At 39.5% G+C, this 71,469-nt stretch overlaps 3 protein-coding genes across 4 annotated transcripts in view; all 3 read left to right on the top strand.

Annotated features, from left to right (window-relative positions):
- MATN3 (matrilin 3) overlaps positions 1-8,141 on the top strand; it is a gene marked incomplete at its 3' end in the record, with an annotated part of 12,177 nt that extends 4,036 nt beyond the window's left edge. The window contains exons 3-6 of the mRNA XM_084201675.1: positions 1,729-1,851; positions 2,362-2,484; positions 4,495-4,617; positions 8,014-8,141. Coding sequence (XP_084057801.1) covers positions 1,729-1,851; positions 2,362-2,484; positions 4,495-4,617; positions 8,014-8,141 — 497 coding nt within the window. The remainder of the gene's footprint in view (positions 1-1,728; positions 1,852-2,361; positions 2,485-4,494; positions 4,618-8,013) is intronic.
- Positions 8,142-14,912: 6,771 nt separating this feature from the next.
- Positions 14,913-57,384, top strand: WDR35 (WD repeat domain 35). Of its 2 annotated transcripts, XM_084202919.1 has the most exons (28): positions 14,913-15,004; positions 15,567-15,684; positions 16,511-16,582; positions 17,903-17,995; positions 19,092-19,220; positions 19,436-19,569; positions 21,174-21,339; positions 21,436-21,581; positions 23,546-23,671; positions 26,141-26,326; positions 26,817-26,882; positions 28,983-29,043; positions 37,536-37,680; positions 38,975-39,044; positions 39,795-39,848; positions 41,604-41,713; positions 43,229-43,439; positions 44,023-44,103; positions 44,229-44,365; positions 46,612-46,815; positions 49,043-49,189; positions 50,335-50,467; positions 51,122-51,232; positions 52,693-52,857; positions 53,838-53,978; positions 54,749-54,905; positions 55,492-55,732; positions 56,690-57,384. In XM_084202919.1, the coding sequence occupies exons 1-28, from the start codon at positions 14,981-14,983 to the stop codon at positions 56,838-56,840; spliced, it is 3,579 nt and encodes a 1,192-aa protein (XP_084059045.1). In that variant the 5' UTR covers positions 14,913-14,980; the 3' UTR covers positions 56,841-57,384. The 2 variants fall into 2 exon arrangements, with proteins under 2 accessions (XP_084059045.1, XP_084059046.1); XM_084202920.1 differs by lacking the exon at positions 26,817-26,882.
- A 1,295-nt stretch (positions 57,385-58,679) lies between these two features.
- On the top strand, positions 58,680-60,186 carry TTC32 (tetratricopeptide repeat domain 32). Its single transcript, XM_084202678.1, has 3 exons — positions 58,680-58,810; positions 58,885-59,045; positions 59,780-60,186. Exons 1-3 carry the CDS (start codon positions 58,695-58,697, stop codon positions 59,905-59,907), a joined length of 405 nt encoding a protein of 134 aa, XP_084058804.1. The 5' UTR covers positions 58,680-58,694; the 3' UTR covers positions 59,908-60,186.
- Positions 60,187-71,469: the final 11,283 nt, after the last annotated feature.

A 71,469-nucleotide genomic window follows, 5' to 3' on the forward strand; every position in this document is an offset into this window, starting at 1 on the left:
TCAGGGGAAAAATAGTTGGCTAGGATCAAGTTCTTGATGCATTGAGGGCATTATTCAGTGTGAAGCCATCTCAGAGATGGAAAAGTCTTAGCCTTGAATAGCTGTCCAAGTCAGTGGACATTTAACTTTCCTACCACAAAAATCTGACCATTTGCGTCTCAGCTTCTCACTTAATGCTTGAAAAGATCACCCAGAGATTTTGTTCATGTAAAATGTAAAGACAAGACAACTTTATCAACCTTTTTTAGCAGAATTTTAAATCTTCCTTGTTTTAGAAAATGGGAATTTTGCCATTTTGTTGCCACAAAATTGCCTTGTTTTCAGAAATATATGAGAAGGTTTAAGCACTCTTGCTTCTGATTTTTTATCTCACCAGTATTGCTTTGGAGATTGATTTTACCAGTAGTCCATACCCACATTAACACTAATTAGTAACTACAAATCTAAGTAAAAATCTCAAGTAAAACCCCTTCCCTTCCCTTCCCTTCCCTTCCCTTCCCTTCCCTTCCCTTCCCTTCCCTTCCCTTCCCTTCCCTTCCCTTCCCTTCCCTTCCCTTCCCTTCCCTTCCCTTCCCTTCCCTTCCCTTCCCTTCCCTTCCCTTCCCTTCCCTTCCCTTCCCTTCCCTTCCCTTCCCTTCCCTTCCCTTCCCTTCCCTTCCCTTCCCTTCCCTTCCCTTCCCTTCCCTTCCCTTCCCTTCCCTTCCCTTCCCTTCCCTTCCCTTCCCTTCCCTTCCCTTCCCTTCCCTTCCCTTCCCTTCCCTTCCCTTCCCTTCCCTTCCCTTCCCTTCCCTTCCCTTCCCTTCCCTTCCCTTCCCTTCCCTTCCCTTCCCTTCCCTTCCCCATCCCATAATAGAAAGGAACCAAATACAAAGAGCCAGAAGAGCTTTTCATGGCTGAGTTCTCCTTTCCCATGTAATGTTACTGAGTACTTAATATCTCTCCTTGTTGAACCATCTCATTTTCAATGCATGTTTTCTCCTGCCACCTCAGGTAATGTGTGATTTCCGTGCCATTTATGACCTCTCTCTCCTGGCTATGGAGGGCTGCAGAGGAGGTCTGTAACTTGTTGTGACAGCAACACAGCACTGACATTTACTACCAGTAATCCAGCAAGCAGTGCAAGATGTACTTGTGTCAGCATGAATGAGTAATGCCTGTTCCTTTCCTCTGGGCTGACTGAAGTAGCTCTGTCACTGCCCTCTGTGGCTGTGAACGTGTGTGCCCTGGGGAGCCCTGGCTGCCAGCAGCTCTGTGTGAGTAACAGGGCATCCCTCCTCTGTGAGTGCTGGGAAGGATACACCCTGAATCCAGATAAGAGAACCTGCTCAGGTATTATTTCTTTGGATAATGAGTTCAGCTAGGAAAAAAAAAAATTAACACTATTCTTGGATTTGAGATGCTACTTGTTTGCTTCTGTTGAAACAACAAACATCTGTATCTTTTTCAATAAGAATTCTAGACATGAATGATAAATAAAACTCCGCTGCAAGTAATGGTGAGATGTAGTTTGATTCTATCACTGTCCTTTTTATTGTGCCTCCAGATCCATTCATTAGGGCCAGATGCTGAAACAGATATCTTCTCCTACCACTTGTTCTAATTCCTTCAATTAATATTGCCATTTCTGAGCTGATTCCAAATCAAAATATATTTAAAAACAGGAGTGTGCACTCCATCCCAAACTGCTTGGTATTAACAATAGGTTGTTTCTCTTACATGCCTACCAAGCTGTGGACGTGTGTGCACCTGGGAGGCACGAGTGTGACCAGATCTGTGTGAGTAACAACAGATCCTATGTCTGTGACTGCTATGAAGGCTACACCTTGAATCCAGACAAGAAAACTTGCTCAGGTAAGAATTAAAGACTACTTGAATATATGAAACTCGTGATGGACATGTTTTCTGTGAGTTATCCTAAAATGAGAACTCAGCTGTAGTATTTTCCTTGTTTCCAGTAACAGTAACATTGCATTTTTCTTTAAATTTGTTGATCAGAAAATGCAGTTTGGCACTTATCTACCATTTTATGTTCTTCACAGAATTCCATAAACATTGTTTAGCTGCTTAGTCTGACACAGGGCAGGTTATTGCTCATCTCATGTGGGTTTTTAGCTTCATCCTTACTGGGGATGTACAGGACTCTTGGGATTGCTGATGAAAGACAGAACTGCATGAGATGTGGTGTAGTCATGTTTTGCAGTATCTGCCTCCTCTATTAAATAATTACTGAATTCACCTGTCTGCAGCACAATATAATAGTGTAGTAGGACACTGGTTAAATCACAGGGAAAATGTTGAGCATTTAAAACAGTATCTGGGAGGAATTAACAGGTTTCTCTCCTAAACCATGACTCACCACAGCCATGGACATGTGTGCACCTGGGAGGCATGACTGTGCCCAAGTTTGTCTGAGTAATGATGGATCCTACAGCTGTGGCTGCTATGAAGGATACACTCTGAATCCAGACAAGAAGACTTGCTCAGGTAAGATCTGATTAAGGAAAAATTGTGTTCCACTAAAAGCAAGCAGCTTTTAAAAATCTGGGTAATTGATGTTTTTTTTCTGATAAATTATCCCAGAGTTTCTGTACAACTCCTGAAACCTCAGGGCAACTTTGTTTTTCCATAGGTACAGTAGTAATATGAGATCCCTGGCTCTTCTGCAGTAGTGTGAAGCTTGTATTTGGTTAAAATTAAAATGCTATTTGGTATTTCCTTGAGGACTTCACAGTATTTTCACACTCATGGAGCACGATTTGCCATATCCAATATGTGATGTGGACCACTTCTGTCAGAAAACTCTTCAGTAAAGCAGCACAAGGGAATGAGATGAGGGTGAGCATGGACTGTGCTGGAAGAATGATTGCAGTCATGAGTGTGATTGCTCTTTCTGGTGGATATGTTTGGACCTTAAAAAATATTCCAGCCTTAAAGCTCTAGAAGATGAAGGGAAATGTTCCTTCTCAGTGCTGGTCTCTTGTGGAGAACAAGAGCATTGATGTAGCTGCTACTCAGGGATGTACACACAAGTATATATTATCTACAAATTTTATCTGTTCGATGTTATCTTCACTTGATTAGGGTTTGAACTTCACTCTGAATTCCTTTGGACGTCTCATGATTTATTTAGGCAAAATCCTTTTTTTTCCCCACTTCCACTATAATCCCTTTCCTTACTATATTTTGTGTGACAAACTGTTGAATTTAGGCTTCCAGTTCCAAGAAGTTCCTGGGCAAGTCTCTCAAGGTAAGTCTCGCATCTCAAAGAGGTGAAGCCAGAGGGTCTCAGTATTTCTTCCTGCCTAGGTTAGGAGCTGATTTTGTAAATATGGTGCTTAGGATTAGCTCTTAGCTGGCATTACAGAGAGGCAATAAACATGTGATGGAATGTAAATTCAGTTAGGCCTCCCCTTTGGGAGTCTAATCCCAAACCTCATTTCAATAGAACTGATTCTCCTTCTGCTTACTCAAACTTTAAATTATTTTCTTCACATGCTTGCTTTTTTCCCCCTTTTAAATCTCATTTTGCAGTATCCTGCTAATGACTTCCCAACCATCCACGTCTTTGTTGCAATTATATCACAAAGATGTGTAAAAAATGATGCAAAAATAGTCTGGGTCTGGGAGAGGGTCTTTTTTTCCCTTTTCTTTTACCTCTTCCTTTTTTCTTCTTTTCCTTTGCTTCTTTTCCCTTCTCCTTTCTTTCTTGCTGTCTTTTCTCTCTCTCTTTCTCCACCCTTTATTTTTTCTTGTGCCTTACTGGGCCTTCTTACTGCATAGATATCCAAATATAGGAACTCCTTCTCAGCTTGCCCTTTCAGAATTGACGTGTTAAATTTGGCAGAAAACAGCAGCCTCACACATAAAGTGCCCACTTTGTAACTGGCAGTGGGTGTCACATCTTTTTTAGCAGCCACATATACTTTTCTGTTTATGGTCTTTTCACTCCATAAAACAGTGTCTTCTCCAACTCAATTAGAGCTGAAATAATGCCAGATAGTCTCTTAAAATCAAGAGATTTGTTCTCTCAAATTCTATTGGATAATTGTTTTGTAACTTCTTCACTTCCAGTTCCATTCCTTTTGCCATCTGTTACAGCTGCAAAAAAGTGTTGCCAGTATTCCAAAATTTCCTACTAATTTTGTGTTGTTGATAGCCAGATAAAAACACGCTCTCTGCACCCTGCTCTGGTTAACAGCACAGTGACATGCAGTAAAAACATCCTGGTGTGAATGCAAATCAAGATACATTTGCTAATGGGAATCACTGTGACCAGCTCTAAAGTTTGGATGTGGATTGATACTCTCTAAAGTTTGGATGTGGATTGATATTCTCTAAAGTTTGGATGTGGATTGATATTCTCTAAAGTTTGGATGTGGATTGATATTCTCTAAAGTTTGGATGTGGATTGATACTCTCTAAAGTTTGGATGTGGATTGATATTCTCTAAAGTTTGGATGTGGATTGATATTTTCTCTGCAATGCCTCCCTCAGCTGCCGACGTGTGCGCGCCTGGCAGGCACGACTGCGAGCAGGTCTGTGTCAGGGGTGATCAGTTCTACTCCTGTGACTGCCACCAAGGCTACACCCTCAACCCAGACAGGAGGACGTGCTCAAGTAAGAGCAGATTGCTGATCCCTTTCCAGCCCTGCTCTCCCCAGCCAAGTGCATGTATTGCAATAGCTCTTGTTAGCATGTAAATATATTTGTATCTGCCTGAGGAGCTCAGTTCTGTGTCACTCTGCCTTGCCCACTTCTGCAAATGTCAGAGAGACAAAGAACTGCATATGTAACAATGTTAGTAAATACTCATCCTGCAGTCTTTGTCAACTTATAAATAAGGCCTTCCCTAATTTATGTAATATTCAGCAAACCCAGAACTGACAAATTGTTGAGAAGAGCTGGGGTTAGTCGCACACTTTGCAGTACTGTGGAATGTGTGTACCACCATGCAAGACTGTTTGAGGTGATGTCCTTCCCTCCAGGCTGAATTTTATCCTGCTGTTCCTTTCTTTGGCTTCTCAGTGACTTTGTGATACAGTAAAAATATAACAATTTCAGAAGTGCTTCTTTCCTTCCCAGTCTCCTTACTGTGAATTTATTGTGTACTGGAAACCTTTCCCAGTGCGCCTTTGGAGCTGATGTGGCACCTCACATCTGGTGGGGTTACACAGCTGGGTCAGAGGGAGCAAGGTCTGAGGTATCCCTTGCATTAATTATTGTATTAATCCCCAGTAAGACAATTGCTGCTCCAAGGAGAGATCAGTTACACATCTCAGCAGTTCCTGATAAGATTCCTAGAGGAGAGGCTCCCATAATGGAAAAGCATTGCCATTGGGGAGCATTAAAAAATGTTATCTTGGTTTTGGATAACTGCTTCTCCAAAGCACGTCCTGTGTGAACTGGTGGGTGTGCACCAGGAACCTGTGACTGGCAGCAAGTCTGTGTGAGTGGATCACAGACCTTTGACTGCTGTGAAGGCTTTATCTTACATTCAGATGACAAAAGTAAGAACTCAAGTAAGAATTTAATGTTCAGATTTTTTCTGAATATGTTTATTTATTGAAGCACCTCTTTTTAATGTGTTAGACATTTTTAATCTGTTTGAGAAATGATCTATCAGCTCACAAGCTCTCAGGAAGTATAATCCCTTTTCATTCTTTTATGCCTCTTTCCAAAACATTTTGAACTAGTTTGCTCCTTCTTCTTTAGTTATAGCAGTTACAGTATTTAAAACTAGCTTAATGTTGTCTCTTATCTGTCATCATACCTTGAAGGATTCACTGTATTTAAAAATACAATCTGCATTCCTGAAATGGAATAATGGGGGGTGTTGGCAAAGCAGGGTCTTAGGGCACTTGCCTCCATTGCCTACCAGCATTTGGAGAGTGGCTGGGGGGTCCCAGGGGAACAATACTCAGGTTAGAACTGCTGCAGTGCTAAACCTTGGATTCGTGGGGTCTCCTCTAAGTTGAGTGGGGCAAGAATGAACTCACCAACTGTTTTCAGATGGGCAATACTGGGATCAAGTGTTGGCAGAACATCCCCACAGTTTGAAGTAGAATCCAAAATTAAATTGGGTGGGAAGGGACCTCAAGAGCTGCCCAGCTGTTCCCCTGGGTCAGAATGGGAATCACCTGCCATCACATCAAGTGGCCAAAGATGCTGTGTAAGAGCACAGTTATAAAATTGGTGGATATAGACAAACACCATCTGCAAAAATAGTTTCTTGTTGGTCTGGACTTGACCACAAAGGCAGTGTAAAAACACAGTTTTAGCATGTTTTTTGTGTCTTGTTGGGCATCCCAGTGGCAACAGGAATGCCCCAAATTTTGAATATCAAATACTGGAACACTCTCAATTTCACAGTAGGACTGTAGAAGAATTCAGAATATCCTTGGACAATTGCCAGAGCTGGTTGGAAAAATAATTTTTTTAAAACAGACAAAATCCAAGGAGGATCTGTATCCATCATTGGAGAATTTAAATGCAGACAGAAAAAGTTAACTGGCAGTTGGTTGGAAACCAACCACGTTGCTGTGATGTTCTGAACTGGCCTTCCTCCAGCTGACTCTTGAACAGCTCTTCTTTGTACATTGACCATAAAGCCAGTGGAATGTTCCAAAGAGGGGAGCTGAACAAATGCAGCCTCAGTGGAATCAAGGAGACACCAATTTCAACATTGGCTTTAAAACAAATGAGTTTCTGCACTGCCAGATCTGCAACCTCATAGATTTTGCAGTTTTGTTTTAAATGGGAGTATTAATGGCATGATTGACAAAAAAAAAACCAACCCAAACCAAACAAAAAAAAAAGAAGCCAAAACAGTCCAGGAAAAAAGGCAAATGTACTTGTGTATAATTTACTGTTTGTATAATTTACTTTACTTTCCAAGGCTCATTGTTTGTCATTGATCAGCTATGCATTTATATATCTAAAGAAAACAAAATTTATTAATATGCTATTGTTGCCTTTTCCAGTAATGTAAAAAAAAACATTTATCAAGAGATGGTTATTTTATACACGTAATACTTCTTGATAACTTATTAATAATGTAAATGTAGGCTCTCTTTTAAGAAGGCTTTGCTTTTGGAAGCTTATTATTCCAGTCTCAGATGTGGATGGTGAACTCACTACAGTACCTGTTGATACATTTGTTTTCAGCCTTCAGCAAAGTAGTGCAGCCCTAACTTATTTCCTTTATGGAGTAGGTGATGTTAAATTGCCTTTCATGCAGCCGAGAACTTAGAGCCATCTACTGATGCTTGACATTATTATACTACAGTGAAATTGTCATCATTGCTGGGCTTTTTCTGTGAATTATGGAGAAAAAGGAATTGTTGAGGACAGCTGAGGCTGGTCCCCTGTAAGTTTGGAAGACTGAGTTCAAGACTTAGGAACCAATTAAATGGAAGCACTGTGGAATATAGCAATGATTGCTTTCCCTTTCTGAAGGGACTGGTAACTCCTCTGTCATACTAACTGGCTCCTCCAGTTTGATTGCTGTGACTATCTGCTAGATTTTAAATTCACTTGGGCCTGTTTGAATGATGTCATTCCCTCCATCTATATTCATGTGACATTTGAATGGATTTGTGTCCATCCTCCCTAGGCATGCATGTTGCAAATGTCAGAAACCAAGAGTACTTGTGGGGCGACACAATTAAAGTTGAAGGGAGGCTGGTTGGTCTCTGCAGCCAGGCCCTTTTTTATTTTTATTTTTATTTTTTTCTCAGTAATAGTCTAATTTAAAGAGTGTAGAGGATCCAGGCAGGCAGGTGAGGAACATCCTACTCTGCTTCTTTCTTGGTTCAAGCTGAGCTCTCTCTTCCCTGTCCTGGCTACACCCCAGTCTCTGTTCACTGCTGCTCCTCCTTCCCACCTGCCCTGGCTTGCAGTGCTTGCTGTAGTCTCACAGCGTGGGTTTGATCCTTCCACAGGATCAAGCATTGTGTTGGGATTAAAATGTTCAATAATTGTAGTAAATATAGTAAATGTTGTTTTCTCTCTTAGGAGCCATAACGAGCGGTCTTGTAACAACTGAAGAGTCCTGTAAGTGTGAAGCCATAGCTGCTCTCCAGGACTCAGTGACCTCACACCTCGAAGCTCTGTCCACAAAATATATCCTTTTTCTGACATAATCACCTGCATTCAGCACTTTCCTGGTATTTTAGCGGTAACTGTTTTGTTATAAACCAGGGAAGAAAGTATTTTGAGGGTGATTTTAGAAATCACCCTCAAAAAAGATAGGCTATTGCAAACACCACTATGTTTTCACATTTCATTGAAGAGCAACATGATACAGATAAAATAAATGCATATGCCCCCTAGATTATATCTGCCATGTTGAACATCAAGCACTGTTCATCAAACTCATAATTATTCTGGCTGGTTTTTACCGTTACATCAAACCCTCAGTTTTGAGCCCTCCTATTATGTCCCAAAACTTTACAGACAACTTCACGGGCAGTGTGACAACAGTCCCATTATCTGTGGTATTCTTCTGCATCCCACCTCCATAGGCAGGCGCTGTCCCAAGTGATTTTCAAGCACCTTTTTTCCCTGAAAATGTGTGAGCCTGTTAGTATCCGGGCATGCAGGAGCGTGAGCAGGCTGCAGGGCAGGGTGCTGAGGCTGGAGGCTCTGGGCAGGCCCGGTGCCCAGGGCACCCCAGGGGCCGGCTGGGCTGGGATTTGCCGGCTGCCTTTGCTGCAGTGCGCCACCCCGGATCAGACATTCCACAAACATGTGGGAGAGAAAAAAAACCCCAACCAATAAACAAAGAGAAAGTGGTGATCTCTGTTGTACCACAGCAAGCCTGAATGCTGAAATAAACGCCCTCAGATGACATGGCAGGAGCTAATAACTGGAAGTTGAAGTTGGACAAGCTGTGGTACATCATAAGGCATAATTTTTAGAAGTGAGAGTGGTTGATCACTGCTACAATTTACCAGAGAAGGTCACAGATTTTCTTTGCTGAAAATTTTTGAGACTGAATGCTTTTTTCTGTGAAAGGTGCTCTTATTCAAGTAGGAATTGATTTAAAGGAGCATTGTGTTTGTGGTTATCATCCCAATCTCTGAGGCTTCAAAATCAAGGAACAGTGGACTATTTAAGATTAAAAAAAAGGAGAGCAAAGTAGTGAGTTCTATACATCATTTAGATACATACAAGATTTTTTCAGTTTACCAAAGTTTCTGAAAGTCAAATAAACACTTCTGCCAAGGACACAAGTTTCCCAGTTTTTTAATAAATTCAAAGTTATTTTTATGAGATCTAATTACACGTCACTCTTCATGCAGTGTGCTTGGAGTTCAGTTTATCTGCCTGGGAAAAGCAGGGGGAAGAACTCAGATTTTCCCAGATTATAATGTATAAATCTAGGGAATCTAGAATCTAGGGAATTAGTTAAAACTGAACACCAAGATATTTAAACCTGTAATGTCATCTCAGTAGTAGCACGTCCTTCAGAGATCAATCTTTCTGCCCCAAGAGCTCATGTTAAGCAAGAAAATGTTGTGGGTTTAAGGTAGGATTAGACTTTATACAAAGAACTGAGGCTTTCCTTCAAAGTTATTCTTTGATGGGCCACTTCTATCCCCAGCATCCTTTCAAGAGAACCTGGAAAACACAGCAGAGACCATCACCTTCTGCTCCCCATCCCTGGGTATCATCTGATCCAACTCTTTCTAATAAATTAGGATTGTTGAGATTATTTGGGAAGATGCCAGATCTTGACAGAACTCTAATATATTTAGAAATCTCTGTTTCAAGCATGTATTGACTTCATGTAGAAACCAGACTGTTTTCTGAAAATGCAGCAATGAGAAAGACTTTAAATAAAACAAACCTTATAGCCATCTATTTTATTGCCCTTAACAACTGACCACTAGAGGAAGTGTCTGAGAAGCTGAAGGCATATCAAGACAGACAGCAGATTGTCTGAGCTATCATTTTGCTTTTAGAATCAAGCCTTTTTATTGTTTTCAGGAAGCTTTATTTCATTGCATAGCTTACAAAACAGCAGTGGCTTATTATTATGGACAAACATCAAGAAGACTTCAGGAAGACAAGAGTCTTGAAAATACAGTGACCCTAAGGATCTTCATGTACAGTCACTTTATAGCCATGAAGCTACTCATAACTGCTGTGCTTCAGTTTCTACTGCAGGTACTGCTTTTCTGCAGTAACTACATTTTTTATTCTCTTACTTCAAAGTAAATACAGAAAAAAAAAAAAGAATGGATACAGTATATTACATTATATAAAACTTTGAAATGGCAAGGCAGAATGAAAAAATATGCCTATGCCTTCTTTCAGTAAAATGGGACAGTAAGTTGGGATCTTGTAACTTATTTTAATAAAATACAATATGATATGCACATTGATGTTGGAAGTTGTTTTGTATTCAACCTAAAGGACATGTGTTATGAAATAAAGGGTTTAAAAAACCCAAGGAAACAAAACTTCAAGGATAAAGGAGGCATACATGGAAGAAATAAACAGAATACTGACCCAAAACACATGTTAGGAAAAAGAAGAATTTGATTTTAAAACCTAGATGTTACTGTAAATGTAGATAAAAGATTGAACAGTAATTTCAAGTATTAATAATGTTTAAAATGTAGAAGAATGAAGGACATCCTCCAATTTAACATTTTTATCCTGTAAGATTTAGTTATGTTCTTAGTCGTTCCTGTTGTCATTATAGACTTTACTGATACTTTACTTGTGTCAATCTGGCTTTTATGATAAAACACACAAGCTAAGAATTAAAAAGAATTAGTTGTTAAAAGAATTAATAATTTTACACACTTGGCATTTATAATCATCCAAATACTTTTGAAATTATATTTAAATTAGGAGTCAAAACGATGGGTTTTTTAAATGGAAAAATCCCACATATTTTGTAGACCCGTGCAGTATAATTACACAGAATATTATATCTGGTAACTGGTTTGCCAAGGATGTATGAAACAACATCTGTACTTGTTTCACACACTGCACATGCCACATTCAAGCACATTCAGTTATGTTCACTGCACAGGGGAGTGTGACTTCAGGTATGCCTGCACAGTTATGTTAAGCTGGAATATAACACGAAACAGCACAAGTGAACATGGGATACAGCTTCAGCTGTAAGGACTAAAAATGAGACTATAAACCCTCCAAGAATTCTGAATTTGGCTGTGCATGGTATTTTGTGGTGTGTCCCTGTACTGATATTAATTTGCTGCAGTACAATTAAAGTCAGCATGGGACGTCCTGGCTATACTACACTTGCTTCCTCAAAGTGCTGTGCATGCATATTTTTTTATTTCTCCAAGTCATGGAGTTTTATATCCAGCACTTTACTTTGCTTACTTTCATGTCCTCTCCTTAGGCATGAGTATTATACAGGCATTTATAGGGCCAGAAGTATGCCTTGGCCTCTGTAATTGGTAAGGATAAACAAATTGTAAATCTAATGCAAGACTTTACAAGTTCTTGGCAACTGGGAGAGGATGACATCAGTCCTATTTACACTAAGGCCAGTTGTCAGATGAGATGTAAAATTTTATAGGAGAGTGGAATATTGTCCTGGAGGCCAGATGTATCTTGCAAGCTGTCAGCTAGGCAGGCTTCGATTCATGCACTAGCATTCATAACTTCATTTTGCATTACAAATGATAATATTTACATTCAATTCCTCTGAGCAATCACCTGCCTCACTTTGTGAGTACCAAGTAAAATTCCAAGATGATATAAATTATTTGTTTAAAACAGGACATATTGTTGTTCAGAAAAATTTCATTTACTATCCAATGTGTTACAAGCCAATAATTACACACTCAAAAGAGACTCGATGGTTTATTTCAAGAGTTGTGCACCCATGTCTGGGTGCTCAGTGGTGTTCCAAAAATATTGCATATAAAAACTTCTTAGACTTAGTAAAACACAAAAATATAGTCAAATTTCTCCCTGAATACAATAAAATTGCAGTACAGATCCTATTTTTGTCCATGTGCAGTTCATGAGTCCCGAGTCAGTTTCAGCTTCGGGGGTCTTTCTGTTAAGACCACCACAAAGTTGGATGAATACCTTTGGTCTGTGTAATGAATTCATGAGTCCAGTCATTTCAATTCCATGGCTCTGTGTGTGGTTAGCAGTACCTGAAAAGGTCCTTTCCTCTTCTCAGCTAGTGGAGTATCTTTCCAGCTTTTCAGATCGATTTGATGTCCATGCTTGAAAGAATATTGGTGACTTCATTGGGACTGGTGTTCTAAAGAGCAAGTACCTGTGTAATAATCTCAGGGTTTTCTTTAAAGACAAGAGATAATCTGTTAAAGCTTTCTCTCTTACCACATCATCTGGTCAGTTTTTCCTGTCAGATTCACATTATGTGGTGTACCACATAGAATTTCAATTTTTTCTCAAATTTTTTTTACAACCTGGCAGACTCCTTCCTATGTATCAAATCAGTGGTTGAAAAGGGAGCTTTTACATATACAGAGTTTTGATGTGCCCAAATTCTACCTGCAATTGGACTAAATGCATCCCTTAATTCAGTCGTACCATCAGTACTTTCTTGGCCCCAATTATCACTATCCTAATTCTTTCTCAGAGAAACCAACAATTGTACACCTTCTTTATCACTATCCACTTTCAGAAACCTTTTCCCTATACTAGAAGCAGAACAGCAACAAGATAATTTCTTTTTCTCTGCCATCATCATTAAAATATTTGAATCAGACACCAATAACCTGCATTTCTTTCTTGTTTTATGACCATTTCTCAATGAGAAAAACAAATCCACACACACAATTTCATCCCACTTATCCAATCTTTTGCAGAACAAGAGTTGTAGCATGTTATTATAATTTAATGTTCCCATTTCTGGCCACTTTTCATCACCATCCAATTTATATTTTGGCCACCATTGAGTACAGTATTCCTTTAACTTCCACTTTGTAAGAAGTTCTCCACCAAACTTGTCCCAATGATTCAAAATACATCCTAACGGAGAACAAGTAAAAAGTTTAACTGATTGCCCCATTCCACACTACTGCTCAAAAGAGAATGTTTTTTAACCATGACTTCATACTCTTGTCACTCTCAAGCATGTATCAGTTTTCCAAAATTCTACTACATAATACCAATTCCACAATTATATCAACCTCTCTATTTACTTTATAGTCTCTTTTCATATGTTGCATCTTTGCATCTCTTACCCACTCCTGGATGAGGAGATACTTGCACAGTCCCTGACCAAAAGGCCAGTGGGGGCTGGAGTTACATAGTGCTGCAAGTTACATAGTTCTCTTATTAATTAGTGTTCTACCTTCTGTTGGTTAATGATTCTCTTGCTTCTCATGCTAATTAGTCCGCATGCTCAGTCTTTTCTTTTGGGTTGGTGGGTTTCCTGGGTCCGATGGTTGCTGTCTGCCCCTGCTGGAATAACCCTTTACCCAGCTCGAGCTGATGGCCGCACGATGCTGAATTGACTTTATTAATTTCTTTCTTATCTTGGGACTTCTGCCAAATGCGGGCCTTGCGGCCCATAAATTCTGCAGTCTTTGTGTCCATTATCAGTGTGACATCCTTCTTCCCAAGCTTTATTAACCTCCCCCTAGGTCTGAGATCATCAAAACTTGTCCAGCTGTAAGTTTTAACACGACGGTATTAGTGACAAGTAATTTATCTTTCTAATACCTCAGCATCACTGAAAGCTTGTTAGTTGCTCTCTGTTTCAACGATTAAGTCTTCTTCCTTTTTGGTTAGTGTTATATATGTGTGATTAATTCATGCTGTTAGTAAATATATGTATGTATGAAATATTACATTAATCCACCACATGTCCTTGACCACTCCGGCCAGGGAGCATAGTCTCATTCCTATTCGAGCAGTTCCCTGAACACGCTAAAGATAATATCAAGTCTTTAGCTTAAGAAAGGAGTCTTCTTGGGCCATGAACTTCGACTCTCTTGACTATTCACGAAGGGGACACCGGGAGCTGATTACATCGGGCTTCCTGAAACACCGGCACCACCCGAATACATGGGAAAGACAGCTATACAGACATCGAGGCATGCCTTTTGCATCCATATGGACTCGGCCATCCATGTGAAAAGAACATCCAGGAAGGACCGAGAGGACTGTGGAAGCACCGGGACTGACTTTTTGCATCCCTATGTTCAAACTCTACATATGAACAAATACAAGAGACATCCTGTGTTATGCAGGCAAATTGGGGTGAACCTCCCGGGAAACACTGGCACTCTGTCAGTCGGATCCAGGTTCACCCAGCGCCAAATTCCAGAGTTGACGCTGTCTTGGCTGTGGCGGATTTTTTTTCCAATTTGTAATTAATAAATCTTTGTCAATTTTTTTTTTTTTTAATTTGGCTGCGGAGTCAATCATTTTAACAGTTAGGAATGCCTTTAAACTGAAAGAGGGCAGGTTTAGGTAATATATTAGGAAGCAATTAGTTACTGTGGGGGTGGTGAGGCCCTGGCACAGCAAAGCTGTGGATGCTCCATCCCTGGAAGTGTTCAAGTTCAGGCTGTGGCTCAGAGCAGCCTGGTCTAGTGGAAGGTGTCCTGGCTCACGGCAGGGTTCTAGATTGCCTTTTAAGTCCCTTCCAACCCAAACCATTCTATGATTCTATATTGATGTAAGTTACACTATGAACACCGTGCGCAGACAACCTGCTGTTTACAAACTTCGGGATTTTTCTTCGCGTAAAAGCAGCGTGACCTTTATTAACGAACTGATAGTGCTTTCTAACCGAGCTGAGCCCTCCCAAACCGCCTGGGCCGGACGATGCCCTCAGGGCCCAGGCGGGGATCCCGGCCCGCCGCCGGAGCAGCCGCACCGCTAATGGCGCCGGCCGCTCCCCCGGAAGCGGCGCCATTTCCGCGGGCGGTTGCCAGGGGGACGCGGGCCGGCTTGGCCGCGCTGCCGTGAGGGCCGGCCCGGGCGGCTCCTGCGCTCCGCCGGGATGTTCATCTACCTGTGCAAGAAGGTGCTGCTGGGGAGGCGCGGGGCGGCGGAGGGCAGGCTGCTCTCGGGCAGGGGAGCTGCCCTGGGGTGTCCGGGGGATTGGGAGCGCGGAGCCCGCGGGGGCTGAGGGGACCCTCGGGGCTCTCCCGCCGCCCGCGGACGCGCTGCGGCACTCCCGGCGCGCTGCCCCGCTCTGGCCCGTCGGTTCCCTCGGCCTGGCTTGGGGCTTCTTCGGCCTCCCGCTGCTCGAGCAGCTCCGCAGTTTTTCCCCCGACAGGTCTGGACACGGCTTTTGCGCTGGAGACTGAAGCCCTGTGCACTGTGTGACCCTGCCACCTGGTTTTGTTGCTCAGCACACCTTTGCAGGTGTCCTGGTATTATTACTTAGTCCATGAGTTCAATTGCTTGAGGGTGGCACAGTTTCTCTAATGCTTACAGTTCTTTCTTTTTTTGCATGTACAGGTCTGTTAATAGAAATTTATCTCTTGTGCTATTGTAGGTGTCTCTGAGGTGTTCAGATAGACAATGTAAAATAAAACGTGGTTATTGCAACTGTGTAGAGATACAAAATACTTCTTTTTCAGATTGCAATTCCCGGTAATATTCGATTAAAATGTATTTCCTGGAATAAGACCCAAGGTTTCATAGCCTGTGGTGGAGAGGATGGATTACTGAAAGTTATAAAATTAGAAACACAAACAGGTAAATGGGGGTGTGCTTGTGTGTGTGTGTTTGGTTTTTTTTTTTAATTAATTTGTATCTTAAGAACAAAACCCACCACACTTAAGCATAACACTTCCCTGAGTTTTTGACAATATTGTATATGTTTTAAATCTGTACGTAGCTATAATGTATTTCTTCTAACATCAGATTTTTTTCATCACTATCTTATATAGTTTTTCTCCAGCTGGTCTTATGTGGCACACAGATAATTTGTCTACCCATTACATCTGCTGAAGTTTTCTTCAGTGCTGCTTCCTTTTTTTTTTTTTTCCAGGGTATATAATTAATTATTTTTGTGTAGGCTCCCTCTTTATTTTGGACCTTACTTTATTATTTCTTGATTTTATTTTACTGTTTTCTGCCATCTTAATTATTTTACAGAGAAAGCTGTGTATTTTCTTTTAAATAAATATGTTCCAGAAAAAGTAAAATCCATTTTCAAAAATTTTGAAACTTTTTTCCTGAATGTAATGAAACATGATAACCATAGATGTTGTTGTGGGGTTTGGGGTTTGTTTTGTTTTGGTTGTTGTTTTTCTTTCTTTTTTATTTTGTTTATTTTGTTGACTTTTTTCCCCGGAAAAACTGCTAGACCATAAGGCATGTATCAATTTGGATGACAGATATGAATGCCAAACACATGGAACTGAGGGGAGGAAATTTCATCCTGCAGTTACTATGTACTTCTTTTTAAGTGGCTTAGTTTGTCTATGTAAATTGTGATTACATCTTGAGTATTCGTAGAAACATGGTAACAGGTATGCTTTGTTAGTTTATTTTCATTGTGAATTTTGTTATTTTTTAGATGAGGCAAAGATAAAGGGACTAGCAGCTCCTAACAACATTTCTGTGACTCAAACTCTAGAAGGTCATAGTGGTAAGTGTATTTGAGCATTTGGTCTACTTTTAGTTAGAATAGAAATACAAGATTTTGTGAGGCTGTTAGAGTAATTTTGGTATAACTTTTTATTGTAAATCCAAAATAAAAGTTGTGAGTATGCAGCATGATGTGTAACAGCTTGGCTGTATATTCTTACCATGATATCTTGGATAAGGCTGTTTGGGTTTTCTTTTTAATAATATCTGTGAGATTACATGTTACAGTAGCTTTCCATTTCCTTCTGAAGAAATGAAAATTGGTTCAGTAAACTTGAATTCTGTATTAAATATATGGTAGTTTTTCCCTTTATTGACAAATTACAGAATGTGTATATGCATATACTTTAGTGTACAGACAAAGTTTAGATAGGTTAGAAAGCAAGCTGGAGAAGTATAATGTGTGAAAGTAAAAATTGAATGTGTGAAAGTAAAAATTAGGGAGGACTTAACTTCTCACATGAGAAGTGTTGGATGGTCATCAGCCATGGACAATGGGATATGAAGAGGATGCTAAAATCCTTGCATTATTTGAGAAAGTGGACTTTTTTATGAGGACTTGCAGTTGAAATCTGCCAAGAGTCAGGTTATTTTAAGGGCTTAATTGAATAGCATCGGAACAAATTAATTGGGAGGAATTGATTTAGTGGATACTTTGAATGGATGTCTTCCATTCTGAAATAGATTACTATTACCTTAAAAATCCCTGACAATCAGAATATCTTTGATTGCATCTGTTGATAATGTTCTTGACTGAAACACTAAAAATAGAAAGAGAACAGAGAAAATGGGTACCAGCAGTGAGGGGAGGAAGAAGTGTGATACAATTTGATCTGCCGTATGAAACTGATAAAAGTTCAAACATATTTCAAATATTTGTGAGTGGGATCCCATATGAAGCTTGGGGGTCTGAAGGATTTGTGTGTAGAGTGCTCTTTTGGGTAATTGTCAGGGAGATTATGTTTTAAAAGTGCAGCAATAGTAAAGACCAAACTACTAAGAGGAAGAAAAACCCCAAACTTTGTACAGCTGTAAAATTTTGTCAGTGTCCCAGAGTGTCAGAGGTAGTCAGAAACTGCAAAACCATGATTTGGGGTTTGGGTGTGGAATCAACACTAAGCAGGATTTGGAGAGGATGTTACTCCAGTGGTTGAATACAGAAGCAAAGGGAGCTCTTGGCAGAATTTTGAAAGAGTAAATAAGTGACACTGAAAGAAGCCTACAACTAAATCCAAGTCAGCAATGTAAATTTCTGAAAAGTTGGATATTTTTTATTAACTACTTAAATAATGCCAATAAAAAGCTTTTTATCACTTTTTAGGTTTTGTGCAGGTTGTGACATGGAATGAACAGTATCAAAAATTGACTACCAGTGATCAGAATGGCCTCATCATTGTGTGGATGATGTACAGAGGTATTCTGCAGGATTAACTTGAGATGGGATAATATTCTGTGTCATGAGAAATTTTTTTTCCCCTCACTTGCAGTTTTTACTGTTGGTTTTTCAGAGTTTTTATTTTGCAGATTGTATAGCTCAAAATAGTTTAAAAATTACTTTCAAGTTTTGTTGTAATATTTGTCTATATTTTTTATAGTGTAGTCACATGAGACAAGGTGTTTGTCCTGCAGAGCTACCATAGATGAAGATATCAGTACTTAGTCATGTGCTTGATAAATTGCTCTAAATTTTTTATCTCTGTTGCTTGGAATACAGCATGAAAAATATATTCTGCAGTGAGTACAAACATGTTAGTAGACTACAAGAACTTATCAACACTGCATAAAGCATCAATTAAATACTCTCATAAAACATTTCTTTAGAAATGTTTAAGGTAGTGAACCAATATGACTAACCAGTGTATGACTATAATTATGTTTTATTGCCCTTCACCCTTTCACACACACATACACTGTGGTTCACTGGAATTCATTTAAAAGCCAGAAAACCTCACAGTCAAGGTGACCACTTTCCAACACATGTGGGAAAGAAAAAATAAATAAAGGGTTTTCCTATTCTCTTGGGAATTTTAGTTTAATGAAAAATGGGAACAAATAAAATCTGTACTTCTCCTTTCAGGAGTAAAGAATAAAAGTCTTTCTGGCTGATACATGGTGGCTACTGTCACATAAATAATCTGTTAGTTTTGGAAAATAATCAGTTAAGTACTTATTACCTATTCCTAGCAAAGCCAGTTGTTCCTTCTGTTTGTATTTCCTATTTTATTGTCAGTTCTGAAATTACTTGAGCACAGAGCTCTTTTTGTAGGCCCCTTTTGGACTTTAGGTCCCCTTTCCGAGTCCTCATTCATCACAGCAGGCTTTGGGAATGAGCAACTCCCATGGGAGCACTGGCTTTCACAGTAGCTGTGTCTGTGCCTTCTGGGGACACTGTGCTGTAGTCTTGCTAGGCTTTTACTGCAAGGGCAGTTCAGTGATTAGCATGTACCTCGAGTCCTCTAGAGATTTATCAAATCACAAGTGTAACTCAGTTTTTCTTTCACTTCTAATAGGTTCTTGGTATGAAGAGATGATTAACAACAGAAATAAATCAGTGGTTCGAAGTATGAGCTGGAATGCTGATGGCCAGAAGATTTGTATTGTATATGAAGATGGAGCTGTGATTGTTGGATCAGTGGATGGTAAGATTTTAAGCCCTACTAATTGTTGTGCTATCACACAAATTTTTTTGTAGTGTTATATATACAGTGGATCTGTTTCTCTAGGTAGATATAATTAATAGCTGCTTACTAATTGTTGCTTTGACTTCAGCTGTTATAGTTTTTACATTGGTAGCTTGCATCCTGTTTTTAATTTTGTGGTATGTTTATTAAGTGCAGTCAATGTTTTGTTCCAGGCAATCGCATTTGGGGAAAAGACTTGAAAGGCACCCACCTGTGCCACGTGGCCTGGTCCTCCAATAGCAAAATTTTACTCTTTGGAATGTCAAATGGAGAGATTCACATTTATGACAATCAGGGAAATTTTATTGTAAGTTCATTGTGGTATCATTAAGGATTATAATTATAACATCAGGGTATAATATTAGTTATATATAAGGATTATAATTAACTTCAACAGGCAGAACAGCTCACTTGCTTTTAATTTATTTAATGTTTATTTAATTGGTGGATATCAGTACTGAGAACAGGACAACCTCTTGCACAGAGCTTTTATTCAAGAGTTCTGCAGCTTTTTATTATAATTACTTGTTTTTTGGTAGCTAGATGATAGTCACATCAACTAGTGCCTTTCAGCCTTGCAACAGTTACTGAAAATGTAAAAGTAGGAATAGTCAGACTGGTGAAATGAAGTTAAACTCCTCGGGACGTCTGAAAATCTTTACTTTCAAAGGTGTTTGTGATGATAGGTCAGATTTAATATTTTTTAGCTGTTGTTTTTTCCCTTCTTTCATTATTTGGAGAAATTAATGCTGGCTTAAAGGATATTGACTTCTTACAGCTTCTGCTTCCTAAAGTATTAGCATGCTTTTAGAAAAAGTGACAGTTTATTTTTCTATTGCTCATATTATTCTTTAATCCTGGTAGTGAGTAGAAAAATAAAAGGAAATAGCTATAGTATATTGCTGAATTCCTGCAACCTAGATTTATTTATTTATTTATATTTACTTAAAGTATTGGAATATGACTATAACAAAATGCTAAGTAAAACACTGACTTTAAAACCCCTGTATCTGAGACCCTGTTCTTGACTTTCAGATGCTTAATATGGTGAATTTTCTTCTCCTTTCCATTACCTTCCTAAGAAAGTATCTGCTACCCTTCCCATTTTCTTTCTTTATCCTCCCACTGTATCTTTCTTTCTTTTCACTGTGTGAGTCATGGTATTCCCAACTGCTACAAATTACTGAAATTCTTTAAATAATTTGCTGTCATTTCCCCCACCATATCAACAGCATGTATGGTTGTGCTCTCTCTCCCTCTCCCCCTCTCTCCCATAACTTACCTGGCATTCCTCTTGGAATTGATTCAGGAATTCTCTTATCTTTAAGATAAACCCTTACTTGTGTTACCAGGTGTTCTGGGCTAGTTATTGCAAAAGTTCTCTTAATTAGTATTCTAATTTGGACACTAGTTTTTTCCAATTAATTTTATATGTTATTCAGTAAACTTTAGTCAAGAAAAAGCAAGCAAAAGATTTTTTGTTTTGTTATTTTTGTTGATGTTGTTGGGTTTTCTTTTGTTGTTTTTTAAATTTTGTGCCTATGAATGGTTTGAAATAATAATTATTTTTTGCTCTGTTCCAGGGGGTTTCTCGTGTCTATGTACATGTGTCAGTGGTGGCCTTTTTATGTTGTTGGCTTTCTTTGTTTTTAAGTTACTTTTTAAAGAAGGAAAATGCCAACATCAGGGTATTTCTTTGTAGTTTAAAAATATATGTTTTTGTATGTCTGATCTGGCTTTGATTATATAAGGAAGTTTTCCAAACCCATAAAATTCTGAGAACTTCAAAATTTTTCTTGGGACAGGAAAGCAACTTTGCTTAAATATCTTGTCTTTTGCAAGTTAGTAGAGATTTAAATTATTCTTTAAATAACATGTTTTATATGACTTTAATTAACCATTCTTGTGCAGGTGAAAATGAAGCTGAGCTGTTTGGTGAATTTGACTGGACCCTTCAGCATTGCTGGGATACACTGGTACCACGGTACCCAAGGCTACATTGAACCCAACTGCCCTTGCCTTGCTGTCTGCTATGATAATGGGAGATGCCAGATAATGAGAGATGAGAATGACTACAGTAAGTTCAAAATGGAGGGTGCAAGTTACTGAGCTTCTCTTGACCCAAAATGTCTACTTGTGTTGATATTCTGAATGTTTATTCCTTAAAAACTAGATCCTGTTTTGATTGATGCTGGTATCAATGTAGTGTGTATTCAGTGGAACTCCAATGGAAGCATTCTGGCACTGGCAGGCTCCCTCAAAGCAGCTTCTCAAGATAAAGATATCAATGTTGTGCTATTCTACACTCCTTTTGGTGAGGTAAAAATATTTGATACATAGTGTAATTGTGGTTTTTTTTCTTTCTAAATTTTATTATATTTTGCTACAGGGTCATTACTGGTGGAATTTGGATGCCAAAATGTAGGTGTTTAGTGCTCTGAGGTACCCATCTGGGATATCCCCATGGATCTGGAAACAGGACCATGTACCCTTTTAGAACAGTCGCATAGTGGCCAGTGTGAAAATCCCAAGTGCCTCTCAAAACACTAGTGATAGGATAAGTGTGGTGTCTGACTTTGAACACCAGATCCCTGAGATGAGACTATGGAAGATAAGCAGTTTGGAGCTCAGGCAGCAGTGGAGATGTCAACATCTGTGTATCAAATCCAGAAGTACTAGTCTTTCTATACTGGCTGTGTAAGAGACCTGGGCATCTCTAGATTAGAAGCTGAAAATACAGCAGTGAATGGGTATTGGTATTAAATAAAAATTTGCTCTTTTTATGGAATCAGTAAAATTGGCAAAAAGGCATCCTGTATCAGTAAAAGCAATGGCTCAGAAGCCTCTGAAAAGCTAATTTTTTTCCTAAACTTCATTTGGCTGTTGAGGTTATTGTTTTGTAAATGGTATTTGTCCATTCTGGCTTATAGTAGATTAAATGTTTGATAGTTGAGAGACAACTGGTCAATATATTTTTGTTGTGCTATTTTTGCCTTGCCAAGTAATATCCTGTTCCCTCTTAGTAATATAGCTGAAAATCAGTGAGTTAGTGTCATGTATCAGAGTGTGATGAAGTTTGTCCCTCCTACAGAGGAAGTACTGGCCCGCTCTGAGCTGAGCTGTGACAGGGGTTAAGATCCAATGTCATCTGTAGGGGTTGCCTTAGCTGAAAGGATTTAATGGAACCAAAGGTTTTGGCAATAATATTGCATCTCTGGTTGCTGATGTCCTTTGGACTTCTTCAGGTTTTAGAATTGTTTTGTACTCGTTCTGATGCTCAGATATGGACTTAACTTTTTGGAAGATGGTATTTTCCGTGAATAATGTGTGAGCAGTATTTTGACTTGTTATTTGCAGCTGATCAAAGGCATGAAATAGGTACTCAAAAGGAAAGTTAGTCCTGAGCATCAATATTCAGATATTTTTTAAAGCCTAAGATTATTCAAAAACCTACAGTAAATAGTAGATAACTGTATCTTTTACTACATACATCTATATTATTTGCAACTAAAATGGTACCCTTTTAGAAGGGTACCCAAAGAAGTGCTCTGTGGGACTAAGGTTATAGCTTTTGAAAACATTATTTTTTTTCCAATTGTTTCCTTCATTCAATTTAAAATTCTTCAGCAAAATAAAGATATTTGAAAAAAGATGGAAAGTGTACCAACTGCCTTTCTTAGATTCTTTTGGAAAGGGGATAGAGAAGAGGAAAAGGTCCATTGCCTCGCTGAAATTGTGTACCTTTGCAGCTCATTAATTGCCTGCTCTTGACATTGAGTAAAGATATGTTTTTATTTCTTTAAGCTATCAGCTGTAGTTCAGAGTATTGTACATGAACTGACTGATACACTTCCAGTGTCAGTGAAACTTCTGAGGCATGTCAAAAGTTTCTACTACTTCTGTGTTTTAATTGTGGCTGAAATCATAAAGGTGATTCAAATTACCAACCAAAGGGAATAATGTTTATACTGTCATTCTCTATCTACTGTTTATTTCTTCAAGCTTGAACTATCACTGAGTCCTGTTGTTTCTTTCTCTCTGGAGAAATAAAGCACAAATGAAAAAACAACAAACCAAGCCTGAGGTGAAAGAACACGTTATGGTGTACACCTTAAACATCTCTCTTTCTTTGCATATGTACTGAAATTTGAGAATTGTTATGGGGTACTGTAAAGAATATCAATAGGGCTTTTTTCAACAACAATCAAAACTCTCATTTATGTGTTTTGGAGTGGCTTTCCTGTGATAAATTCAAATCTTTTTCTTTCCTTGTTTTAACCAAGCACTTACGTTCACTGAAAGTTCCTGGCAAACAGATCTCTTCCTTGTCCTGGGAGGGAGGTGGACTGAAAATTGCACTGGCTGTTGATCATTACATATATTTTGCAAACATTCGGCCGCACTACAAGGTATGTAGTAATGTGAAACTTAATAGTATTAATTAGTTTCCTGTTACTTATTCTCTTTCTGATCAGGTTGAAAAAGTAGCTTGCTCTAATATATACATACATATATGTGTGTGTATATATGTATATATATGAAACTAGTGCTTAACTTATAATTGCAGCTTGATCAACACTACTGACTTACAGTTTTAGTGGAATGTGGGGGTCTGTCTTGATGATGCGGTGACTTAGCCATTGCCTTTACAATGCATTTGGAATTTCATTGTCACAGTAAGGAAACAGAACTGGGCATGATTCTAAATTTGGTAGGAATTGAAGATGTCATTAGGTAAGACTGCTGTGCTTTCACTGCTGTTTGGTTAACTAGGTTGGGCTGAGTCATATGATGGGAATTGTTTGAGCCTTATGCTACTGCCATTTTTTTTAGTGGTGAAGTATTCATTTGAGCCTGGAAAGCTGAGTAGACACCTGAACAATAGGACTGAATGCAACCTGATATATGTACTTCCTGCTTACATTTCAGTTCCCAATATACTTCTTACAAATGTGTATCATCTAATTCTAAATAATGTTCTATCTTGTTTACCACCTGAGTTTTTTCATTTGGTGTGTTTTTCTTAGGGGTTAGAACTATTTCATTTAAATTTACAATTTAACAAATAATGGCATTTACTGTCCAGTACAGAGTATTGTATACTTCTTTTCACAGCACAGAATATGTTCTTTAATCATCAGTGTGTAGCCACTGTAATTAGAGAGAGTGCAATGTGAGGAACATGCTACAGCTATATTGAAATGTATTTTGGTCAGGGAGTTGTTAACACAAATCTGCTAGGAAGCATTTTCAAATAGTTTGTTGTAAATATTCTGGAAAAGACTTTGGAAATCTGAGCTGGAAATTAATCTTGCAGGAAATGCTACCTAATGTTTATTCTGGGAGATGTGCAACAGCTGGAACACAGGCCTGTTGCTTTTTCTTAAACTCATCAGTATCTAGGAGACCATGTGTGTTTCAAGATCTGGCACAGTTTGCAAATTAATAATACTTTGAAACTTTAGCTTTAGGAACTGCATGTGTGAGCTCATTTTTTTCCCATTTTGCACAATTGAAAAGGAAAGAGATATGTTCAAATTAATTTATTTCTGCAGCAAATAAACTTAATATGTTGGTAGTGTACTCTATTTCAATGTTAAATATTTTTATGGTGAATGATAAATGTTTTCCTTCAATAAATATTTCTGCTGTGTTTTGGTAATATAAGTAACTCCCTTTTAGGAGCTACGTATTCTGAAAGGTGACAGTCATTAAATGGGAATGATTCAAAGCTGTAATTATCTTAGGCTGAATTGGAATTAATGACCTGGAGATGAAGAGTTAATATCACATTACCAATATACTGAATAATCTGTTTTCTTCTATTTTTCAATAAGCCATAATAAGAGAAAGGGGGCTTTAAATTAATGTGACAGTAAAAACTATGAATTGAGCTGATCTTTTTAAAAACTATTCATAGTTTGCATGGAGTTGTAATACTAGTATAGAGTCTGTGGGTCTATTCTACATGTTCTTCTCTTCGTGCTGTAGTTTATCACTTTGGTTTCATTTCCTGAGGAGTGTGGGAGCCTCTCTTGCCAACACTAATGAGCTTTCTCTTCTCCCTCTCTAGTAGATGCTGAAGCAGAGAATTCTATTAGGTTTTCTGCAATTGCATCATCATCTTTAAGTGTTTTGCTTTATGTCTCATTTATTTGACGGCTTCACCTCCTTCCTATTTTCTGATTCTGTTGTATTAGAAAGGATTTTCATTATTATATTCGGTACTTTAAATCAGTTGAATGCAATAAAATGCATCCTCATGTATGTTCTGTTTCTTCTGCCTTTTTGCCCTTTCTCCTACTTGTTACAGGAATAATTACATTCTTCTGGGAGGTTGGGAGGGGTTTTCTCATGGTACTAATATGGAAGAGGTGATGTGAGTTATTACAGTACTCCTGTATAATTGCTTATTTTTGTCTGCTTCTGGAATTGTGCTGTTTAAGGTATTTATTGTATGTTCCGTGGGAAATGAACTTCCGTTTTCTGAATCAGTAGTCACAAAGCAAGCACTTTCATGGCAAAAACCATCATCACACTGGGTATATCTGAATACCTGCTGAACTACAAAAATATACCTATATACCTGCTGAACAAGGAGGAAACAGGGCAAAGTGAGATCTTGTCACATATTAAGGGTGATCCTTCAGTTCTGAAGGTGATAGAAAAAGCTTGCTGTGATAGAAAAGCTTCTTTTGCCAGTTTAATATTATTTCAATATCTTATTATATGAGCTGTGCCCTCATAATAAATTACTTTGGTAAGAAATATTGAATATTAATTGTGTATATGAAGTAAACTCTTTCATGGCTGGAGCCATTCATTATTGAATTATTGTAATTTCTGATTGATCTAACCAACATTGTCTTTCTTGGCAGTGGGGTTACTGTTCCAACACCGTTGTTTACGCCTATACCCGAGCGGACCGCCCAGAGTGCTGTGTAGTCTTTTGGGACACAAAAAACAATGAGAAATATGTGAAATATGTCAAGAGCCTTATTTCCATAACAACTTATGGGGACTTCTGTGTTTTAGCAACTAAAGCAGATGAAAATCAGCCTCAGGTAAAATCTGTCTTAATTTTCACTTGAAATGCTCTGTTCCACGTGTCAGTTCTTTACATCAGGAATAAGATGAAATGTAAAAGTCTGAATCTGCTATAGAATTGTGTCAGTTGTTATTTGATAGAATGGTGTGAATGGGCTCAGTGTTCAAAAACATAGAATCCCAACAACAAAGTAGCTGATTTAAAGTAACTACAGATCAACTCATTGTAGCCATTAGTAACCTAATAAAAACTGCACCCTTCCAGATGAATGTTTCTTCAGAAATATTTGGAACAATTGTCCAGAGACAAGGTAAAAGCATCAGAATGGTAATGAATATTTTGTCAGTCAGAAATGGAAAAAAAGGGGCAATTTTTATGTTACTGCAAACTTCTTTGTTTATTAATTAATTTTATGTGTAATCACAATTGATAAATGTATTCCATGGTTAATTAATGTTCTGTTAGTGTGATACTGTTACATGATTTTTCCTGTGTAATCATTTCAGAATTATTTTCTGTATCATATATTGCTTACAAAGGAGGAGCAGGAGACAGAGTCATTTGGTGCCATGGTAAAAATCCCCAAATGTGCTGTAGTGCTGCTTTGCTTCATTGTGCTATGAATGGTATACTGTCATATGGATTGAAAACATGGAATTGTGGCCATAAACATCTGGTGAAGTTGAGTGCAATAAAATATTTTTTTTTCTGAATTGTAATTTTAAAGGAGGAAACAAACAGTTGAGAGACTTAGTGTAACTCTGTTGAGCATAACTAAGAGATTTAATTTTCACACCTGAAAATTACAGTTGGTAAGGACTTATAATTTGTTTTGAAATGGCTCCAGTGTAATTATTAACACTGTGAGTTGCCAGGTTTTAGGAAATGAAGTGCATAGGTTTATGGGTAGCAGTTCATTAGGGTTGTTGTCTGAAAAACTGATTTGGTTTGCAAGAGATTTTGGTCATTAGAATTGTGGTTTCAGAATGGAAGAATTTAAGCAATAGCTAATGGGGAAAAAAATTACTTAATTTCAGCAAGACCTGTTTAAAGATATTGCAAGTAGATGTGTCAGTAGATTAAGAAGGACTTTGTGTGGATATCCATAACAAGGCTGGATAAATCAGCCAATGGAAACTCCCTGCCCTGGCAGCGCTGTGTGTGGGGCATACAGCCTGTCTTGGATTCTGTTACTCCATTACTCCTTGACAGGCTCTGTTCTGCTGACTTGGAGTGTCAGAAATTACTAGAAAGGGCATAAAAGAGAAATTTATTGTAGACTGAATGTGGGAATAATTTACCAGAGAAGAATTAATGTAAACATGATAGAAATAAAAAACAGAGTTAAAAAAGCAATGTGTGTTTTCCTACACAGGCAGAGGCACAACATATATATTTTTTTTAATAGAAATCTGAGAATGCTGGTGAAAAGTTTAACTCATGAAGAAAGAAATAAAAATACTATTTTTGTGAGGTACTTTTTGGTGGCCAAACCAGAAAAAAAATTAATGGAAAGAAATCCACTTTCAGCTTTTTTTCTTTGGAAGAATGAAGTTCATACAGTAGATGAAAAGCTAAATTGAGCTGCTCTCATGTGATGAATAAGATGTCAATCTATCAGTTTAAAAGGGTAGCTGTACAGTTACTGTAGTCTGCTACCACAATTACTTGGATTGTTCAGGAGGTGAAAGAGCCATGAAAAACTAATTATCTTTCATTTCCTGGAGAGTCAGGGTAACAGCTCATGGGTAATTTGCATTTTGGTAGTCCTGTATATTTTATTTATTTTATTTTCAGTTTAAAAACTTTGCAATAAAAGTTGATACTTGACTTCCACACTTCTCATTCAAGGCATTTCCCTATGCAGTAACCATTAAGATATTTAATCCTTGATTTAGAGCTGAAGAAATAAATACAAAAACTGCAACAGTAAAGCATTATTGTCGAGTGAATTGTTATGTATTTGCATCTTCCTGAATTTAACAGCCCAGTCTCTGAGGTAACTGTGCTATTAAAGCCTTCCTGAGTGAGATTACAAGAAGGGAAAAATGTAAAAAAAAAACCCCTCGTCACTTCTGTAGTGCCTGTGATACTGCAGGGCAGAGGGAGAGCCTTCTTGACAATTCTTCCCAGACTGTTACCCTCTTGGAGGTTCGAGGAGATGGAGATCTGCAAAGGATAGAACAAAGATCCTAATTACTGGGAGTTTATTAGATTGTCTTTTGCATGAGGAGCTGATGAGAGCTAAATCCCTGAGTCTGGTGTGTATCATGCCTGTAAGTGCTCTCAGAGCAGCCTGTGCCTCACACAGCAGCAGGGGAGACGCTGCCTCTCTTGCCCATGTGTTGTCTTTGGATTTTGCCTGGTAGATTTGCTCCCATGCATAAAACAGCTGGTTTCTTGCCTGTTTTGTGCTTGTTCTTCATTTATAGTGCTAATTGGCAAATAGGTCTCATTTACTCTCAGTTACTCTCATGCTTATGCTGCTTTATATTTGCTACAGTCATGGTCTCTGTGTTTTCTGTTTCTGATGACCATTAAAATGTGTGGTGTTGGTTATGAGATGCACCGCCACAGAGAACTGTGCGCAGCTTACTGATCACTGATCACTGCAGCTTATTGACACCACAAAAAGTGTGGTAGTAATGACACTTGCTTTTATTTCCATACAGTATGTGCTGGTTCTCTGCAATTCTATTGGCACACCCTTGGACCCAAAATATATTGATATTGGTAAGCAATTTACAGTTGCAATTTACAATGATATTGGTAAGCAACTTACAATTGTCTTATTCTGTAATCTGTGTTGGAATTGACCTGTTAGTTATCTTTTAATAAAGATAGTGGCTTATCAAACCAATAACATTCCTTGTCAAATTAAACTTAAACTAATTCTACCAGTTAATGCAAACTATGGATAACATAATTTAAAAAAATTATGTCAAAAAATTCTTTATTTCTTTTTTTTTTTTATGGATGGCTTTTGGCAATTTAGATTTTTCTTCACAACACTGGTAATTCAACTTCTTTATAAGAAAATGTACTTTGAAAAGGGTCCAGCTGTATCAGAGTAAGTGAAATAATTAGATTTGGACTTTCATTTAAAAGTAACTTGTTGCTGCTTTCCAGATAAGTTAAGCATCAATTTCTTGTGTTTCAGTGTTGAAAATATATTTTCCTTATCTTCATCACAATTGTTTTATCTAAGTAGTTTCAGATTGTAAATTAAAAGTCAATTAAAAAAAAATCAGTGGCTTATAACACAAGTATGAAAACACCCCCAGATCCTAACTAGTGCTGAATTCCAGACTTTCTGTACTGTTTGTTTGCTGCAAGTGTGGTACAGAACCTTGCCAAATAATTGCAAGCCACTGTTTACTGTGATTTTTGCTGAGAATAAAGGTCATTGATTATTTTCCCTTTAAAGAGATGAGGGAATTGTAGTCAAACTGACAAATTAATAATTTTTTTGACTAATGAATCCGCTTTTATTTCTTCTGGCTTTTGCTTTATTTTTGATTTGTTACCCAAATAGAACTGAATTTGGATTCAGAGTAGACACTGTGAAACCTGTTTGTAGGTTTCTTTTTGAACCTTGATTATTTGATTAACTCTCCTGTTTTGTTACGAGGCTAAATAATTTATTTAAATTTATAAAAATATTAAATATTTATTTGCTTTTGAATGAGAGGGAAGACTATATTATGACAAGAATCATAATTTTTTTTAATGTAAATTGCCTTCTAGAGCCATTGTTTCATCCTCTTTGCAAAAAGAAATTTCTGGCTAAGTTAGTAGAGAAGCTAGTTTTAAGTGCTAATACTTGGTGTTAATATTAAAGGACAAACAGCCATTCTCTCTGATAAAATTGATGGGTAAAGTGTCTAGCAGAATTTAGGTAAGATAGAAATAGAGAGGAAAGTAAGGAAAAGAACTATTTAACAAGGAAGTAACAGCAATTCACAGAAGAATGTAGGTAGGAAAAAAATCTACCAAGGGCTAGAAATAATCAAGATAATAAATTATTATTTTCCTTTGGTCTAAACAGTTTTATTCTTTATTATATATAAATTAAATTGTAAGTATCATTTTCTAATGTTCAGTTTTTCAGTGATAGCAGGAGGAAATCAGCTGTGAGTCATACATATATTTTTAAATTCGTGCCCTGTATTGTAGATCATAATTAAAATTAAGAGTATGCTCTGATGAATGAGTTTGACTACTTTGTCATATGGAAAGTTTATGAAATATTGTGGTAGTTTTAGTCTTGTGATTTCTGGTTCTGTCCCTTTTGATGTCCTCTTGCCACCTTTTGCAATAGGGGGGGCCATATCAGAATCTGATTGAAGATTAACACGTCCAAGAGCTTCAATACCAAAAAGTTTACCAAGACTGGAGGAAAAAACATCAATAAGACAATGAAACAATGCCCTCCCCTGCCAAAAAAACCCCAAACAACCCAAACCAAAAAACCTAAGCCCAGAACAGAATCCCATGAAGTAAGATGATGTGATGGGTGATAGTGGTGTGAGTTGGGTGCCTGTTTTGTTCCTGTTCTGTCTCTGCTCCTGATCAGTTGTCTACACTGTATGTGCCCACTGGTTTCCTGGATTTACTTGGCAGGCAGGATTGGGGTGGTGGGGGAGGGTTCAGGGACGTAGAGGGAGTAGTTCTCATTTCTGCAGCTGACATCTAAAATAAGTTGGGTGAATCATTGTTGAAGGGGGTCTTTTTGCTCTCCACTGGGTATGAAGAAGCCCAGGGCAGCCAGCTCATCTCTGTCAGAGATGTCTAAAATTAGGTGAGATGAATCCCACTCACTGTTAAAATTAGCTTTGCATGTACATGTCTAACTCTGCATTTAAACTCTTTGCTTTGCATTTTTCTAGTGTTCAGCTTATGTGAACTTTCTGAGTCTGTGAGAGTTTAATATCTTTTTTTTATTATTATAAACAAAGGTTTCTTTATGATTCTGCCAGTAGGACCCATCTCCTACAGCTGCCTGTACACAAGAAAAGAATCTTTTTCAGTAACTGGGAACACTTAAAAAGAAAGGCTATTTAATTGAAAAATGCTGTTATTTTTCCAACTGTACTTGAATTGTGCTGAAGAGATTAAACAATTTCTTCCTTTAGCATAACGAAGCTTTCTGCAGTCTGCTGCTGTTCCCTCCAGTACTGAAGGACCAGTTAAGTGCATAGATTTACTCTTTCCTAGAGTGAGTTCACTTGTGAAAGTGCTGGGCATTATAATGCTCAGCTTCATGGATGGACAAATACCTGAGGTTAGGAATATTTACATTTTTGAGTCCTGAAAAGTTTCTGTAGCCTCAATTACAAGCGAGTCTTTCATTACTGTATTACACAGCCAAAGATTCAACCTTTTTTAAAAAAAAAGTATATGCATCCTGTAAGACTCCTTTAAAGTTTGCTCTACAAACTTGCAGAAGGGATTGAAGGTAAAAGTGAAAAGCAAATGCCTATAAATGCAACTCTTTTGGAGAACGTTGTGCTGGTTTCATCATAGTTACTTTCCTCTTTTTGTAACATTTGAAAATGCAGCTTTATAGAACAACTAGAAATATTTACAGCATAAGGTCAGTTGGTGTGAGAGGTTGACAGCTGTACATAGTCAAGGTCCTATTGTACAGTATATCATGCTGTTTATCACAGTTGGAGCTTTTTGGCAGTAGGAAGTGTAATTGTTACAGTTTGACAGCATGCTGAACTTAAGCAGCTGTCTGGCCTTGCAGAAGTCAATAGAGAGAGAAGACCTTGTAAAACCTTAAGGGCAGAAGACCTTTCTGAAAGTTCTCTAAGATTCTGGTTGATACATGATTTCTAACAAAATCATTGTCCTTCTGTTCTTTTTGTAAATGAGGAAAATCAGCATTAATTAAATCAATTATCTGGTGAGAGTCATTATTAATAGTTTAAGAAATAAGCAGTTTAACTTATCTTTTATTCAAGATAATTGGATGGGTGTTACTGACTTAAGAAAAATGCTATTATCTGTTTGTAAAATTCTTTTTTTTCCCCCTCTTCTTTCTACTAATACAAATGTTCAGGTTGTTTTCTTTTAGTAAACTAATAAATTGTTGCATAAAGTTCTGTCCATAAAAAGTTAGATAATTTTTGTTTTGAACTCTTGTACTTGTTTCAGACTTCTAAGTGCCATCTTTTAGAGTGGCTTAAATACACTTAGGTTGTTACTTTATTTGATTTTCATAAATGCTGGTGAAAAATGGTTTGTTATGTTGTAGAATGTCCCCAACAGACCACTTGGTATCTGTGTGCTCCTGCCTTTTCTTGAGTGTGCGCTCTTCAGTACCATGAGTCTAAACTGTATTTTTTGACTGGCTGTAATTACTGCAAATTGAACAGGTACTGTCTGTGGTTTCTAGAAGACTGCCCCTTGTTGCAACAAGAATCACCTGGAACTCTACTGAACATAAAGGGTTTACTCCTCCTTGAGACTTAGGTGCCTTGCAGGCCTCTTGGGCAAAGCCTCTTGGACTTTGTCCTGGTAGGAGATGGGTAGGGGAGAAAAAAAGACTGCTCATGTAGGGATGCTAAGTAGCTGACAGAGCATTTAAATAATGCATCTGAGAACGTGTGTTAAGACACATTTGTCTGAATTGTCAATTTATAATATTTTATAATACTGTTTCAACAAAGCATTATTAATCTCCTAATGACAAAGAAATTGTGACATTATGCAATGTTTGATTCACCCTCAGGAGATGTAAATCTTGTGTTGTTGGGCTCTAAGCCAGTAGCTCAAGTAAGGCTCAAAAAAAGAAATGCTTATTTCCTTTATTCTGTTGATTTTTTAATTATGTCATTAGCTTTCTAATGTTTGTCTCTGTTAATGATGGCAATAAAGGATTAATCAGTCATTATCTGATGAAGGGCCATCGCTTTAGCTTTCTTTAGACATTGATGGATGGTTACACTTTCAGCCGTTCCTCTTACTGCTTTTTATTTTGTCCAAAGGCATTTTGCTTCCCCTGCTTCCTGTGTCTTGTGTTTGAGGTCCTTCACAATAGCTTGTGTTTGCTAGCCCATAAATTACTCTTTTCTTCATTGTCTAACATTACTGCATTCCATCCTACTCTGGGACAAAAATTAACCAACACAGTGTCTTCTGTGCTTGTTTTACAGGCTCACAGGCTTTCTGTCAAAGTCCTTTGATGAATAACTAAATATAAACTACAGAAGGTTAAATATCTTGTTATATAATATCTTTTTAATGGAAACAGAACAGATGGTATCTGCTAAGAAAAGGTCACTCAGGCTGGATTATATCATCTTCTTACATGTGCTTAGGAGCACTGACATAGTGAAGTGTTGAGTTATCTTTCAAGTGTGTGTTAGCACCCAGTGAAATTAATACAACAGCTTGACCAACACACAGGTGGATTAAAGGCAGAGCTGGAGTCCTGCCCAGGTGTCTTGCCTCCCTCCTGGATGCCATAACAGGGATGACTGGACTACATGTGAAAAGACTTGAATTGCTGTTACTTAGTTGATCCTTTTAATGTAAATTGTAACTGATTTTGAATATTTATGTTCTGTAAACTGTGGTTGTTCATGAGTTGTCCCACATGTCCCAACATGTTCAGTTGTCCCTGCTGTTGCCTGACATTTTTTTCCATTTGTGAGCCAACACTTGTAGAGATATTTGAATCAAGCTCTAAAATTAGGTAGATTTATTGATTAGACTAAGTTCATTCAGTTTCTCAGTAACAGCCTGTAACAGACTTGTATGAAAACAACAGTTTAATATTGTGTCTGTCAGATCGCTTCCTTTCCATCAGATTTAGGTGGGATCACTTGTCTTGTTTTTGTATGCTATCTCATAGACTAGAAAGCTCTCAGCCTTTTCATGTGGTGAAGTCACATTAAGTTTGATTTCTGTCTATATTTTTACAAGAAGATTAGACACTGAAGCAGGTGTTTTCTAGCAGCTTTGAAGTGAGATGGAGTGTGTGTGGATGAAATGCAAACATTGTAGAAGGTTATTCGAGATTCCTGGATATATAGGGAAGAAAGTTTCTTTCCTTCAGGGAGAGGCTTTATGAAGGAATAGTGAAGAGAAATGAGGTGAGAAGAGAAAGGAGGGCCAGAAGGAATTTAAAGGGCAGTTTTTTCACATGTTGGAGTTGTTTTGATGGGGATGGTTTGTTTAGCCCTTTTCAATATTTGGTCAGCACCTGTTTAAATGTTTTTCTTGCATATTTTCGATGTCTGAAAATTAAGTATTAATACATTAATTCTGAAGTTGGATATTGGCAAAATCAGCAGGAAGAACTCAACAGTGTAAGAAGTTTACATATTGAGCTTGGAAAGCTGCTGTGCAGTGGAAATGCTGAGCAGAGGAGTATCCAAATCTCTTGCCTCCTTCAGACTTTAGGTGCTCGCATTTCTGTCTGCTTAATAGTCAGAGCACAGGTTCTGTTAAGGGCACTGATGCTCAGGTGAGCAGCACTTGCTGGTAAATCAATGCTGCTTTAAAAGATGATATTTCCCTACACTAAAGGAAACTTAAGTAGTTAAACTAGCTGCCTGGAAAGGGATTCTAGATCTTCCTCAGCCTGAAGGGATTGAAATGAGTGTATTGTCTTTCCTTCTCTGCCCAGCAACAGGCCAAACTTGAAGAGGCTGGGACATTCTTCCCTCATGTTGAATTTATGCTGTCATGTAGTCAAGAAGGAAAACATTTTAGGAACAGAGCATAGCCCAGTGTGGAAGGCTCTGAGTTGAGAAGGTAGAATGGAATTCTTTCAGTTGGAGGAGACTGACAAGTATCAGCCAGTCCAGGATCACTCCAGGGCTGACCAAAAGCATGTTGCTAAGGGCATTGTCCAGCTGCCTCTTAAACACTGACAGGCTTGGGGCACTGACCACCTCTCTAGGAAGTTGTTCCAATGAGTGTCTACCCCCTTGTAAGGAAATGTTTCATAGTGTTCAGACCTGGATTTGAGTTTCTTTTTCCACTGATTTTTCTGTTTTGATTTTTTTGTTCAATGACTGACCAATATAAAATGCTAAAGCAGTCCCAGAAAAAATGCCATGTCTCCTAATTTTATGCAGTTGTTGAAGTTATACAGGCAATTCTGTAAAAGTACCAGTTCCCACACAGAGATGCTGATCTCTCAGATGTGGCTCTGCTTGGATCTGATCCTGATGATTGTGTCTCTGTGCTGTGCCCTGCAATTTCACATTTGGCTTAAATCCAGTCATTGCTGAGCCTGTTGCAAAGAAGGGAAGGCCCTGCCCTCCATGCTGGCTGCTCATTCCTGCCTGCTCCAGCATGTGATTTTCTCTTTAATCCAACTTAATGTAATCTTTTATTTATTTAATTTTGAGGTCATTAAGATGAATGAACTGATCAAATTTACTCTGTTGTCCAGCTGCTGCTAGTGCTGATATGAAAGAAGTGGCAGGAAAATGTGTCAGGCATTGGTGTGTATGTGCTTGTTGGCAGCAACTGTCAGTTTAGTCTGAGGCGTGTCCATAAAACACCTAATTGATTGTATTCCCATAGATAAAGCATGGATACTTTGCCATCTTCTTTCTGGATCACAACAAACCATATGTGAACAACTGTTTTTCCCATATTCGGGTATTTCAAGGTGTGCACAAATAGTTTAGCCTCCATGGAAGCTGTAAGTCAAAGGGGGAGTCACTTCTTGAGTGTGAGGAGTGCTCCTGGCTTCAGATGTTGCCATGGCAATGTGGTTTAACATTGTCTTGGACCACAAGTACTCAAATGTTGACTAAGTTGAGTTCAAATATGAGGCTTAACGCAAGTGTTGTGATTTGAGCAAACCTTATTCCCCCAGAGGTCAGGAGATTCTCATGCTTCATTTTTAAAGGATAAAAGCATTGGTTTTTATGGCACATACAGCTAGAAGTTAATAAAAAAACAGGGCAAACACATAGAATTTGTTAATGTTTTTGATGAAATAGGAGACTGTATCCTTCAGTTTGGATGTGACTAATTATTGAAATGAATAAGTACATGAAATACATGAGTTGCATCTAATGTAAACAACTGTGCTGCTCACCTTAAGCATCATCACTAAGCCTTCTTGCCCAGTATTGACATTTTTACTAAAAAGTATTCTGCAGCCATTGGATAGCTTATATAATCCTCTTGGTTTCAAAGAAATGAAATCTGTTCAACCAATCTTCCCCCATCTGTCTCTTGTAGCACTGCTCTTCTATGTGGCAGGCTTATAGCTCCCTCCAGAGTTCTGCTCTGTGCTAAAATACAGAGGAGAAAAAAATAAGAGATTCACTGTAAAAGAATTTTATTTTCTACTCATGTCATGTTATCTGCATGACTCAGTGTTCCACTACCAGGATGGTTTGCACAATTCTTTTGAATTTATCTAGCTTTTATTTGGTATCATAATGATTTACTTGTAGAACTTAAAGACATTGGCTGATTTGCATACCAGGTTTCTTTATTTTTCTATGCCTTCACTGTTTTGGTTTTTTCTTTTTTTTTTTTTTTCCACTGAACATGGACAGCAGGAATGAGATACTAAATTTGTGCACATATTCTAAGTGGGCTTAGGGCTGAAGTAAAGAAAATGTCCTGCATTCCTACATTGTGATTTTTTTGTATATTAAAATAAGACTAAGTGTACAGTCTGCTAAATACTTAATTTGTTGCCATTCAGATAAAGAGCTTATATTTGGCCCAACTATTAACTAAGGTACAAACAGCATTTCTAGGTCCTGTCTAACTTTAAACTTATGAATTTTTTTTAAGAAAAAGTATCTCTTCTAGATTGTCAACTTTTGAATAGCCTTAAATATGTCAGATATGGAAGTACTTAATAGATCTCATTAAGGAGATTTGAGATGTTACTGAGCTGATCATTAACCTGAAAGTTTGTCTATATGTATTTGCTGTTTTCTGCATCAGCGCATGAAGATTTGCTGAAATAGCAGGGAGAGAAAAGTGTTAATGGCAAAGTCAGAACTTGTGGAGAAGTTCTCTGTTCTTCTGGACAAGGCCACAAGGCCCCTGTGAAATTTGCTACCAGCTAATGAAAACTGCTGTTAGATCGTGTGTAGGCAGATTTTTTGGTCGTTGTTTTTTGCGTTTAATGTATGGGTGTATGTTTTCATCCATCTTGTAAAAAATGTATCAGCATCTACTCAAATGCTTGCTGCTCTAATTTTGCAACTCTTGGGGTTTTGTAACAGAGCCATTGTTCGTCACAATGACCAGAACTCATGTGATCGCGGCTTCCAAAGTAGCGTTTTACGTCTGGCAGTACCGGGTGGCCAAGAAGCTCACAGCCATGGAAATCAATCAGCTGGCACGCACCAGGAAAGAAGGCAGGGAAAGGTTTGTCTTCAGGCTTTGTCATTTTTCTTCTTCTGCTCTGGTGTCATTGATAAGGTGGATTCTGCCATGTCTAAAATGCAAACCCTTGTCCTCTCATTTTTCTAATCAGGTTTGTTGACTTTCAGGCCTGTAAGATGATATACTAGTTTTGTATAACAACTGTGTGTTTGTTATACACATCCCTCAGACGTTTTTGGATTAGTTTCTGTTCAGTGTCTCCATTTGCTTGCTGCATGTTTTCCTTACAGAGCTGTGTGTCTTGATGCCTTTTTCCCCTCTCCTGTTTCCCCTCCATGCTCTTAGCTTCCAGGCAGCTCTGTTCCCTCTGATAACTTTAACTGCTTCTTGTCTGTCATTCCCTGTAAGGACTTAGTCTGTCCAGCTGGCTCTTCTCTAATACACTTGTGTCTGGTTGTGGCTTTGACAACTAATCTTGTATGGACTTTTATCCTCTCAAACTAAACAAGCCAAAGTCAACATTGTTCTACTTCCAAAATATTTCTTTCCCAGGTGCTCATTTGTGGCATTAACTTTTCTGTCACCTCCACAAAGCTTGCAACTTTGTTATGGTTTCCTTTTTAGTTATTTTGTGTGTTCCTCCATATCACCTCTACACTATATCAACTTTCTATAAACCTACCATCTCCTGTCACCATTTATCCCTAATAATGAGTAATTATTTGTACATGATGTAATAACTTACATTGTTGTAGGACCTGGATGTCCTAGCCTTGGACAAGATTATAAATTGATAAAAATATGGAAAAATGTAGATAGTTGTAATTCAACATTACTGAGGATTTTAGCATTCTAAAATCTTTTCTAATGGTACTTTTTAAGGCAAAAGAGAAGTTATATTAAGGCAAAAGAGAAGAGTGTTGAATAATACAGTAATACATAAGTTTTTGTGGATGTGAAAGTGAAGCGCTTCATAGTTATGGAGAAGAGCCTGGTGAAATACGGACATGCATGTTTGAAAAGAACAACTGAGGGGTTGATGGTTTTCAGCAGGATGCAACTGTAACAGCAGAAACTTAATGTTACAGGATGAAAGTTTACAGATCATAGGGAAATAGACCATCAGGGGCTGTGAAAGTGAAAGCAACTGCCATATCTGTATATCAATATAAAGCAGGTTTATCAAAGGGGATGCTTTTGAACGTAAGAACAGGCATAGCTTTTATTCTCTTCTCCAATTCCAATGGTTTCTTCTCCAAGGATGGAACTTACTAATGCTACCAAAGTTGATCCTTTCTTTGGACTCACTTTTTCTTCTGACTTTCCTTTTATACAGGATCTATCATATTGATGACACCTTTTCAGGGTCTGGAGAAGGTCACCTTGATTACAGCAAAGCTTTTGAAGTGAGTGATGCTATGAACTAGTTTATTGTGGTATCACTGGTAGCTTGAAAGAGCAGTAATTAGTGTTGATTTATTTAGTTTCATAGATTTTCATTAGTAGAAGTGGTTGTACTTAAAATTTCTTTTACTTCTACCTTTTTTTACATAAGTGTTATGTTTCTTCCCTCTTGTTGGTGTTGTTACTGTGTCGTTGTGTATTACTGGAAATATACAGCAAACTATAGAGAACATGGAAAAAGTATATTCTGAGTGTGTACAGTATATAGACACCTGCTGTCTTCCTGATCAGAAGCAGCTCCCCTTACTTCAACAAAATATAACTTTGTTGAAACTCAATAACCTTCATGATCTTTTCTAGTATTTTTGGCCATTTTCACTTCATGTGTGTCTGCAAGTCCTGGCTGTCCTTACTAATATACCTGAAATTAATTACTTAACAGCCCTCACAAGCCATGGATTGTTGCTTTCTTGTGTTTTCTGTTAAACACCTCTTACATTTTGCAATTCTTATTTTTCTGGAGGGAAGGGCAGGAAAAGAAAGGAAGCTGTTAATATTATTGTTATTATTGCCATAGCAATGGCTACTGATAGCATAAACTATCCACAGACTGTATACTGACAAGGTTTGACAGCCTCTTTTCATGTGGGTACTTAGCAACGCTCTTGTTTATTTAAATGACCTTCTTTCTTTAGCAGGGCATGCTTACCTTTGCAGTAAAGCTGATACTGATATCACTTGTTTACTTTCAGGGAACAAGAGATCCAATTTGTGCAATAACAGCATCTGATAAGATATTACTTGTGGTAAGCTACCTGATTAACAGAACTCCTAATTGCCTCTTGTACTTGTAGGCATAAGATTATTCTCTTTATGTTCATAAGCAGTCATAATTTCAAAGCATTTCTGAATTTAGAATTTACACAGACAAAATCTCTTTCCTCTTCCTCAAAGGTGATTTTAATGGTTTCTTCTGTTAACATGGATTCTTTCTTTAGGAGGGCTAATTCACTAAGTACTTGCAATTTAATTACGGACTAGTTGCCTAAGTTAATACTTATACATAGGATTTTATAAAGTCTAGGTCAGGACTTAATTCTGTAATCTGAGTTCTGAGAAGTCTCTTTGAGACAGTATTTGAGACAGACAAAGATTTACAAAGTTTGTCTGTTTACATATGAATTGTATAATGCATGGTACTGTACTGCATACAGATGAATACACTTATGGATTATACATTTGTGTGAGGTATTAAATCACACCAAAGAGCTGGTGCATTTTTTTGTTCTAAGCTGAAAAGTGATCTCTTATATGTGGGCTTTAAAGCAAGCTAACTCAACAGAACAAAGAGAGAGAAAGAACAGTGTTTCTTCCTGTCGAAAAATCTTGTTTTCTCATGTTCTGATTCTAGTGTGGGTTTTTGTTTGTTTTTTTTTGTTTTATCCTTTGACTGGATTTTTCAAAATCAGAGGGTCATGGGAGAAAGCATGAACAAAAGAAGTGTGCTGGTTAATAGGTGACTATGGGATTGTTGCTTCTTGAAGAATATGAAAATGAATTTCTGACAATAATTAATCTGTGACTTTTTTTAAAAAAGGAAAGGAATGAGAGGAAGTGCCTTTGAGACCAGATCTGGACAAATGTGCTGAAGCTGAATGCAAATGATAGTGGTTCAATTTTCTAACACTTCTGAACTAATCTGCTTTTTAGTCTATAGGGTATACATATGTGAAAAAGTCAAAAATGGTAATTTGTGCTGCAGATGTTAGGGACAGCTTTGGGGAAAGAAGGAAAACAAGGAATAAAGTTTTCATTCCTTTGAAATTTAATGTTGCCTCATTTCCAACATAAGAATTGAACAGTAGGCAAACCAAGCTGGATATGTTATTTACTTTACAGAAACAACATGAGAAAATATTGGCAGTGATAATTTCATTTCAGGGATGTCGCTCCTTTCACCCTGATGGCCTGATGGTATCTTGACATAGGGAATTGGTGTTTCATTCAGCAAAATAAAGATAAACCGCACTGGTACTTAGATTTTTTTTTCCTGTTACTCAAGGCTGTGAATAACCACTATATTTTATAGCATTTCCTTTTAAATCCAGCTCTGGTCTTGCAGTAACTGGTGAGACTTGTTGGTATGGAGACAGCCCCACATGAGCAGAGCCGTCCTGCTTTCAGACCTGGGCCGGTGCTGCTACATGGAACTCTCTGGGAAGATTTACCAGTGTGGGACAAGGATCTTTTCACACCTCTCCTGTTTTATTATGTAGACCCTATCTGGAGGGTCATGGCTCCTGAAATTCTGTGTGCTAGATATGGACTGTAACTGTTTGTTTTAACATCCCCGATTTAAGCAGATTTGTCAATTGTAGCATCTTAGAGTATCTTGTTTAAATACCAGAATTCAGAACTTTTAGGGTGATGATTCCCTCTTTTCACTCATGCTCTGTCGCTTATCCCAAAGCTCTTTTGTCTAAACCAGCATGTAATTAATACCATTTTAAGGGGTTTGCTGATGGACAATTCTCTCACTAAGGCAGCATTCTTTCCTCTAGGGAAGAGAATCTGGCACTATTCAGAGGTACAGCCTCCCTAGTGTGGCTGTGGTGCAGAGCTATTCCCTGGACCGTCGTGCCTATCAGCTGTCTTTGAACTGCAACTCCAGGTAAGTTACAGACCTGTTTCTAACACAGATATCCAATTTCAAAGTGAAGTACTAAAATTAGTGAAAATACCAATTCTGTGAAATCTATAATTCTATAATAATTATGTACTAATTTTAATTTAGTATAAACCATTTATTAATTTTAGTTGTTCTTAATGGTTGCTTAACCATTTATTTATTACTAATTATTTCCGTCTGGACAGTCATTGTTCTGAGAGACTGCTAGTAAAGATCATCTATGTTTTACACCCTTGTGTACATGAAAATACCTTTCTTTTATTAGATGAACCAAACATAACCTTCCTTTGATCATGACACAAATAGATAAAATTATGTCATAACCTGAAATTTCATATCTTTTACTTCTTTCTGTTTCTGTGTCCTTCTAAAGCATGCAAACTTTGTTCATCCCATTAATTTTCCATTGTTACAGGCTATAACTAGTGGTGATGTTACTAGTAAGTCTGGTTCTCCTGAACTTCATCTGTGCTAATACTGAAGTTGCTTTTTACTCAACAGCTTTTTTTTTTTTTTTGCAAGAGAGTGCATGAGAGTGTTGGCAGAAGAGGCAAAAATACACAAGAATTTGCAAGGCAATTTTAATTACTTCAAAATAACTTTATCATTTCAAACAAAATTCATAATGCATGTATAGAGATCTCAAAAAAATAGATTGCTTTGCTTAAAAGGCAGAGTGATGTAGTCAGAGCCATATTCATTTTGGCTTGAACCCAAGCTATTTTCTTCCTAAATGACTTTGTTCTAGGGAAATAAGCTCAGATCCATAAGCATTTTGAGGTTAATTTTCTAAATTGCATTTGAAATTTTTATAGGGATTAAGGCTGTCTACCTATCAATATTTAGAAATGCTTTTAAAATGCCCTATAGTTATAACCTAATCAGGTTACTATGATTCACTGAAGACCTATGCAACTGTAAATTTTCAAGTGTAGCCTTTTAGAAATTGTATTTTTCCCATATTTAAAGGATTTCAAAGATTAATTGGATTATACTTAACATCGTCTTGGAAAAAAAGTGAAGAATACCCTTTGTAGAAATGTAAGAAATCACATTTTAGGAATTAACAGTCTGCATCACCACAATCACTTTTTAATTTAATAATCTGCTTCATTGCCTCCTAGTAAATAAGGAAAACCCATTCTGTTCAGTTGTTAATTTGAGTCTTTGTCAAGAAAAGTTTGACGAGGGACAGACCTGTAATTTATTCAACTTGGTATCTGATGTATCTTCAAAATGCTGGATATAAAAATGGGCATATTTCAGAACCTTTGCAGGGCCAGATCCTGTGTGAGCAGATGAAGAACATCTTTCCATGTGTCTGGTCTCTGCTGTGCAGATACATGAAAACCATATGCATCTCTGCTGGTTCTGGCACACGACAGCACCTCATGGAATCTATAGAATTTTACTGTGCCAGGTTAGAGAACTATTTCAGATCCACAGCCTTGAGCAGTGTCATTTAGCTGCCTTGTTTCTTTGTTTGCTTTTCTGTAGTCGCCTCGCTATCATCGACCTGTCCGGGGTTCTGACATTTGTGGAGCTGGACGCGCGAGCTGCCGACAGCGCGGAGCAGCCGGAGGCAGGCGGGCAGCTGAGGCTGGAGCGCAAGGACGTCTGGGACATGAAATGGGCCAAGGACAACCCGGACCTGTTTGCAATGATGGAGAAAACAAGAATGTATGTCTTCAGAAACTTGGATCCAGAGGTAAATATCAACATACATAAACTACTCATTTAAAAAAATTAAGTTAATGGCTTTTTCTTGAATAGTATTATTCTTGTGCTTACCACTCAGTTCTGCCAGTGTTTGTTTATATAAACTTGCTTCGGGTTATATAAACCTAAAAATCTTATCAACTCTCATGTGGGAATGTTGTTTTGGACCATAAAGGTGGAATGAATGGCCAGTCCTAGAAACTTAAAAATGGTGTCATATTTTTCTTAAATCTATGAGATTTTCAGGAGTGTATGCTTTGTATGCTTTGGAATACATAAATGCAGTTTTAGTAGAGATACTTGTAAAACAGTTCAGTTGAATCTAAATATTGGCAGGTGTTATTCTATCTCTTTGCCATAATTTAGTTGCAGAAAAAATGAGGATTTTTAATGATGCCTGTATTTACAGAATTGTCAATAATGTTCATGATTATAGTATTTGTTTCTTGTTGGAAATGCAACTATATCCTAGTTTGGAGAAGAATGAATCTAAATGTATACTTAACAGATTTCACTAGGATTTAGTCAGACAGACTACAAGTTCATTCCTTTATAACTTATTTAACTTTCAGGAACCTATACAAACATCTGGATATATTTGCAACTTTGAAGATTTAGAAATTAAGTCTGTTCTTCTGGATGAAATATTAAAGGTCAGTATAACTAGTTTTATTTTGTAGGAAAAGTCGGTGTCTGTCTTAATAATAGATATCTGTTTTTTTGGGTGAAAATAAAAGTCACCAGGAATAAAAATATGTTTCTTTATCCATTATGTTAGAATCCTGAACATCCTAACAAAGATTACATCATCAATTTCGAGATTCGGTCATTACGAGACAGTCGAGCATTGATTGAAAAAGTTGGCATTGAGGAATCTTCCCAATTCATAGAAGACAATCCACATCCCAGACTTTGGTAAAACCTCCTATAAGCCAAATTTGTTTAAATTTGTCTACTTTTCTATTCATTTCCTGTTCAGACAGATCCAGTATGAAAATAAAAAAACCTCAAAATCAGCCAAAGCAGTATACATTTTACACACAATCATTTAAGATTTAGTGAATGTTGGAGTACCTAGAATGTCAGGCATGTGCTGTAGCATGATAGTGGGTATAGAGTGTAGGCTCAGGACACCTTTTTGCTCTGTGCTATATATGCCCCAAAACAGTGTTCCTTGTGTTTTGGAGGGAATTTAAAGGAAATGAAAAGCTAACAGCAAGATGACCAAGGTGGTTAAATTAAAATTAAAATTTATACATTGAACATTAAAGAACTTAAAATCTGGTAAAGGGAACACATCAGACTGATAGTAGGGTAAGAGTAGTTTGAATAACCTTGTAGCATTTGGACAGGCCTCGAAGGACTGAAATGAGAAGGGCTGGGTGTGCTGTGTTCCCTTGCAGCATCTGAGAAGTAACCTGAGAAATGGAGATAGTGGCATGCTTAAACTAAATATGGCTCAGCTACTAAACTAAAGTTGAAAAGCCTGAAGACTAAACATGTGAGAGTAAACCTGTGAAAACAGGAGTGCTGGTGATCTGTTTAATATCCCAGCTTGTAAGGGCTGGAAGAATAAAGGCCTCAGTAGATAATTTATTGAAGAGGCAGTGCAGAACCTAAAACTTCATTGACAAGTTCCTTGATGAAGGAGACCAATTCTCCTTGACTCTCTGGAGACTGTTTACTTACCTGTGCCTTTCTTTAGTAATTTTGGCTCTGTTTTGAAGCTAATGGTCTCTTGAAGCATTGGATGCTTAGATTGCATCAAGGGGGTTGGAGAATTCACTATTAGTTGTGATGGTTCAGAGATGAATTTAGAGTTGCTGAAAGACTGGACAAGACACCTTGCTTTAAAAGTTTGTCCCAAAACCCATTCTTTTCTATCTAGTTGTTCCTTTGTCTCCAGAATGTTAATTTTGGAAAACAGGATTTGCTAGTTATATATTGAAAGTTTCTGTAATACTGTAATTTTATTAGCTTGAGTGCATAGGGGGAAATGCTAGTGTTTCGAGTCTTCATTTTTACAAATGTCATGAACCAGCTGAAGATTTTTGGAGCTTTGAAATTGTTCACGTGTTTTTTTGCTAGTACTGTCTGTTCACTTAATAAAAAATCACTATTAGTTTTGCAAGTCTGTGTCTCAGTAAAAGTTCTATATCATAAAATCACAAAATACAGGTCAAATTCTGTTCACTTTGCTCTGGAATTGCCATGAATTTTACTTTATTATGAGAGAAAACACATCACATATTTATGAAGGAGAGATTCATTAGAAGTGCTGGATATAAAGCCAATATGTTCCAGATCAGAACAAAACAATGACCTTGCTTCTAGAATGCAACAAACAGGGTGATGTGTAGATAATTGGTTTCCTTGATGTCAGTGATGGGCACTTGAGTTTAAGTGATACCAACCTTCTCAAATTGATTGAGAGATACACAGCTGATACTGCCTAAGCATGGCTTGGGTCACTGAATACACCAGTAATATTAGTGGTTTGTCCGTGCCTCACTGCACTGAGTTTGTTTCACAATGTCAATCAGCCAGTCTAAATTTTAAATAGCCTTACTTTTGCAGAAAATTCTAGAGCTCATTCAAGCACCTGATGCACACAGGTTGGCCTGAATTCCCTATTTGCAGAACTAACCAATAGGGCAGTACCAATCATAAAGCTCCCCAAAGGTTTTCCCTGCTGTCCCAAGCTGCTGTCCTAACAGGACCAGGAACATCCAGATGGATCAGAAGGATAATTTATTTGTCGTGGCCGGTGGAGCTGGAGGCACTTAGATTGAGGCTGCCATTGAGGCTTAAAGTTTCCACAAATGCACAGGCAGAAATAAATAAATGGAACTGCACTGAGACCAGCAACACATTTCACATAAGTGTAACAGTCAAATCTTGGCCATTCCTCCCAAGCCAGTGTCACTCTGAACAGCTGAACTAAAGAATATTAGCAATTACTTGAACATCTCTCCCTGACCAAGTACCGGACAGATCACAGAATGTATTAGGAATAAACACACGACTGTATTAAGATTAGCTAGTAAACAGTAAATTGCAACAACTTGTATGTCTTCTTAAAATAATTACTAGTTAAATGCACCCTCATTTAATTGACTCTATAGCTGCTCTTCCATCTGCAATGTTTGTTTTTCTCACAGGCGACTCCTGGCTGAAGCTGCTCTTCAGAAGCTGGATCTGCAGACGGCTGAACAAGCTTTTGTGCGTTGCAAAGATTACCAAGGCATTAAGTTTGTGAAGCGCCTGGGCAATCTGCAGAGTGAGTCCATGAAGCAAGCAGAAGTGGCAGCCTATTTTAGCAGATTTGAAGAAGCTGAAAGAATGTATCTGGATATGGACAGAAGGTAATTGCATGTAAACATCTCAGCTGGGGAAAAAAAAAGCATTCCTTAATCAGGAATGGCTGTTTTCTCTGGAGAGTCTTTACCAGTTTCTGCAAAAACATAAAAGGATCAGATGGAGAGAATTTTGGTTTATCCATAGATAACCAGTTCTGTATGTAAACCAGTGCATTCCAAACTGTTTACAAAACCTTGGCTGCTCTAGGTAGTGCTGTGTTTTATAGATGGTTTTTTCACAAGTATTTTGTCGGCATTTCAACTGGGATTCCAAAAATACAAACAATCTTAAATAATGTTTAATTTATGTGGTGTTGCTCTGTGCTAGTAGCCAAGTACACATTCTTCTCAATTACATATACAAACAACAGAGTTTTTAATGAACTGTAATCTTTGGAGAGACAGAAAGACTCTGGATGAAACATTGAAACCAATGTGAAACATTGAAACCAATCAGTGTAATTTTTGCTCAGGAATGAAAACAAATAAAGCAAAATTTTAGTATTGCTGGGAATATAAATTAACATTAAGTAATTAGCTAGAGCACTGTCTCTATTGAAAAAGGATAATGAAAAATCATCAGCAGCAGTTGTGCAGTGTAGCCTGTAGATGGTGGTCAAACATGGAGAAACATGAATCTCTTCTGCACATGAGAAATTTTTAAGCTTTGATTAATGCAGCCATAAAAAACAGTAGAGAATGATGGAGAAAAAATTAGTTATTATTTCATGCTGTAAGAATGAAAGTAAGGGAGACAGGGTGTCAGGGCAGAGGGAGAAGGCAGGAGCTGGGGAGAGATGCCCAATAGTGCTTGGTAATGAAAACTTCCTTGCATGTCATTAATTAGTTGTTGGCAGTTGGGTGGTTTGGGGATGTGGGCTGCCTCCTCAGCACTTCAGTCACACTGCAACACTAGTTGTAGATATGGCATATTCCTATTCACATGGCTGAGGAGAAGTTTGGACATAGAATTACAGAAGTGAAAAACTTACTTTTTTGTTTATGGGTTTCAACTTTCACAACTAGAAAAATCCTGATAAGGATCTACCATAAATCACAATGAAATAAATCTATTTTTCAAATAAAATTCTAATGTTTTTAGATAGATGCTCTTACTTAGCTGACTGCATTGACTTTCTCATGCCTTCCTTAATTTCCTTGTAAGTTGAGGGCATTTTTAAAAGAAGGGCATGCATAGGTCTCTCCCATTTATTTTCTATGCACCTGCAGAATTACTTTTATATGAGGTAATATAGAATTATTCTATTTGGTGGAAAAAACATGCCAGACAGACATACAGTGAGTCATATGTATGCTTGAATAATAAAAAGGAACAACTACTGCTGAGTCCTTTCTCCTTTATCCAAAATCACCCTGAATCTGGAAAAGAAGTCCCTGAAATCCATTTTATTACATCTCAGCTTTAGCCTCCATTATTCATATTTGTTGCTTTTTGGTCTTTCCCCTCACCTTCCTTCTGCTTTTAGCCTTTTGCAGCTGCTGCCATCTCTTGTAGTGGGTCAGCAGTGAAAGATGCAGAACAGAGTAAGAGGGAGCCTGAAGTAATATCAGCCCAACTGTCTCACTCATTTACCTCCTCACACAGGAGTATGGCTGATAAGGAAGTGCATACTATTGTATTTGCAGGGGTGCCCCAACGAAGGCAGGAATGATGCATCTGACTCCGTGTTCTCAGAAGGCTAATTTATTACTTCATTATACTACATTATATTAAAGATTACTATACTATAGTATACAGAAAAGAAACTTACTGAATGCTCAAAAGATAGTAATGAAAACTCGTGACTCTTTCCAGAGTCCTGACACAGCTTGGCCATAATTGGCCAGTGAGTCAAAACAACTCAAACCACAATCCAATCAGGCAATCACCTTTGGGTAAACAATCTCCAAACACATTCCACATGAGCAAAACACAGGAGAAGCAAATGACTTAAGAATTGTTTTCCTTTTCTCTGAGACCTCTCAGCTTCCCAGGAGAAAATCCTGGGCGAAGGGATTTTTTCAGAGAATGTGAATGCCACCTGCATACGTGTGATGTAACCTGGGAGCTCTCTTGAGTATTTGCTTTAATGAAATAGTGTTTAAATTGTAAACAAGTTATCTGGGATCACTCCGATACCTGCATTGCAGTGAAAACACTTTTGGATGCTTTCCTGGAGATGTGTGTTACCTTTTTGTTGTGTTTGACTTTTCCCTGCTGTTTCCTGTTTAGAGATCTTGCCATCGGGCTGCGGATCAAGCTGGGCGATTGGTTCCGCGTGCTGCAGCTGCTGAAGACGGGCTCGGGGGACTCGGACGACGCCCTCCTGGAGCAGGCACACAACGCCATCGGAGACTACTTTGCAGACCGCCAGAAATGGTATGGCCTGTAGAGGAACCAGCAGTAAGGAACTTACAGAAGAAATGATTATAATGATGACAAGACTTAATTTATGAGGAGGGACAGATATGAGGAAAGTCAGGTTGCAATACCTTGGATAATTTTGGAATAATGAGATTTAGCTCATACCTTTATGGTTCCATGATATGATTAACAGAGAGCTGTTGATCAGCTACCTAAAGGGTAAAGGTGATAGAAATATCTGCTTTGCCAGAAGTCTGTCTGCTTCAAAGGAAGGGAAGGAAAGAGAAATACCTATAAAGTTAAATTAGGCTGGATATAGAATGTATTTAAAAAAAAACCCAAAAGGGATTAAAAATAGTACATAATTACTATCAGTGAATTTTCTAAAATGCTTCAAACCACAAATATTTGATAAGGTCCAGAGTTTTCTGAACATGGATCTGTCTCCAGCTGTTGCCCAAACTGGGCACTCAAGGAAGATTTTAAGGGCAGTGCACACCTGTAATGGTATTTCTCCAGAACACATTCTGCAGTCAGGTGCTTACTAAGCCAGAGGTAATGTCTTCATAGCTAATAACTTGCAGGGAATTTTTTTCATGAACATTTGTTGTTGCCTTCTAAGCCCATGTCTTAGAGTTCCACAGCTCCACTACGTATTGCCATTATCCAAACTGTATTGTCACAATGCAGCTGAAAACTTGTGATTAGATTAGAAACTTGTGATTAGATTAGATTTTGAAAGTTGAGTTTTAGATGTTTTAGGTAGCTTTGGAGAATGGTCTTGGAGGTCTTGGTGTTTGCATTTTAAAATACAGAAGCACAACAGTAAAGCCCTTTTCTAGAAGTTGAGCTGTAAGTTGTCCGTTGTCTGCCCTCATCTCTGCAGATGTGGGAATACAGCTTTAAGAATTCTTTGACTTCCTAATCTTATGCTAGTCAGAGAATCAATATTGCTACACTTTTTATATAATGATCTGTGAAAATTAAAATTTTTAGTGCATTTTGGAAAAACAGTGAAATTCGAGCTATGAAAGTTTTTCAAGCAGTTACCTATTTAAAATAATATGATTTTAAATTTACAAATGCAAAAGACTTACAGAATTAAAAACTTCTCTGGTGTTTATACATCAGAAGCAACCACGTTTTTTTTGTCTTATTAGGTTAAATGCTGTACAATACTATGTCCAAGGACAAAACCAGGAACGTTTAGCTGAATGTTACTACATGCTAGAAGACTACCAAGGACTGGAGAATTTGGCCAACTCACTTCCAGAGAATAATAAATTGCTTCCTGTAAGCAAAAAGCACCTTTATTGTTCATTGTCTTATACCCAGCTATTTATTTAAAATTTCCCATTTTGGGAGGGTTAAGGACAAGAGAATGAATGCAGTGTATGACCTTTTTCATTTAAGTGCAATGGTGTTACTGTGGTATTGATCTCTAGTATTACTGTTATTTTCATACTCCATCACTCTTCCTTTCCCTTATTGTCCCAGTTCCCCAGAAAGACCTGACTGACAATACTCTAAAAGGAGGGAAATTAGATGGCATAGGGTATGTAGGATATATAGGTGTACATGGTATATGTCTGTATATGTAGCAGAAAATTACCTACTAAACAAATAGGTAATTTAAAACTATGCTCTGGTTGACTTAATCCAAAATGCTTGAAAAATGCAAAACATGCTCCTTTAATGCCTTTTCCAGTAAATCAAGACATAGCATTTCCTTTTAACCTCATAGCTTTCTTGAATTTAGAAGCAGTGTGTGAGCCTAGCACACTGTTCTAAAGATTTACAGCAATGACTGGTGCCTTCACAGGGTCCATGAAGCAAACAACCCATTCCCCACCCTCTTGGACTTAACCAAACAGGAGCACTGTTGTTGCTGCACCATTTACTAAAAATGCAGAAGTGAATTTAATACAGTGCTGATGCTTTTTGCAGGATATAGCTTATATGTTTGTGAGAGTGGGGATGTGTGAACAAGCCGTGTCAGCCTTTCTGAAATGTAATCGACCAAAGGATGCTGTGGATACCTGTGTGCATCTCAACCAGGTAAAACAGCAGGAGATAATCTGTAATAATACCAGGTTAACAGTGAGATGTCTATCCTAATACCCAGTAAAATGCAAATACTTGTTAAGTGTCAGATGATTTGTCATAATTTCTGGAAAATTCATACTTCAGTGCTTAAACCATTTCTCTGAGATCATGATTAAACCACTGGAGGGGCTCAATGCAAAGCTACGTGCAGGGTATGTGGACAGCATGCTGAGCATACAGACATTTGCAGTCTCTGTGGAGCAAGGCTGTGCTGCCTCCTGATGAAATGGGACAAGACTGGAGAAGAGATAGATGTCCATTCTGGATATTTTCCACATCCCCCTCCTTTGTATAGGTGCAGATGGATTTGTGACTGCATGAGAATGTAGCTGGAAAAAGCAGACCTGGAAACTGATCTGCATGTTTACAACCAAGAGCTGTTTCCTGGCATGACTTAACCTGTGCAAATGTCTGTGTCAACACAAATAAGGGAGAAACTGAGGATGGTTATGAGGAACTTGATGAGTAGGAATAGCAGGACTGCCTAGGGCTGGCTTTTTCATAGTTAATGGATCTGAAGAGCTATTAGGTGTGAGATTTAAGATGTCAGTCCTGCCAAACTGTTCATCTGGGGCAAACACAGTAGCCAAACCACTAAAGATCAAGAAAATTCACAGACAAAATGAGGTGTATAGAAGGATAAGTAAAGTGTTACTGTGTGCTTTAAGCTTCTGGGCGGAGGTCCTCTTTCAGACATGCTTTTGAGAGTATGGTTTAGGTAATATCAGAAGTGTTGAAATCTACATGTCCAGCTGTGAGCTACATGTAGCTACATGTAGCTATGAGCTACAATGAAAGGATTTTGCATAGCTTTCATAAAATTAGAAGCAACTGTTTTACATGTGGTTTTGGACAGAGGTCTATCAGCGATGAATAGAGATGGGGAAGACTTTGAGATGGTCAAAGAATCCGATTTTATTGTGGACTACAAATGTTTATATACTGTTTTAGGAAGGCTAGTAATGTTTTACTACAAGGATTGGGTTAAAGATCACACAAACTTTTATACTTTAAACATCTCTTGCTTGCAGAAGTCTGATGTAATTTTCTTTTTTCTGGTAAATCCATCTGATTTGATATTCTTGCAATCTTGATTTAATTCTCAAAGTTCTGCTTGCTCTTGCCAAGGCATCCTGTTATCAAATCTCTTATGCTAATAAGGTCCAAAGTAATCTCTGTTTTGGGTACCCCAACATTGGTCCAGCATTTTTTTCAGTACTGCAGCATCACATGATTGGCAATGATGTAAGCATTTGTATTCTCTTGCTTTTTAAATTAATCTTATAGTAGTCTGGTTCAAAATGGTGATGAAATATTGCACACAGATGCTGCAGTCTGTTCATGGATAACTGGTTTGTTCTGAGAGTGTATTTGAAAAAATGAGATTAATAATTGTCTCGTTTAATTTCTAGTGGAATAAAGCTGTGGAGCTGGCCAAAAATCACAATATGAAAGAGATCGGATCCTTGTTAGCCAGATATGCAAGTCATTTACTGGAAAAGAACAAAATCCTTGATGCTATAGAACTCTATCGTAAAGCCAATTATTTCTTTGAAGCTGCTAAGCTCATGTTCAAGGTATGGCAGGTTTTATTTTTATGTTCAATGACTGGGGTTTTTGGACTAGCTCTTACTATTTCTGTGCTACTTTATTCCCTTGGGGTTATCTTAGTTTTAACAATGTCTAGGCAATAAGCAGATGTCATCATATAGGATACTGCAAAGATGAACCCAAAGTTCAGAACCCCCAAAGTTCAGATATCTGCATGTGTAATAGTTACCCTGGGTGTCCTCTGTAGGTAGTGGAGAGGAGACTTTGGGGACACAAGCCATCTACTTATTTATTTTGAGACTTTCACTTCAGTAGGAGATGAACTGCACCTCAGAAAAGGTCCTGATGCCCTGCATTGCATAGTAAAAGAGTATGGTAGACTGGCCTGGGGTGCAAAGTCCACAGTATTTAGATATCATGGGAGTTTATTTTTATCTCCTTTAAAAAAAAACAATACCAGCAATGTCAATAACTAGAAGTTAAATTTTGGTATTTCTTCAATTAGTTCCTTCAATTAGAAAGGGCTGTGGTGTGCTTTTAAGATAAAGATGTTGCTTAGATTTGGTTTGGCTGCAGAAATTTCTCTACATACTTAAAATCTTGCAGGAGTGATATGTAATTTTTACAGCAAATATTTATAGCAGTATATATATAATATATGTTACTTTCAAAAGCCATTCTTCTTTTCTGGGAAAACCATCAGACCTTATTGAAAGCTATGTATGTGTTTAAAAATTGCTATTTTTTAGTTTATTTTTATACTAGATCACTAGACTTATACATAGTTACACTGATTTATCCTTCCTGAGAATCTGGCTTTATATACATGTTAGATAAATAAATATAAAATAATGTGCATACTTCACTTTGACATTTTCATTTATAGTTCTGTTTGCAGTCTAAATTATTACATTTAAAGGCAGAATCATTTTTTGGCTTGATTTCCTAGGTTTGTACAAGCATGCAATTGTCCAGGAGAATTAAATCCCTTTGGTTTTTTTTTAAGATTGCAGATGAAGAGTCAAAGAAAAGGACGAAGCCTTTGCGAGTTAAAAAGCTTTATGTGCTATCAGCCTTACTTATGGAACAGTGTCATGAACAAATGCAAAATGCACAAAGGGGAAAAGTTAAAGACAAAAGTTCAGAGGTAATGTCTTTTTTTTCCCCCCTTTCTGAATTCTGGTATCTGCTAGCTAGTCAGAATAAAGTAAGCCATCTTCATGGGAGCCTATAATGTTTTTTTAATAACCCTATTCCCTGCTAAGAACAAAGCTTTCCTTCAAGCAAGTCCCGCATGAAAACATATTGTTTTAGGTATTCTTATAAAACATTTAAATCCTATGTATTGATATTTTTCTTCCTAAGTTTAACATGGTTTTCTTAATATTTTCACTATAACAATGAAAACCATACTAAGAAACTTCCTGCAAGACTCTTGTGTGATTTAGGAGGAAGTATTGATCCCAAAGGGTGATCTGTGATTAGATTAAGCTATGTTGCCTGTAATTCAGCAGGGAGATGGCTCCAGATACAGGGGAAGCAAATGGAAGAATTTTTTTTTCTCTGCTTACGCGTTCATCTTCATATGTACAAATGAAATAGTTTAAACAAATTTTTAAGAGCTCTGGTGTTGAAATGCAGTATTAATCCAAACTACGAACCAGTCTGCAGATGTGCACAGAATATATTTGTATACACACGTATATGATATTTATCTTTGAAAATCTGCACCAGATGTTGTGCCTGTGCTCTGTACAGAATGCCTGACAGTGCTCACTGTAGGTCCATTTGTATTTTGCCTACTTAACACGGACAGTGGTGTAATCACTAAGTATAGAAAAGCTCTTTTCATATATCCCTACTTCCTGCTGTATCTGTTTCATATAAAAATTACTTGTGATACTTGTTTGTTTTCAGAGTGCTTCAGCTTTGGCTGGTTTGCTGGAAGAAGATGTTCTTTCTTCAACGAATCGCTTTGCAGACAATGCTTGGCGAGGAGCTGAGGCTTACCACTTTTTCATACTTGCACAAAAACAGCTCTATAAAGGTTCTGTAGATGCAGCACTTAAAACAGGTAAGAATTAATTTTCAACCCTGTAAAGACAGTACATATCTTCATTTATAGCTGCCACATTTCTCAGTTCTTAATAAATCCATGGAATTTAAACCAAAACCATATAATGAGTTAAGTATGGCTGCAGTCACAATACCTGGAAAATGCAAATCTTTCCAAATATTATCTGGTAAATTGGTTAATCTCTGTAGATGTTCTGCTGTTTTGTTTCTCTCCCTAAATTATAAGGCATATCTGAACTTACATCAGACCTCCTTGTAGAGCTTCACAAAAAATCTGTGGGAATTAGAGAAACAAATAGCACCTTGCACATTGTCCAAGTAATGAATATTTCAAATCTTTCTAATATTTTTACAACCAACCAACCAAAATAAAGTGTTTCAAGAAGACACCAATTTCGAAGTAAAATCTGCTAATTTGTTTTTTAGACCAATGCTTCAGTCATGTCAATAAAAAGACTGAGGTTCATTTTGTCCTATTTTTAGAATTAATACTGTTGTCCAGTAGTAACTATTTCATACAGATGCTTGCACTTCTCAGAAGATGTGTAATAATTTCCTTGGATTTCTTATTTTCATTTTTTTAGCTCTTCATTTGCGAGATTATGAAGACGTTATCCCTGCAGTTGAAATCTATTCCCTTTTGGCACTCTGTGCATGTGCAAACAGAGCATTTGAGACTTGTTCAAAAGCCTTTGTTAAATTAGAATCCTTGGAAACTCTTAAGCCAGAGCAGAGGCAACAGTATGAAGAGCTTGCTCTAGAGATATTCACAAGATATAGACCAAAACAGAACAAAACACCTGATCTGGATGATGTTCTTGAGAGGTGGGCTTATTTTTACATGATACTATATTAATACTTTCACTTTTTTCTGCTGTTCACTGTGTTTTGGGTTTTAGCAGGTTTTGTGTGTGACCAAATTAAGTGTTTTACTGCTTAAACTAAATATTGGGCAAGAATGAGGCAGGAGTTAGCCAGCTTGGAGGAAGGTAATAAAGCACTGTGTGGTTTGGGAAAATAGACACTGACTGCATTTGAGGATCTGGGCATAAAGATGTAACTTCATCTTAATTTGAAATGCAGGCAGACAAAGCACAGGAGTTTTAGGACCTTTGAGACGGTGTCATGTGACATTAAAGTAAGAATGTTACTGTTTGCATCTCCATGGTGGAGTGCTGAATGTATCAACAAGGGACTGTTTTAACATTATACACTAATAGGTCTCCAGTGTTTTGTGAATTTCCTAAATCTACTTGGTGTGAAAAGAGCAATATGTAAAGTTAAAACTAGTATGAAGTGCACATTTAAGGGGCAAGTCCTTGGAGTGGCTGTACCCACAACAGTGTGTTTGACATGTTTCCTGCTGAGAGCATGGAACTTGTAAATACGGAAATCAATTGTGAATCAATTCTTCTAGCAAGCAGGATTTTAACTTGTCTTGATTGATCCTACTGTGCAGCTGTACAGAATCTCAGTAGCAGCTGTGATTCTGTTGACCCTTCAGAAATCAGAGGACAGAGTATATATAATAGCAGTGCAGGTGTCTAATCAGGCCTTACTTTAATATGGCCTTCACTGCTTCTTTTCACCCCATCTTTTGGATCTGCTGGTCCTGATTTCTTGACTGTATGGTTCTGAGGGTGGGCATTCTCTGGTGTGAAGATTTATATACTTGGTTACTTGAACAGTGAAGTTTTACTTGAGCTAATAACTTCTAATCAACAACTGGCACACCACATTTTTATTCTTTCAGCATTTCTCTTTTCTTCTTCTTTTTTATAGTGGAGATGGTAAACTTCCTGTATGTGTTGCAACAGGAGCCCCTATCCTGGAGTATCAATTCTGGATGTGCAGTGTGTGTAAGCATTGCATGAACACCAAAGAAGCAGGCCATTATAACGCCTGTCCTCTGTGCCACAGCACAGTAAGCTGAGGATAAAGACTCTGTATCTGCATTTATGACTGCTAAGAACAGCCTCAAAAATGTTATTATCTTTTGAAATACAACTCAGGTACTGTATTGTAGCAGTTAGTGCTGCTATTAGAGAAACGTTAAAAAAACCTCCAAAACCAAAACAGAAAATCCATAAGGTGAACTTTTACTGCTTCCATTTAGCTGAAGAAATTACCGTGTAAATAGATTCAATTTTTTGCTACACTTTAAAAAAAAGATTTAAGGTAAAAGTATTCTTTTTGAATTGTAGATTGAGCCTAGTTTCAAAACCATGTGAGTTGAATGTAGGCTCATATCAATATGTTCTCTGAGCAGGCTCAATTTTTTTGTCTAATTCCATAGGAAATTACTGGGTTTTCTCAGAATTCACAGTTTTTTGAAGGAAGTGATTCCTGAGTTGAAATAATGTCACAATAATTTTGATAATATTACCATAAATGTTTTTGTACTACTGTTTAGAGTTACTAGAGTGATGATACCAGTATAAGCATACATTAGTGCTGGTTTCTTTTGCCAAGTGTATTTAAACCCACCATAAAATAAAGGGCTTGAAAACATAAAGCAGTCAGTGTGTCAGTGGGGTTCCTGAGCTCGGGTGATGTCATCTTCAACAGCTTAAGAGTTAAGGAAACCTCCATGAACTTCCAGCCTGGAACCTGGCATTTCTCATGTAGCTTGGGAGAGCAGCCTGCATCTGTTGAACAGATTTCAGGAGCTGAATTGTCACCCTTGTGACACACAAAGGTCCAAGGAATGATGTCTTGCTGTCCCACCTGACTGCTGGTTTGTGCTCTGGCAGTGCTGCAGGGCCTTGATGCACAGGGTGAGCTGTGCCCAGGGCCAGCCAGCACCCGCCTGCCTGACAAGAGCTGTGGGCTGTGATGTTCACATTGTGCCTTGGCACATTTCTGAGAGGAGAGCAGAGGAGCTCTTCTGTGCTGTCTCTCACCTAAGCTTAGGCCAGGAAAGGATAAACCCCATCTCCATAGAATCACAGAGCAGTAGAATGGCCTGGGTTGGAAGGGACCTTAAAGACCATGTTGCTTTAAACCTGCTGACAAGGGCTGCAACACCTTCCACTAGACCAGGGAGCACAAAGCCCATCCAACCTGTTCTTGAGGATTTCCAGGGATGGGACATCCACAGCTTCTCTGGGCAACCTGTTCCAGGGTCTCACCACCCTCACAGTAAAGAATTTCTTCCCTATGTTTACCTAAACCTTCTCTCCTTCATCTTAAAGCCATTCTCCCTTCTCCTATCCCTTTATTCCCTTGTAAACTGACCCTCTCCAGCTATCTTAGAGCCCCTTTAGGTATTGGATGGTGCTCTGAGGTCTCCACCAAGCCCCCTCCAGGCCGGACAACCCCAGCTCTCCCAGCCTGTCTCCCGTGAGTGCTCCAGCTCTCCGATCGTCCTGGTCTCCTCTGGCCTCGCTCCAGCGGCTCCACGTCCTGCCTGTGCTGCGGCCCCAGCTGGACGCTGTACTGCCGGTGGGCTCTCGGCAGAGCGGAGCAGAGGGCTCCATGGCCCCGCTGTTGTTACTGTCACCATTGCGGTATTGCTGTGCTCTGTGGGCAGCTCTCCCCAGCCCAGCACTGTCTCTCCGTGGCCCCGCTGTTGTTACTGTCACCATTGCGGTATTGCTGTGCTCTGTGGGCAGCTCTCTCCAGCCCAGCACTGTCTCTCTGTGGCCCCGCTGTTGTTACTGTCACCGTTGCGGTATTGCTGTGCTCTGTGGGCAGCTCTCCTCCCAGTCCAGCGCCGTCTCACGTGGCCGCGCGCGCCGGCGTGCTCGTGACGTCACGGCGCGCCCGCCCCGCTGACGTCAGCGCGATGATGGCGGGGGAGGCGGCGGCGCTGCTGGCGGCGGCGCGGGCGGAGCTGCGGGCGCGGCGGCTCTCGGCGGCCGAGGAGCTCTTCAGCCGCTTCATCGCCCGCAGCCCCGCGGGGTAACGCCGGGGCCGGGAGCGGGGCGGGCGCGCCGGTCCGGGCCCCGCTAACGCCGCTCCCTCTGTCCCCGCAGTGCCCGCAGCGACCTCGCCACGGCGCTCAATGACCGCGGGCAGGTGCGGTACCTGCGCGTGGAGTTCGCCGCCGCCGTGCAGGACTTCACGGCCGCCATCGAGTGCCAGCCCGGCTTCGAGGTGCCCTACTACAACCGCGGGCTGGTGCGCTACCGGCTGGGTACGAGCCGGGCGCGGCAGGGCAGGGCAGCCCCGGGTCACGGGCGGGACGAGGCGGGCATCGCTGCGGGGCCGGCGCCACACGCACTGACAGCAGTGACAGCGCCTGCAGCCGCTGCCTGCCCCCGTGTGCGGCTACGCGCCTCTTGCAGGCTGTGCTGCTGGGTCATTCAAACCGACGCTGTTCCGTGGAGAACGGGAGGAAAGGTGTAGTGAACCTGCGGAAAAACTTGCACTGGGGTAAAACAAGCCAGTTCCAAACACTGCCATTAAGCCTGAGATAAAGCATCTCCCAAGCGCCTGTAGCACAGCCTTCTCACCTTCCAGCGGGCTGCTGGGAATTTCCTGCCCCGTTTTTGGTGATGCCATCCCAAAATGACAGCCCTGTGCCTTCTGTTAGAGCTTGGCCGTTCCAGAGGTCGAGGCACTGGAGAATGGAGCTGGGCCATGGGCTGGGAGCTCTGTGCCAGCTTTAAGGCAGCCTCTTTATTGGTGTGGGCCTTTTGTCTCCTCCTCTTGGGAATAAACTGGCTGAACTGTGCCTTAAGTGCATCTGAGTCCATTCTTGATATGAATGCTTTGACTCCCAGTTGTGCCTGTGGAGAATCCAAATGCAGTGGGTTTGCAAAGCTGCTGCTTTGTGGGTGAAAGTATTAGGAGCTGTTCTTGAGTTGTCAGAGGCTTGTGAGCATGAGCAGTTACAGAAAAATAATTTTTTTTTCTTTTTTTGGACAGGAGATTTTGATGAGGCCATGAAAGATTTCAGGAAAGTATTAGAGTTAAACCCCCAATTTGAAGACGCTGCATTGAGTCTTAAACAGGCTATTCTTGATAAAGAAGAAAAAGAGAAGCGGGGTTATTGAAAATTCAGGTTGTGATGTGATGTGAAAATATTTCGCTAAACATGTGATTTTTGTCATTGATGGATGAAACACAAGATCATTTACATCTGTTATGAGCTGCTGAAGAACTTCATTCTTAGGTAAATAAGTTAAAAATTTATTATGATTGCAAAGTAACCTGGATTTGGGATTTTTATCCTTTAGGGAAAGTGTAATGTTGATCTCTGTGAGACACATGTACAGATTTTGTACAGAAATACTTTGTAATTCTATAATAAACGTATTGGCCAGATTAATTGAAAATAAAAATGAACATGCACTTTTTATCTCATGATTGTCTACAGAGTTTACCATAGAAAATATTCACAGGAGGAATGCTGTTATTATATTGCAAAGGTTCCATATTGCCAGAGTTTCTTTCCTCCTTCATGGTTCCTGTAGGCAGCTCCTCTAAGCACTGACTCTTCCTTCTTCTAACAGGAGCCAACCAACCCCAGTTACCCCTCACCCAACTCACCCACTCCTTTGTAACACTCTTCTTCTTACTGGCTACAGCTGAGGCCTGTTAGAGTCAGGTGTGTTCCTAATCTCAAATAATTGGCTCAGCTGCAACTCCTTAAGGAGTAAGATTACTTTCTATATTACTATTATTTTCTTATATTGTATCCTCCTACAGAGAAATTGTGGCTTTCTCTTCCTTATTAAAGAGATCAATTCCCTGAAAAATACAGTGTGAAATCCATCTGATGGAACTGGCTGTGAACACCCAGCAGCTTCATTGCTCACATGGTAGGAGGGACCATTACTGAAATCTGTAAATCATCAGCAAGGAACACTCTTGCAAGTTCATAGCAACACAAGTTCTAATAAAAGAAATGCTCTCTGCTGACCTGAGCATTAGGATTTTGTTTTTTAAATTATGCTGGTGACATTCCTGCTTCTTATGGTAACTTCCCCTGTGGATGAGCCAGGAGCCTGCAGAAGCACAGGGCTCACTGAAGATGGTGGGACCACTGGGGTGAGTGATGAGAGCAGACTGGAGCCTCTGGACATCCTTCCCAGCAACCTCCCCAAGATCACTTTCAGTGTGGGGATGAAACTGCAACAACCCCAGTGAGCAAATTTGAAACAGGGGCTGAGACAATGCTGCATTTACCTCATTTACCTCGTGCTCTTGACACTTGACTCTAGCCATTTGAAGTTACAGAAATAAGATATGTAATACCAGGATGTGACCATTCACAGTTTGAGAAATAGGCAATGAGCATTTTTCCCCCTCAGAGGTCTTAATTTTGGACTTGATATATTTAGCACATGCTTTGCTACCATTTATCTTGGTGTTCTGTCTCTAAAACAACACAGATAATTCAATGACAATACACTTCATGCCACCTGTCTTAAAAATTGAGAAAACCTACCAACTCTTGACTGATGGTGAGAAGGTGAGCTAGAACTGAACATGTTCCTGACTGACCTTGCCAAGACAATTAAAAAAGCAGCAATGAACAATTGGATGTGACTTAGGAAGATTTACTGTGAGAAGAGAGATCACAGATGTGATTCTGCACAGAACACTTAAAATGACAGGATATAGATCAAAATATTAACAGTGAACAAGTATTTTAGAAAACAAAGATGCTAGAGATAATATTCCAGCTTGTGTTGTTTTGTGAATGTTGCTTAATTACTTCTCATGCAATTGCTGGCACAAAAATACTGCACAGGGCTGGGGATTGGCAATTGCCAGTTCTCCACAGTATTTCCTTGTCTCTCCTGTGAAAGGGTGAACTGTCATCGTGCATTTCAGCTTAATCTGGAATTCTTTCAAGGTAATTTTGGCCAGTAGGGTTTTCACATTTTCCCCTTTCACATGCACACAAGTCACTTAGCTCTCTGGCTTTCAGGTTTTCAGTCTGAAATTATTAAATAGCCTTGCTGGTTTCAGCTGGGGCAGAGTTCATTTTCTTCACAGTGGCTGGCATGGGGCTGTGTTTTGGATTTGTGCTGAACACAGGGTTGATAATATGGAAATGTTTTTGTTATTGCTGAACAGGGCTCACACAGAGCCAAGGCCTTTTCTGATTTTTGTACTGCCATGCTGGGGAGAAAGTTGGGGATGTTTGTGAGCATGGGAGGAGACACAGCTGGGACAGGTGATCCAAACTGACCAAAGGGACATTCCACACCACAGGGCATAATGTTCAGTATATAAAGTGTATTAAAAAACCCCAAAACTTGAAGAGGAGGTTGTATTTAGTAACTCCCCTTGTCCTGCAAAGTTATAAAAGTTTAAGAATTAAAAGTCTAATGGAGAGTAATAAAGTTCTTTTATGTAATGTTTTGTGAAATTCAGGCAACCTCTCAGCCTGTAAAAGGAGCTGGGTTGTGTGCTTTGGATGCTTCACAATGTGAGGTGCTGTAGCTTTATACCTTCACTGGGCTTTAGGGGCTGTCTCTGCATGAGAATTCCACACCTCTATGGAGCTCCTGGGTCAGTTCTGCCCGTTCCACTGCCCTTGTCAAAGTCATGGGGTTGCACCAGTAAGTCAAACAGATGGTTGCTGCTAGTGCACTGTGACTCTCTTTACTCTGGCCAGAAATATTTCAGACATGAATAATTCTCAGCTGCTTTCCCAAGGTTTCCTACCTATAAACCTACTCTCCCAAACCCTTGACTTTCCTTCCGCAGCCATCACTGGCAGCCCCTCTGCTTGGCTTGTTCCCTGTAGGCAGGGTTAATTTGGCAATGAGTAACTGTTCTCACCTGATGATTTACCTCTAAACTTAGGAAAAACCCTGTGAATTCCATAACACGTGACAGAATCTCAAAGAATAACATCACTGCCTTACAGAACAAGGCAAAGAGTAACATCACCATCCTGTGCTTTTCCCTAGGACTCCATTTGTCCTACTGAAACATGGGAGGAGGAGTTGTCACACAACTATCAGTGTTGCAAGGCCTTTCCCTTGCTTTTGCAGAACGGTGGGAAAAGCTGACAGAATGGCAAGGTTAGCAGGGCTCTGAGCAGTGTGAGAAGTGATTCATGCATGTTTAGTGTGAGGGCAGCATGGGGAACAAGGAGAGCCTTTCCAAATAGAAAGCTGTGGCACGTCGAGGCCAAAGGGTTTGGTTGTCAAGTAGCCAGAATAAGTCCCTCTTCCAGATGCCTGCCTTCTGGGTGAGCAAGGGAGGTTTGGTCAGTATGGAAAGCCTGAAACTCTCGGGTTGTTGCAAGTGAGGGCTGCACTATGCACTTCTCATCTAGTAGGTAACCTTGTTAAAAAGTGACTGAGGAGAGAAAGGTGCACTATTCCCTTTTTGTGGGGATTGAACACCTCTATCTCAGTCAAGCTCAGCTATGCAGGTCATGTTCTCTGTTGCCTGTCAGGTGGGGAAGGATTCAGAAAAACAAAAACAATGTTCAAAACTGAAGATTGCTAGTGGGAGGATAATATCCAAAATTCTTTTATGTCAGCAGATGTTCATCTGCCTCATTCTTTTAACAGAGGCATGGGCTGGATCAGTGAAACAGATTTGACCCCAGCCAGTGGCTTTCATGCAGAATGGAGTCTGGTTGCTTTGTATGGAAACAGTTTGCTGAGAGGTCTGGTCAAGTTGGAGGCCCCGCTTCCAGCATGTTGTGACCATTTGAGCCGAACTCTGGTCAGTTCCCTAAGATTATTTCCAGGATTCTCCTTGTAGGATTAGTGCATGAGCAGGGAGGGATTGGGTGCAGTCCAGAGCATTGCTTCCTACAGCTCATGGTGATGAGTTCTTTTATCACTTGTGTTTGTGTTGTACCAGGAGCATGTGAAATGGGCCCGAAGGATATCCTTGTCTCCCAGCAAGGAACAGCTGGTCCAGCTGTGTCCCAGTTCACAACAGTAGGTTTCAACCTAACTCTGTTGCTATGGAAAAGGCTGATCAGTGCTTTCCATGCTGGGGACTCCCCAGCATGGGGACTCTGGTGTGCCTCTGTGCATTAAAAATAACTTCTCTCCCAATTCCTTTTCTCCACTTTGGCTGAATAATGAAGGCTTGTTCAACTACAGTGATATGACCAGAGTGGTTTCTGAAAGCTAATCCAAGGAACCATTTAAGCCCACAGGCCTGAGAACTTCAATCTAGAACAGAAGTTAGGTGCTGAAGTTCCCTCTGCAACACCTGAGAGGTAGGAACTATCCCAGGAGAATGGAGGTGCAGAGCAGTACACCCATGCAATAGCGTGGCTGAATCATACCTTGGGAAAGACACCATCAAAGGTAATCAGGGAATGCCTAACCCCAACACACCATGAGATTTGGTGTGAAAATCATCATCTACACCATGAATAACAACCAAAGTAGGAGAAAGAGACCAAGGATTGGAATTGCTCTGGCTTGTCTTTGGGTAGGGGGAAACCTGAAACCCCTGTTGAAATGGGAATGCAAATCTGTCTCTTCTTTTCCACCTCCCTTCCAATGTTTGTGGAAGGGAAAAGTCTCCTCATCTGTCAGGTGGTGGGGGAAGGGTATGGAATGCTGCTGGACCTCTTCCTGGTTTTCCAGGACAAAAGGGGAGGATCTGGGACAGTCCACTTACTTCAGACAAGTTTATCTAAATATACTCTGCAAAGCTGCAAGACAAAGTGAACCTCTAGTTACACCAGACCAGACCTGATGCTCACCTGTGTGGCCTGAGACTGCTGAGAGGAGCTAGCATTTGGTCATTATTATGTTCCCTTCATCCCAGTCTACAAATTTCTAGAGGACTGCTTTTCATATTAACAGAAAATTATTCTAAACTTATGCATTTGCTGCTGTTGTTAAAGACGGGGAGCGTGCTCTCCTGGCAAATGCAGTAACTTGCTGGGCTCTGCACTGTGGGCTGTGGACAGCAGAGTGCACTGCTCATGCAGCAGAGGAAGGCAGCACCCAGGCAGCTGCTGGGGGGTCCTGGGGTCACAGCACCCTCTCATTCCTTTTCACAGATCTTACTCCTTCAGCAGGTACAGCTTTAAGAGGGAATTTATTCAGCAATCATCTCAGGCAGGACTGCAGCTTTTGGGAGGTGGGCCACGTGTGTGCACTGACCAGCCGGGCTGGGAAGGCAGGGGCTGCAGGAGCTGGGAAAGCCTCTGGAGAGCGCACACGAGTGTGCTGTCAGCACGGCTGTGCCATCTGCCCCCTCTGCACTGCTGCTGAGCATCTACATGTGCTGCAGCCACACCCGCAGGTACACTGTAGGCACATCCTGAGGGTGATTACAGGTGGTTGGTCGTGTGGCAGGTTTGGACTTGAGCTCTAAAAAATAATAAGAATTAAAAAAAAAAAAAAAAAAAGCTTTCTGTGTGCACAGAAACAAAAAATACCAGGTGTCATTTTTGCTCATACTACAGTATCCATCTGCTCACATTTTGTAGAATTAGCTTTTTCCATACAGGGGCAGGTGAAAAGAAATTGAGGAACTGACAGGTTTCCAGAAAGGTCAGGTTGATGTCAGGTTGATACAGACAAAGCTCTGCATTAGTGGGAAGAAGTGTGGGCCCTAGTCTTGCTTGCTGGAGGGGTGCTGGCAGTGACTGCTTGGCTCTTTGAAGCCAGTGTTGGTACAGCAGATGGTTGCTGTTACACAATAGCAAGATGTTCTGTGCTTATATTGCTCTGGTCTATTTTTATTTGACTTTTCAGATTGCACTTTACATCCAGATGGAAGGATTGGCAGTCATTTTATGAAGTATTACAAGAAGCAGCCATAATCAGGGCTGGAATAATTTTAGTGATCTGCGAGTCCATATTTGAGCATCTGGAAGAGACACAAAGTGTTATTTTGCAGCCTTGGGTCATTTTCTGCTAAGTTTTCTTCTGTAGCTTCTTCAGAGAGGCAACAGGTTGCAAGATTTACTGATGCTGTTAGCAGACTCAAGAACTTTCCAGTGCTGTCCCACCATCTGGTCTTTAAACTTCATGCAAATAGTTCTGGTGGTTCCTGGAAGCTGTAGCTCTTGTGTTCAGTGGCATCATTTGGAAAGCAGCCAGCACAGCAGAGCCTTCAGGTGCTGTTGGAGACACAGAGGCTGAAGTGAGGAGTGATGCTGGAGCAGACAGCTCAGCAGCTCTGGTTGTCCAAGGGTGGATGAAGCTATAGGAGAATCCCTACTCTTTGGAGGATTTGAACCATTCAAAAGCATTTGGAATATGGCAGCGTGCCTTAGTGCCTTAGTGTTTGTTTCTAAAATTTTGGATCTGTTTTCCCTCAGACTGGGGGCAGTCCTGTTGAAAACCTGTTGAAATAATACCTGGCTCCAAAACTGCCTGCTATGGCCCAAGTCCAGCATGCCCTGCTCTGCTGCTGGCATCTGCTCCAGAGCCACAGCAGCTGTGTTTGGCTTGGCAGGGAGCTCTCCTTCTTCCCCCTCTCATGGGCTCAAGCTGAGACCATGGGACTGCAAACCATGTCCATTCCCTCTCCTTGTCCCAGAACTTTTATTTTTGAGGTCTTCAAGGACAGGCTCTGCATCGCTTGTGTCACAAAGCATGGTGACGTCTTGGGGTGAGTACACAGGGCCTGGTGTTCTTACCAAATTCAGTTTATGTGTGTCATCTTCGATGTGGAGCAACAATCCATACTGGTCCAGCAAGTACATAGCCCTGGAGACTGTCAGAAGGGTGACCTGGAAAGCCTGAGAAGGATACAGTGTGTTTGTGTAGTTTTTAAAGAATACATACATGCTTAAAGGTGACATCAACATTCACAGTCCATGCTCAAGGCATTTCAGATGCCAAAGTCAGAGCTCCTAAATCTCTGAGAAACATCAGGTCAGGGGTGCATTGCAATGGTTCTTTTTCTCCTCTACAACCTACCCTTCCTCTCCCTGCTTGAGCTGCACTGTCCTCTGCAGGTGCTGCCAGGTTGTGTGTTGGTAGGAGAGCACGCTGCCACCAAACAGTGCACATACACCTGAGAAAAAGAAGAAATGCAACTTGATCCATACCAAATCCCACTTTGCAGAGCGTTATTTTGTCTTTGCCTTTTGTAGAAACTACAGCTGATTAGACTTATGCTTCTCTGAACACCTCCATGTGGCACCTTCTAGCTGAACCTGCCTTGAATTTAAAGCTGGTGTCAAGGCAGCCCTCAGGCAGTTTGGTGACTGAGAGGCTGAGACAGGAGAAGTTAAAACCTCTCGTGCTGCAGTGTATCAAAACTAGACAGAAACTCAATCTGTTGCCTGCTGCAGCTGCACACTTAGGAAGCAGCACAAGCCAGAATTGCATCAAGCTGATTTCTAGCAAGTTCAAGGGTTGAGGTGCCTATGAAAGGCTGAGTAAATAACGATGCAGTTGCTTGAGCTGTCCAGGCAGGGTGGCCACACCACGGCTGGTATCAGTACCATGTCAGGACAGGCAGTTCACTCAGTTGGAGCAAAGTACCCTCAGGTGACTGTCCTGGGTTTTTCTCTGGCCTCTTTAGTCCTTAGAGGGGAACAGGATCTCAAATTTTAAGACCAAACCCACATGCCTCTGCTTCTCTGACCCCTGAGGAGATGGATGACTGTCTAGGACAGATGGGAGACAACAGAGTTGAATTTCATGTTGATTTTCATAAGTTGATTTTTCTGCTCTTGACATTTTGAGTGTAAGTGATATGAATCTGATCCTACTAAAAGCCAGAACCACCATATAAAAATCATATTTACATACAATATTCTCTTGTTTACTCCAGCCTGTCCAATCTCAAGTCAGCTAGGTGTCAGAGGAGATTTAAGAAGTTAATTGAATTAAAGCTGCACACCTAATTAAGTCTGTGAGGTGCCTAAATCTATTTCTCAAAGCATAGAGTCACAGAATATCTCAGCTTAGAAGGCACCCATATGGATCATCAAGTCCAACTTCAAGCTCCTTGCTACCTCCAGCTAAACCATGTGACTAAGAGCATCATCCAGACTTCCAGGGTAGGGTCCATGCGTGGGAGGTGAGCCTTTCACTCAATCCTACCTGTTCCAGTTGCTGTGCCAGGGTCCTTACTGCCAGCCTTTTAAAGTGAGGAGGGTGTCTCACCCTGGGGCTAGCAGGCACCTGACAGAACTCTGCAGCAAACTCACTGCCATTAATCTCACACCTATTGGAGAGGGAAGATCAACAGATATAAGTAGAAATTAGGGCTTTGCTGATGAGTTTGTTGGACATTTAATACGACTTGCCCGTTCACAGTGATGTTCCATCTTGGGGTGCTGTTGAAGTCTGGAGATGTGGCAACCCAGCAGTTTTCCAGGTACAACTCGACACTGGGGCTCTCATCTTTCAGCTCCACCTCAAGAAACACAGGCTCCATGGGTTGTTTGAGTATTGCCATGCTGGGCCCATAGAACTCCATGAAGGATTCATCTCGAGAAAATGTCAGGGGATTTTGTTGTTAATATTATTTAAACTAAAACATACCTGGAAATTATCTGATTTCCAAAGGAGGAGATTTACCTTTGGACACTCTTGAAACTACATTCAGAGCTTGTCTTACCCTTCTGTAAGCTGCAGAGAAGGAAATGTTAGTGAGGTTCTTTAGGTGAAAGTAAGCATGTCTTAACAAGGGAACTTAGGACTGAAAGAGTCAGAGAGTTTTAAAAATGGAGGAAGAGAATTGCACACCTGCAGTATTTGAGCGTGGAAACATTGTCCCAGAGCCAAAGGGAGGGGATGTGGCTGGGTCCCTGGAGAAGGCACTGAGCACTAGGGTCTCTTTTGTTTGGTAGTAGCACAGAACTGTTAGTCTAGAATAGAAGAAACAGCAATTTTTGTGTTCACATCTATTTCCCAGCAGCTGCACAGAAATGAGCAGTGTCAGTGAGCAGCAGCTCCTACCTGTAGTCGGGATCTCTTGTGATTGTTGGTATGCTCTGTCCTGGAAGAGTCTCTTTCTCATAAGAGATTTCATTCTCATAAATAATGTGGTCACCTTCAAACTGTGCATATGGGAAGCTCATTGTCAATTGACTCTTCTCAGGAGCTGGGGCAGGGGACCAAAGGAGAAAATGCAGGAGAGGCAGAGAGTTCCAGCAGGTGTATCTGCTCTGGCCATGGACTTACCCTTACTGAAGTGCCACAGGTAGTGACATGGAACTTGAAGAAGGCATGAGCTTCATTATACTCCTTAGGCTTGCAGGAGCTGTCCCTTAGCTTGGTTTTACTCATGTCAATGGCAGGAACTGTCCTCATTTGGGCAGATACCATTATGGTACCATCTGGGTGGCATACTGAGAAAGGCAGAGAGTTGGTTGTGAACTCAAGAAAGAATCACACATCTTTTTATTGATTGATCAGTTGCACAACTTACTTATAAATGCTGAAGAATTAAAAATGCAGCTAATGGAGAACATCTGTAAGGTCTCCATAGTTCTCACTTTCCTTAGGGCAACATCAAACCTTGCTTTAATTTTCTGAAAGGACACTTCCTGTGAAGGAGGAGATGGAAGAGATCTGTTATCTCCTGAACATCATTCACGTGTACCAAGCTCTGTACCACTTGAATACTAGCAAATCACAAGAGTTAAATCAATGTGAAGGCTCAAGCCTGAAGAAACATGGGGGCAGAACTACAAGTTTTCTTGTATGAATTTATCAGTCACTGTCACAGAGATAAATTTGGGCTGATTATTGTAGAATAGTTCAAATTATTACCGGATCAATTTTCCCCTGCCATGTTATAAAATTTCTGCAAAATTTCCTTTAAAAGAGCTTCTTTCATAAAAGCTATATTGAAATATTGTTTCTGGCTCAGCGCAGATGGGACATTTTGCCCCATCTTACTAAAAACACCAAGGAGTTTGTTTTTGAAGACTTGGTGCATATCTTTTAGAGGCAAGTGGGGACTGCAGATTGCACAATACATGGCATCACCGTAAGGATCCATGTCTGATGCCTCTTATCCTGCTTGCTCTGCCTCAGAGTCCTTCCCTCTGGAAGTTCCAATATGTGCAATACCACAGCACTCCAGGCTGTGACTGTAGGACTCTGTGGGAGCAGACAGTCCTGTGTGCCTTAGAAAAGGCATTGCTGAACAGCTCCTGTACCTCATAGATGAGTCCCCCAGCAAACAGAGGTATTTGCAAGATCAGGTGTGTGGAGTTGGTAGCTGCAAGGTACCCATTGGTGAGGGCAAGGTGCCGGTTCAGGAGCTTGTTACCAAGGTACAGGTCCCAGTACTGGTGCAAGCCAAAAGTGGGCAGGGTCAGATACAGGTTTTCTTCATCACAGGAACCAACTGCTTCTGGAACTTCTGTGGGAAGAAGGTGGGATGAAGAGTTATCAATGAAGGAAGGTTTGAGTGGTGAGGTTTGGCCCAGGCAGGAATTTCTGTCGCAGGTGAGAAACCCCAGCAGCCTGTTATGTGCATGCTGGCATTGTCTGCAGGGCTTGGCTGTGATGTAGGGGGTGTACCAGCTGACATCTGGTGGGATGGGGAGTCCTGCTTCAGCAGTGGCCTGCCAGCTTCCTTCCAGGACTGTTCCCTGCTCCAGTAAGGCAAGTTGAGCTATTTATGCAAATACATTTTTTGATTACCCTTCTTTGAGCTGAACCAAGAGCTATTTCAGAGATAAAACAGGACAGTGAGGAGACTGTTATCTTTGTGGCATGCAAAAATCTAATAAATTTGAGAAAATACAAACAGACCTCCTGACTGTTTCAGGAACCTGCTAAATACAGCTCTTAGTGGACGATTTCTCCTTATAGAAATGCTGTCTTTGGAGATTAGAGCAATGTTTTTGAGTCAGTTAAGTTCTGCCCTGGATGGGGAGGCAGAATTGTGTTTGAGGACAAACTGAAACTTGTAGCAATGTCTGAAAGTTTTGCCAGTAGATGTATGTTCATGTTCTGAGGCATCTTGTTCACTGAGTTTGCAAGCCAACTTCTTCTACACACTTGTTTTATTGCTCTCAGTGTCTCGAGGGCAGACTGTCTTGCCAGTATGCAGAAGAGCTGCCATCAGTGGAGCAGCAACTTGGCTGTTACCAACAATGAGCTGTGGAGGGGTGGGGTTTTCCCCAAAGCTCTCACCCTCACTCTGATGCTCTCACTGAATTCAATGACAGCCGTGCTGTTGATGCAAACCAGTTAATGTCAGGGGAAAGCTTACCAATATCAGCAATCACACACTCCACCTCTGCTGAATGATAGTAGAGCGTCATCTCCGCACCCACGCTAAGGGTGTAGTTGACCAGGAGGGTGTATTTTGTTTCATTTCTGTTCACATACTGAAAGAGACAGAAGAGTAAGGCTGCAGCAGCTTTCAGAATAGGCAGCCTTGTATATTCTGAACAACACTAAATAATTATTCCAACACCCTCCTCTCCCCTGCAAATAGCTCAGGCTCCAAAAGCATCGCTTCAGCTGGCCTAAAGCTATTCAGAAATCTGGCCTGGATTCAACAGCTCTTTCAGCCAAACATAAATGTGGAGAATGTTGTGCCTTTTCAGAAAATGAAGACAGAAGTGAACACAGTGGTGGTTCCTCTGTAGCCCAGTGGGAGGGAGATCCAGGTCCAAATCCTTATTCTTCTTTACTCAGAATGTGGGCTGAAACCAGGAGAGTAAGTAATCGGTTGAATAG

This window comes from Fringilla coelebs, assembly GCF_963513975.1.
Source record: "Fringilla coelebs genome assembly, chromosome: 3".
Classification (NCBI taxonomy): domain Eukaryota; kingdom Metazoa; phylum Chordata; class Aves; order Passeriformes; family Fringillidae; genus Fringilla; species Fringilla coelebs.

Bases quoted from the DNA above. Each gene is read 5' to 3' on its own strand.
- WDR35 (XM_084202919.1), top strand. From the start codon at position 14,981: ATGTTCATCTACCTGTGCAAGAAG. The intron at 37,681-38,974 runs GTTTGTCTTCAG...CCTTTTATACAG, and splicing joins AGGAAAGAAGGCAGGGAAAG to GATCTATCATATTGATGACA. The intron at 55,733-56,689 runs GTGGGCTTATTT...TCTTTTTTATAG, and splicing joins CTGGATGATGTTCTTGAGAG to TGGAGATGGTAAACTTCCTG.
- TTC32 (XM_084202678.1), top strand. From the start codon at position 58,695: ATGATGGCGGGGGAGGCGGCGGCGCTGCTGGCGGCGGCGCGGGCGGAG. The intron at 58,811-58,884 runs GTAACGCCGGGG...CTGTCCCCGCAG, and splicing joins ATCGCCCGCAGCCCCGCGGG to TGCCCGCAGCGACCTCGCCA. The intron at 59,046-59,779 runs GTACGAGCCGGG...TTTTTTGGACAG, and splicing joins GCTGGTGCGCTACCGGCTGG to GAGATTTTGATGAGGCCATG.